We start from the raw sequence: 72,089 nt of genomic DNA on the forward strand, positions 1-72,089 counted from the left end.
TATCCTACTCCTAGATATTTACCTTAGAAAAATGAAAGCATATGTTCATACCAAAACTGTGACAATACTAAATACTAAATACAAAAACATTGCAATACTATTCATAGTTGTCAAATACTGGAAACAACCCAAATGTCCTTAAATAGGTGAAGGACAGACAAAATGTAGTAATACATACAATGGAACACTTTTCAACAGTAACAACATGAATGGGGGCTGACTATGATGCTGCAGGTTAAGAGGCCATCTTTGACACTGGCATCCCATATTGGAATGCTGATTTGAATCTTCGCTGCTCCACTTCAGACTCAGCTCCCTGCTATTGTACCTGAGAAGACAGCAGAAGATGACAACTACCTGGGCCCTTGCCACCCATGTAGGAGACCAAGATCGCATTCCTGACTCTTGACATTGGCCTAGCAGCCTGGACCATTGTGGCCATTTGGGAAATGAATAGCAGATGGAAGATTTCTCTCTGTCTCTTTCCCTTTCTCTGTATGTCTCTTTGCTTTCAAACATATAAAACAAAATCTACAAAACAATGTGATTCTTAGAGGATTTATAAATGAAAGAAGCCTATTCCAATGGCTCATATGATTCAATTTATATGAAATTGTGAAAAACATAAAACTGTAGGGACAGAAAATGTATCAGTTGCTTCCAGGATTTATGAGTAGGTGGAAAAGGTGATTAAAAAGGGGTAGTATAAGGGGCGGGCATTGTGGTTTAGCAGGTTAAGGCGCTTTCTGTTATGCTGTCATCCCATATGGACTCTAATCTGTGTCCCAGCTGCTCCACTTACAATCAAACTCCCTGCTAATGAGCCTGGAAAGCAGCAGAAGGTGACCCAACTACTTGGGCTCCTGAATTCCTATGGGAGACCCAGATGAAGTTCCTGGCTCCTAGGTTCAGCATGGCCTAGTCCTCGCCATTGCAGGTATTTAGGTATTTAACCAGCAGGTAGAAGATCTCTGTCTCTCCTTTTCCTTCTGGAACTCTGTCTTTCAAATCAATAAATAAATCTTTTTTTAATAAAAAGGGTTTTTTTTTTTTTTTTAAAGGGATGCTGCAAGAGTTCTGTGATCTGGTTATGGTACTGGTTACATCAATCTATACATGTTTAGGCCGGCGCCGTGGCTCAACAGGCTAATCCTCCACCTTGCGGCGCCGGCACACCGGGTTCTAGTCCCGGTCGGGTCACCGATCCTGTCCCGGTTGCCCCTCTTCCAGGCCAGCTCTCTGCTGTGGCCAGGGAGTGCAGTGGAGGATAGCCCAAGTGTTTGGGCTCTGCACCCCATGGGAGACCAGGATAAGCACCTGGCTCCTGCCATCGGAACAGCGCGGTGCGCCGGCCGCAGCGCGCTACCGCGGCGGCCATTGGAGGGTGAACCAACGGCAAAAGGAAGACCTTTCTCTCTGTCTCTCTCTCTCTCACTGTCCACTCTGCCTGTCAAAAATAAAAAAAAAAAAATAAAAAAAATAAAAAAAAATAATAAAAAAAAATCTATACATGTTTAAAAATTCAATAGCCTTGAACACTAAAAGGTAAAAAATGTCAAATTATTGTATAATATTTAATTGCCTCATAATTAAAAACAAAATAAATAATGTCTCTCTTGCCAACAAAAGGCATTTACACTTTAATAAAATGAGTTTTGGTTATTGGCTTTACATGAATTAGAACTGAGTTTTTGAACAACCAAGCTGTTGACAAACATTAGTTGGTTGCATTTCTGATCATTCTTCCTTCAGAGTGATCCATTTTGCTGTGTTTTAATACCTAATTGGTTATTGTTGAGTTCTCTTGACCTAGGAGCCTGGCTGCCTTTTAAGTAACTTACTACGTTTCTGATGAAATGCTTTCTATTTAAGTATGGGCCCTAGGAAGGGAGGTTTGAGTTTGAGCTTAGGCCTTGCTACATATTAGCTATGTGTCTTTAGGCTTAACTCTTTTAATTTAGGTTTCCTTATCTTTTAAGATATTAGTATTGTGTGGTTTAATTGATAGAATGCATGAGAGAAGCTCACAAAGTCCTGGCCCTGATCAACACAGTAGCTTCTCCTACATAGTCCTCTTCTATTCATTTCTTTTATTCCTTTCTCTTTTCTTCACTATTCCTCTTAAATTTTTTTTATTCTTACTTCTGTTTGAAATTTTTGCATTTGTACATTGCTATACTTGGGTTATTATGTTAAAAAAATTACCAGTATTTTAAAAATGCTTTGAATTCTTACAGGTAAAAGAGAGAAAATGGAATTAGAAAACCAAACCAAATTGGAATTTTTTCTGAAGGGACTTTCTGGTTATCCAAGGCTTGAGCTTCTCTTTTTTGTACTAATCTTCATATTGTACATGGTCATCCTTCTAAGCATTGGTACCCTCTTTTGATAGCATGTTTAACTCTTACCTTCACTCCTATGTATTTCTTCCTGGGGAACCTCTCCTTCTTGGACACTTGCTACACCATCACCTCCATTCCCCTTATACTGGTCAGCTTTCTTTCAGAGAGAAAGACCATTTCCTTCTTTGGGTGTGCAGTACAGATGTTCCTTGGCTTGGCCATGAGGACAACAGAGTGTGTACTCCTGGGCATGATGGCCTATGAATGCTAAGTGGCTATCTGCAGCCCTCTGAGATACTCCATCATCATGAACAAGAATTCCTTTGTTCCCTTGGCAGCTGAGTCCTGGTTTGCAGATATTGTCAACTCTGCAGTGCAAACTATATTTGTTGTACAGTTACCTTTCTGTAGGAATGATGTTATCAATCATTTCTCCTGTGACATTCTGGCTGTCTCGAAGCTAGCTTGTGCTGACAACTCAAGCAAGGAGTTCATCATGCTTGTGGCCACAACACTGCTCATATTGGTGCCACTAGTTTTGATTGTCATCTCTTACTCATTAATTATTTCCAGCATTCTCAAGATCTGCTTTTCTGAGGGGAGAAGCAAATCTTTCTCTACTAGCTCAGCCCACCTGACTGTGGTAATTATATTCTATGGTACCATTGTCTTCATGTACATGAAACCCAAGTTTAAAGAGACATTTAGTTCAGATGTTAATGACAAACTTATATCCATGTTCTGTGGAATGCTGACTCTCACAATGAATCCTTTAATCTACAGCCTCAGAAACAAGGATGTGCAGAAGGCAGTAAAATGTCTACTGAACAGAAGCTTTTTCAGCAATTGAATGAAAAATATACTAGATTCTAAATAAATTGGACATTGTTTTAAACTTGAGAATTATATTGGAATTTTGATTAATTTTATGTTTTTCTTTGGCCTTTTATATATTATATAAGATTTTTATGAGGAACAATTACATATGAGTTATCACAGAATCATAAAGAATTTTCAAGATACAAGCAGTAGGATGAGGAAAAATTATGTCACCTGGTATTCTGTCACTGCAAAATGTCAATGTTTGAGCATATGAACAGTATTTTCATAGTCTGTACTTTTTGTGGAATTAGATTAGGTGGTACATGATTTTTATTTTCACCTTTTTTACATACATAGTTCTATTTCATGGTCAATATTTTATTTACTCTTAAAAGTAAATAAAGTATCTGTTATACAAAAAATACCTCAAAATATTTGTGTTTTCTATTGGAAAGCCTTGCTTTATGATAATCTCCAAATCTTCTTAGGTCATTAAATACTGTACTTTCTAGAATTTAATCTTTTTTTCCTGTGGAGTTCTGAGATTGCTGAATATTGAAATTTTTGGGAATAAATAAATAGGACCTTGGGTTGATGAATTCAGAGGATGTTGGACATAAAATAATTTATACAGGCAAATAAGAGTGAAACATTTTTGGAATTTTGGATATATGCATTCATTTTATCTTTCCAAGTTAACATTTTGATTTTAGAGTAATATAAAACAGTAATTAATTAATTAATGTTCCATTATATTTAGCTTCCACCACAGTTTTTTGTAGATTAAATCCAATATAACAGCTGAGATCATTGATGTGTCAGATTCACACTCTAATATAAAAGGATATAAGAAACTATTTGTTCTAAGTCACCAGCTCATAAGAAATTCCAGGTAGGTGGGAAACCCTATGGAGTCAAGCATTTGATGTTTGACCCACAGATCATCTTGGAATATCAGATTCTAATTTTGTTTTTCTTTATAACTTAAGTTCAGTCACCTTCTTAAACTCTGGTATGACTGGTATATAGCAGTCTTATGTTGGATTTGTAAATGTTTCATAGAAAATTAACTAAAGCAAGTAGGAATTTTAAAGGACAGATTTCTCCTCAGAGATGAAGAAGGGAGTGTTTTTCTCACATGGGATTATAGGATCACAGTCTCAAGGAAAGAAAGGCATGTCACATGCCTTGATATGCTCATGTCCAGATTTGCTGACAAAATACACTGTAATATTGATATACATTATTTTATTTTATTTTTAAAGATTTATTTATTTGGAAGTCAGAGTTATACAGAGAGAGAATGGTCTTCTTTTTTCTTTTTTAATTTTTTATATTTATTTATTTATTGACAGGCAGAGCTAGACAATGAGAGAGAGAGACAGAGAGAAAGGTCTTCCTTTTTCTGTTGGTTCACCCCTCAGGTGGCCGCTACGGCCAGTGTGTTGTGGCCAGTGCGCTGCGCTGATCTGAAGCCGGAAGCCAGGTGCTTCCTCTTGGTCTCTCATGTGGGTGCAGGGTCCAAGCACTTGGGCTATCCTCCACTGCCTTCCCGGGGCCACAGCAGAGAGCTGGACTGGAAGAGGAGCAACCGGGACGGAACCGGTGCCCCAACCATGACTAGAACCCCAGGTGCCTGCGCCACAGGCGGAGGATTAGCCTAATGAGCTGCGGCACTGGCAGAAAGGTTTTGGATCCTCTGGTTCACTTCCCAATTGGCTGCAAAGGCCAGCACTGTGCCATTCTGAAGCCAGGAGCCAGGAGCTTCTTCTGAGTCTCCCACACTGGTGAAGGGGCCCAAGGACTTGGACAATCTTCCACTGTCCTCCCAGGCCATACCAGAGATCTGGATCAGAAGTGGAGCAGCCAGAACTCAAATCAGCGCTCATATAGGATGCTGGCACTGCAGGCAGTGGCTTCATCAGCTATGCCACAGCACTGGCCCTGATATAATTTTAATACTTGATCCCCAAGAAAATTTTTCGTTTAGCTAATTTATTTTGATGGACAGGCATTGTGGCGCAGAGGATCAAACCATCATTTGGGATGCCATATCCCCTTTCAAAGTGTCTGGCTACTCCATTTTGATCCAGCTTCCTGCTAATAATGCATGCTGGGAACAACAGATGATGGTCCCATTGCTTGTTGTCTGCCATCCATTTGGGAGACCTGGGTGGAGTTCCAGACTCCAGGCCTCAGCCTCTGTAGGTCCATCCTAGGCTGTTGTGGCTATTTGGGGAGTAAACCAGAGGATGGTGAACCTCTCTCTTTCTCTCTCTCTCTCTCTCTCTCTTGCTCTCACTCTTACTCTGTTTTCCAAGTAAATGAAAGTAATAAACACTTAAAAAATTTATTTTTGGCCGGCGCCGTGGCTTAACAGGCTAATCCTCCGCCTTGCGGCGCCGGCACACCGGGTTCTAGTCCTGGTTGGGGTGCCGGATTCTATCCCGGTTGCCCCTCTTCCAGGCCAGCTCTCTGCTATGGCCCGGGAAGGCAGTGGAGGATGGCCCAAGTCCTTGGGCCCTGCACCCGCATGGGAGACCAGGAGAAGCACCTGGCTCCTGGCTTCGGATCAGTGAGATGCGCTGGCCGCAGCGGCCATTGGAGGGTGAACCAACAGCAAAAAGGAAGACCTTTCTCTCTGTCTCTCTCTCTCACTATCCACTCTACCTGTCAAAAAAAAATTTATTTTTAAAGTTTATGGAAGTTGATTTTGTTGTTCTTAGTACCTTTTATTTTTTCTAACTTGGGAGCATAGTCAGGTAGACATCTGGTTCAACAGTTCTGTATCTGTATGTGTGTGTGTGTGTTTCCTGTGTTTGTTTTACTAGACTGCAAAATCTATGAGAGTATAGATTTCTCTATAAACTACTTCTTCTCTATTCCAATTGCATTCAATTTAGAACATAACACATAGATATGATTCAATATACATTTATATCCATGAATGGGAAAACTATATTGAAGGAAGCACAGTCTCCAAACTGGTTCATAGTTAAAAATTAAGGCTGGAGAAAATCTACAATTATGTTTTATTTCAGCCAATAGAATATTCACCTTTTAGTACACTTTTATGACTATATACTATTCTAATATTCTGAGCTTTAGATCATATTAACTTTTTGTGATCCTGGGACTTCTAAAGTGGAAACAAACTGAAAATGTAGAAATTTTTTGGCTGTTAGTTCACATACAACATCTAATTAAAATTCTTTGATGTGGGTGATAGTGTATCTTTCTCACAGATGAAGCTGCAAAGCTTAGAAAGTTTAACATAGCTTGTCCAATCCTCAAAGCATGCAAGTTACAGAGACATATACTCATCCTATTATTTTTCTGAAGTCAATTATTCTTTTTCCTGGAGCATGCTGCTTGCCTTGACATCTGGCATCAATGCCTGCTAGCAGCATATCTAAAATGATCAATATAGGTCTAGAAAGTATGCTTCTTCACAATTGATAAAGATTAAATTCAACCTTCAGTTAGGAAAAGAACTGAAGTTAATTTTGGATGTAAGAAGGAAGGGATTTAACATTAACACCAATCTTTCAGAAAAGACTCTCAGAGACCTAGAAAGATTTTTCTTGTTGTTTCACTAGCAATGACACTTACCGTACAATTTTTTAAAAATATTTTCACTTATTTGAAAGGCAGAATGAGGGAGAGAGAGAGAATCTTCCATCTGCTGATTCACTCCCTAAATGGCTGTTATGGTTGGTGCTGGGCCAGGCCGAAGCCCAAAGCCAGGAGCTTCCTCTGGGTCTTCCATGTGGATGCAGGATCCCAAGGACTTGGGCTGTCTTCTGCTGCTTTCTCAAGTGCATCAGCAGAGAGCTGGATTGGAAGTGGGGCAGCCAGGACTTGAAATGGCACCCATATCATATGCCAACATCACAGGTGGTGGCTTAACCTGCTGCATGCACCATGGTACAAATTTATAGTATGGAAGTAACATTTTATCCCTGAAATTATGATGTTCCAGCAACTGTTATATTTTAAAACCATGGTATTGTGTATTTGGAATTATCTGCAAATGTAGCATTATTTATTACTGGACTTATTTTTCATTTATGTAAGCCTTATTTATTATGCATAGCTGAATGCTAGACACTGTGCTAGCTACCAGGTATAAACATATACATGAAAACAGGAGTTTTAATACAGAAAATGGACATGTAACTTCAAACCAAAATAAAGAAATATAGAGTTTAGTTGAGAAGACCATAGTGGCCTGTATGCTCTGATACAGTATTTTAGGTGTTTCTCAATTTAGTCAGATAACTGCTTAGTCAGTTGAACAAAAGAAGTGACTGTGGTACTCAGTGGAACCATTCTCTTGGAGGACACAGGCAGGAGTAGAGTTGAGATCTCTCTCTCCCTCCCTCCCTCCCTCTCCCTGTCTCTTTCTCTTTCAAAGCTTGCAGGTATAGGACTTTAGATTGACTATACATAAATAGGACGTAAGTATACTTATTTCTGAGTAAGTGTGGGATACCCTTCAGGGAAACCCATATATAAAGAAATTTATCCCACTATATATGACTTCAACTTCTCTTGTGTTATTGGTTTGATATATAAAACTTCTTTGTCATCTTCTATTTAAAACTAATAAAACCAGTCAACTTTTTCTAGCTACTGTCTAGCTACTTACCTTTTCTAAAGTTTAAAAAATTTTCTCTTTATTTTAGTTTTTTAATTTTAACGTATTTAGTACAGTTCATAGATACAGTTATAAGAATATAGTGATATTCCGGCCGGCGCCGCAGCTCACTAGGCTAATCCTCCGCCTTGCGGCGCCGGCACACCGGGTCCTAGTCCCGGTCGGGGCACCGATCCTGTCCCGGTTGCCCCTCTTCCAGGCCAGCTCTCTGCTGTGGCCAGGGAGTGCAGTGGAGGATGGCCCAAGTCCTTGGGCCCTGCACCCCATGGGAGATCAGGATAAGCACCTGGCTCCTGCCATCGGATCAGCGCGGTGCGCTGGCCGCAGCATGCCTACCGCGGCGGCCATTGGAGGGTGAACCAACGGCAAAAAGGAAGACCTTTCTCTCTGTCTCTCTCTCACTGTCCACTCTGCCTGTAAAAAAAAAAAAAAGAATATAGTGATATTCCCTCTCCCTCACTCCCGCACCCCGTTTTCCTTCCCCCATCCTTTCCTTCCTTTCTGCATTCACACTGACACCTCCAGTTTGAATTTAGCACTACAGGATTTATTATCATTTTCTGCCTTTCTGTTTTGTAACTCCTTTGCAGATAGTAGGAAACCTGGCTATCATTATACATAAAGTTCTTGTTATTTGATGCCTTTTATGTAATTGATTTCCCATTCCTTTGACTTTGAACTCTCTTGTGAGGATGTATTCTTCACCCCACAGTCTCCACTGTGACATACTTCTTAGTTTTCAGGCAAAGATGTCCACCTTCAAGGATGTCCACCTCACCCTGATCCTGTTCTGGCACACCTTGAACTGTCTCCTCTCCTCAGGTGTGTCCTTTTCACTCTATTTAGGACTTTTTTTTTCAGGATCATCTCTTCATGCTTTTCAGATCTTGATACCTGTGTTCTGAATGCTCCCTCTATGGATGCTGTAACACTCACTCTAGGCTACTTATCCCACTGCTTCCTTTGGTGTGCCACCATTTTCTTTACCTCTCTTATGGTCCCATATTTTCTGCCTGTCTTCTTTGCAGGTGTGATCCTCAACCAAGTCCTGGGGTTCATATCCCCATTTTGTGTTGATGCCCCTGTTTTTCCTCTTGGGCTCAGAAAACCTAAACTGGGCCTTGCTCTGTTGACACTGGACAGGATATATATGGCTGCCACTTTGACACTGTTGGGCTACTAAAGCCTTTGCTAGGAAGCCCCTGAGGATAAAGGCCTTCCTCATCCAGATCAGGCCACTGTGCCTGATTTATAGCACATAGAGGAATAATTCAGTTTACAAAAAACACAATTACATATCGCTATTTATCAGCCATTTTAAAGGTGACTTGTTTTATTATTTAAATGAAAAAATTTTATATAGATTTATTTATTTGAAAGTCAGAGTCAGAGAGAGAGAGAGAGAGAGAGAGAGAGAGATTCATTCTTCCATCTGTTGGTTTACTGCCCAGCTGGCTACAACTACAAGGGCTGGGCCGGGCTAAAGCCAGGAGCCAGGACTTCTTCTAGGTCTCTGATATGGGTGCACTGACCTAAATGCTTGGGCCATCCTCTGTTGCTTTTCCCAGGCTATTAGCAAGAAGCTGGATAAGAAGTGGAGCAGATGGGACTTGAACTTGTGCCCATATAAGATGCTGGCATTGCAGTCAGTGGCTTTCCCTGCTATAAAAGTTGGCCCCAAAGATTTTTTTTTTGGTAATGAGTGGAAAATATTTAAAATAAAACTTCTCATTGCTTCTGAGTAATGAAATTATCAGTGTTCTTTAGAAGAACTTAATTGATTATTTGTCTTAGAAATTACTTGGGAGAGAATACTGTATACACTATGATTTTTGTCTTACCCTGAGCAAACGACCTCTTAATATATTTTATTCTGTTTTTTGTCTTCCCTTATTTTCCCCTATATTTAAAGAAAGCAAATATTTTTACCAAACTCTTTGAAATTGTAGTTTGGTGAATTAAATGATATATAAAATCAAGTTATCTCCCTATATTGAATCAGGTGCTTGGACTACATTGTGTTGTATTATTTTTAATTAATTCAATAGTTAATTAATGTTTGGTTTCATACAGAAAGCAGTGAGCTATGGTTGTGCCCTGGGGAATATTTCAGAAGCTGATAAATGATTATAGTAAAAAGACAGACCTCTGTAATGAAGATGAAAGTCAGGGCAGCATAGAGAGAACAACCAACTATAGGGAAATTTTGTATGGTATTGCAGAGGATATGATACTTGACATGTCTTTGAAGAAATTGTTGGGGGTTTCACCAGAGAAGAAGTGTGAAAATGCAGGTGGAATAGCATATGATATAGTCAATAAATGTGAAAGAAAGTGATTTGATGAGTACCTACATATTAAATGGAGCCCAACATGTACAAAAGGGTTGAGAGGGCATGGGCAGGAAAAGAAGAAAGTGAAGTTTATAACTAGAAATGGAGTGTGGGGCCAGATAAAATTCCTGAATAAATTAATGAGCAAGAATAAAACAAATTCCCCACTCCCAATCTCCAGGAGAGAGCTGCCAAGTGAACACAAAGTTCACTTACTCATGATGATGGAGTATCTCACAGGGCTGTAGACTGCCAGGTGATGGTCATATGCCATCACTGCCAGGAGCACACAGTCCACAGATTCCAAAGTGCAAGGAACAGACTTGTGAACATCACAACTAGTAAATGAGATTTATTTTGTCTTATAGGAAGTGTATCAACATGGATGGGGAATAGGAAGATAAGTACTAAATGTCTAGGAAGGAAAGATTACCAAGAAGAAGTATATGGATTTGTGAAGGCAGGAATCTGCACATTTAGGATGATCAAGGTGCTGTTTCTCAGGAAGATTATTAGGTAAATCACTAAGCACGTGACAAAAAATTATTTTTCAGTTCTTGCATACTTAGGAAAGTCCATTCAGAATAAACTCAATCTCTGTCCTACTGGTCCTTTCCATTTTGCATTTTTATCACAGTTTAATGAGTCTGTACAGTATTACCATATGAAGTGAAAGAAATTGTGGTGAGAGAGATAACAAGTATACCAGCACCAGCTGGAGTGGTAGTAACAGCTGTGAGTTTAGCTTTTGGGATTCCTCTTCTATGTTATGTCAGTCGATGGAAGACACATGATAAATATGTTGGTAACTTATTAAAAATTCAAGCTTCTGTATTTCATTTTGAGTGATTGTAATGCCAAAGGTACGAGCAGGGGAAAGCCCTTTGAATTTTTAACAAGCATCTGTTATTTCTGAGGTAATTGGATCTACAGACCCAATATTGAAAATTAATATTTTGGAGACAGCATTCTTTAATCTGTTCAACATTTATTTATTTCAATTAATATGAGGCAAATTATAAACAATACCAAGGATTTAGGGGTTTATAATTTGCAAACATGTTCACAATGCAACTCATTTTATCATCAATATAATTCTTAGGTGAATTTCTCTGGACTTCATTTTCATCAAAGTCGGAGTAAGTAAGAAAGTTGCTGGCTGGCGCCATGGCTCACTAGGCTAATCCTCCTCCTGTGGCACCAGCACCCTGAGTTCTAGTCCCGGTTGGGGCGTCAGATTCTGTCCTGGTTGTGCCTCTTCCAGTCTATCTCTACTGCTGTGGCCCGGGAGTGCAGTGGAGGATGGCCCAGATCCTTGAGCCCTGCACCTACATGGGAGTCAAGGGGGAAGCACCTGGCTCCTGGCTTTGAATCAGCGCAACGCGCCGGCCGTAGCGGCCACTTGGGAGGTGAACCAACGGAAAAAGGAAGACCTGTCTCTCTCTTTCTCTTTCACTGTCTAACTCTGCCTGTCAAAAAATAAAAAAAAAAGAAAGTTGCTATGTAAATCTTCATTTTCTGACATTAAATTCCACTTTTTGAAACTATAGTTTATTGCCCTCCAAAAATTATGCAAGTGATTTTAAGGGTTACGATCAGACTTTTTTTTTTATTTAGTGAATATAAATTTCCAAAGTACAGCTTATGGATTACAAAGGCTTCCCCCCCCCCACAACTCCCCCCCCCCCCGCAACCCTCCCCTTTCCCACTCGCTCTCCCCTTCCATTCCCATCAAGATTCATTTTCAATTCTCTTTATATATAGAAAATCAGTTTAGTATATATATAGATTTCAACAGTTTGCCCTCCCATAGCAACACAAAGTGAAAAAAATACTGTTGGAGTACTAGTTATAGCATTAAATAACAGTGTACATCACATTGATGACCGAGATTCTGCAAAATAATTTTTTTTTAAAAAAAAGATTGATTATTTTTCTATGTAATTTCCAATTTAAAAAACCAAGTTTTTTTTTCATTTTCAATTATCTTTATATACAGAAGATCGCTTCAGTATATAATAAGTAAAGATTCCATCAGTTTGCACCCACACATAACCACAAAGTTTAAGAATATTGTTTCAGTACTAGCTATATCATTACTTCACCTTCAACAACCTATTAAGGACAGATCCCACATGGGACGTAAGTATACAGTGACTCCTGATGTTGTTTTAACAATTTAACACTCTTGTTTATGGCGTCAGTAATCTCCCTAGGCTCTAGCCATGAGCTGCCGAGGCTATGGAAGCCTTTAGGGTTCGCCGACTTCGATCCCATTCCGACAAGGCCATAGTCGAAGTGGAAGTTCTCTCCTCCCTTCAGAGAAAGGCACCTCCTACTTTGATGGCCCTGTTCTTTCCACTGGGATCACACTCGCTGAGATCCTTCATTTAGGTCTTCTTCTTCTTCTTCATATTTTTTTTCCCCCAAGCGTGTCTTGGCTTTCCATGCCTAAAATACTCTCATAGGTTCTTCAGCCAGATCCAATTGCCTTAAGGGCTGATTCTGAGGCCAGAGTGCTATTTAGGACATCTGTCATTCTATGAGTCTGCTGTGTCTCCCCCTTCCCATGTTGGATCCTTCTCTCCCTTTTTTTTTATCAGTTAGTATTAGCAGACATTAATCTTGCTTGTGTGAGGATCAGACAATTTTAAAAGAATGCTCTCCAAGTGATTTTAATGGGCAACTGAGGAAGAGACTCACCTGTCTATCATGTGGAGATCTTCCAAATGTTGATAGTCAGGCAAATCACTTGAGGAATCTTTGAAAATATTCTGATTCAGTGCTCTCTTGGTGCCACAACTCATGTATGAAAGCAGTCAAATGGCAGATGATGTTATGCTGAACACTGTGGAAGCTTGGAGGTAAAACAGCTGTGTAGTTTATTGCAGTCAGTTCTTCGTTCTTTATATTTGACATACAAGCAATAAAGTTGCTCACAAAAGAATTTTCCCTTTATTTCTCTTACGTGAAATATATTTGTAAAGAAGGAATTCTGTTTAGTTTGATCACCTAAAGTGTACAGCAAAGAATATGGAGCAAAGGATTTTAGTTTGAAAGATTTTGAAAGGGTAGACAGTAACAGGTGACTTTCTTGTTTGTAGTAATGTATCACAGAACATCATTTAAAAACACCTCTTCATCCTTATGGTATTATACGCAGCCTTAAAATATTTCCTCAGAGGAAAAAAAAGTGGATCCAATAGGTGAGTTCCTAGTTAGTGTTTTTTTAAAAAAATGGTTGTGTTTCTGTTAAACATTTGCTTTCTGTATGTGAAAGTCATTTGTCAACAGGTTATGCCACTTTCTATGAAAACTCCAGTTTACAATAGTCATAGAATTCAATCAGTATAAAAGGCTGTTTATAATTCTGTTGGCCATGGAAATGAGGATTCTTATCCAGTTATAGGTGTACCTTGCTTTGTATGCATATATTTGAAAGCTGGTAAGAAGTGTTGGTTTGGCCAACAATCATTTCTTTGGGTATTAAGATTGGAACTGGATTGACTATAACTACATATACAACTATCAACTTATTTTGAGTCTGTCAGGAAAATTTGGGTCCTGCCTTTAAAAGAGCATCAGCTGTCAGAGGTCTGTACTGTACATTTTTCAGGGAAGATATGAATCAGGTAGAATGTCTCCTTTTTTTGGGAATAACTAAAAAATTATACCTATTTGAATTAATTTCAGAAAACTGTTACATACATTTGGTATTCTAACAACCCTATGTCAGTTGCTGCAATAAAGTTTTCACTTGTATGATTTATAAAAGAAATTAACTTGCTTTGATGCTTTCAAATGGGAAGAAAGGATAATTAAAAAGTGTAAAGCACATTATTTACATTACTCTTGTAATGCTAGTGTAATTTATAGTATGGAATCAACAAACACCCTGCTGAAGAGCCTTGTGCCTGATATTTCTTCTGCACTGAAGTTTTCTTCTCTAAAATGGATTTCTCAGACTTTGATGGGAAGTGAAGATTGTTTCCAATTACCTTCTATGGGATTTGTCGTACCAGATTATTCCATTTTAACTCAAATTTTGCAACCATTGGACTGTGTCTTTTCAAACAATATTTTATACTTTTCTAATGCTAAGGGAATTGATATGTAATTATAGTACACTTGTCTGATGTCTTATTCATCTATTAACATATTTGTAAAAAACTGTGTTAATGGGAAAGCAATGTTTAAATTATTTTAAAATAGCCAAGAAAGTAGAAACGAACAGTATACAGGATTACTTGCAAAACCAGTACTAAACCAAGATAACCTCGACAGAGTAGAAATGCTAGAAAGAAATATCCAAGGCTGGCGCTGCGGCTCAATAGGCTAATCCTCCACCTGCGCCGCCCGCACACCGGGTTCTAGTCCCAGTCGGGGTGCCCGATTCTGTCCCGGTTGCCCCTCTTCCAGGCTGTGGCCCGGGAGTGCAATGGAGGATGGCCCAAGTGCTTGGGCCCTGCACCAGCATGGGAGACCAGGAGAAGCACCTGGCTCCTGGCTTTGGATCAGCGTGGTGTGCCGGCCACAGAGGCCATTGGAGGGTGAACCAACGGCAAAAAGGAAGACCTTTCTCTCTGTCTCTCTCTCACTGTCCACTCTGTCAAAAAAAAAAAAATCCAAAATGCCAATGATTATTTTAGAACTTTCCCCCTACTTTTCTGAATTACCTAAGTTTCTAAAATATATACGCATAAAGGAAAAAACAAAGGTTCTTCATGGAAATGGAAGTTCATGGGAATTTATATTATGAAAAAATTATACATGGATTTCAAACATTTTTGCATAAAAATAAACTGAGGCTTATTTTTTATAAATATTTATTAATTTATTTGAAAGTCAAAATTACAGGAAGAGAAATAGAGAGCAAGCAAGCAAGTGAGCAAGCTTCTATCCACTGGTTTATTCCCTGAATGACTGTAATAGCCAAAAACTTCATCTGGGACTCCTAGGTTGGTGCAGGGCTGGGCCATCTTCTGCTGCTTGCATGGGTACATTAGCAGGGAGCTGGATTGGCAGTGGAACAGCTGGAATAGAACTGCTGTCATAGGGAATACCAGCACTGAAGGAAGTGGCTTAACCTGTTATGTCACAGCACCAACTCGAAACTTAGGTTTCAGTTCCATTTTCCAAAGACACGAAAACTACAGACCTATATCCTTGATGAACTTAGATGTAAAGATTCTCAATAAAATACTAGTAAATCGAATAAAAAACCATATCAGAAAGATCATACATTAGGGCCACTGCTATGGCATAGTGGGCTATCCATCCACCTCCTGCATTGGCATCCCATATAGGCACAGGTTCATGTCCCAGCTGCTCCTCTTTTGATCTAGCTCTCTGCTAATGTGCCTGGGAAAGCAGTGGAATATGGCCCAAGTGCTTGGGTCCCTGCACCTGTGTGAGAGACCCCGAAGAAGCTCCTGACTCCTGGCTTCAGATGAGCCCAGCTCTGGCTGTTGTGCCCATTTGGGGAGTGAACCAGTGGATGGAAGACCTTTCTCTCTGTGTCTCCCTCTTTCTGTCTGTAATTCTACCTCTCAAATAAATCAGTAAATTCTTTAAAAAAAAAGATCAACATCACATCACAATAAAGTTGGATTTATCCCACAAGTGAAATGATGGTTCAACATTTGCAAATAAATAAATGCTGTAATTCACATCAATAGAATGAAAAACAAAAATCTTATTTCAATAGATACAGAGAAAGCATTTGATAAGATTGAACACCACTTCATGATAAAAACCCTCAACAAATTATATATAAAAGGAACATACAATTTTACAAGCTATATAGGATAAACCAATAGCCAGTTTCATACTGAATGGGGAAAGCTGGATGTATATATATATAGAAGAATAAATTAGATCTATACCTTTCACCATATAAAAAAATCAAATCAAGATGGATTAAAGACGTAAATTTAAGACCTCAGACTGAAATTGCTGCAAGAAAATGTTGAGGAAATTCTCTGACATTGGAATAGGGGATGACTTCTTGGGCAAGACTCCAAAAGCATAGGCAACAAAAGCAAAACTAAATAAATTGGACAATACCAAATGTAGAAGCTTCTGCAAGCAAAGGAAACAGTCAATAGAGTGAAGAGAATGGTAAAAATATTTGCAAGCTACCTATGTGATAAAGGATTAATATCCTGGATATATTAGCTACTTAAAAAGCACAACAACAACAATAACAGCAAAACAATCAATCTAGTTATGAAATGGATAAAGGACTTCAAGAGAGTTCTCAAGAAATACAAGTTGCCAACAAATATACGAAAAATTGCTCAAGATCACAAGCCATCAGGGAAATGCAAAACATGGGAGGGAAATTATGGGGGAGGGGAAGCCATTGTAATCCATAAACTGTACTTTGGAAACTTATATTTACTAAATAAAAAAAAAAGAAATGCAAAACAAAATCATAATGAGATATCACCTCACCTCTGACAGAATGGCTAAAATCCAAAACACAGAGAATGGTCAGGATGTGGTGAAAGCAACTTATACACTGCTGGTAGAGATGTAAGTTAGTGTAACCACTGTGGAAAACAGTGTTAAGATTTCTTAAAATACTAGAAATAGGCTAGCCAAATGATCCATCAATCCCACTACTAGGTATATACCCAAAAAACATGAACACATTGTATCAAAGAGATACCTGTACCACTATGTTTATAGCAGCATTGTTCATAATAGCCAACATTTGGAATCAACCAAAGTATCTATCATCAGATAAATGGATAAAGATAAAAATGATAAAGAAAATATATGTATATGTATGTGTATATATTTAGATGGGATATATTATATATATAAATTTGATACACACTCTCACCATGGTCTATTACTCAGCTATAAAAATAATGAAATTATATCATCTGCAGCAAAATGTACACAACTGGAGGGCATCATGTTAAGTGAAATAAGCTGACACAGAAAGAGAAATACTTCATATTCTCCCTTTCATGTGGGGGCTAAAATTAAGAAAACAATGAAGAAATTAAAAAAAAAAAACAAGAAAAACTGGAAAGTAGTTGAAGTAGGGCTAATACTTCCAAGGATCAGAGCTGTCACTACAGTAACATTTAGTGTATCCTTGAGCCTCAATTCCCTGAAGATACAAGTTTTTTTTTTTTTTTTTTTTTTTTTAAGGATTGATTTTTATTTGGGCTTCTCACAGTGGTTAGCATTTCCTAATCTCCCCACTAAAACACCAACCCTCCACGAACCCCTTTCTCCTCATTCACCTGCAAAACTGGACTCAGTCAAACCTCACACTCCATGCTTTTCCTTCAATTCCCTATTTCCATCTCAAGATATGAGATCTTTCAGATCATTCCAACACTCATCTTAGGATATTTCATTTGCCGCAAGGCTTGAACTAGAGTCCTGTTTCTTCTGGAGATTTGTATGTAGCAGGGGTATAGTGAGAATTACGATGTGACAGAAACACTGGATTTGGTTGGTCAGTATGACCCAATTCCCTTCTCACTAAAGATGTCTGTGTCTACTGTTACCAGATGTCAAAAGGATTTTTAGTCGTAATTAATGTCAACTAATGTTAAAGCTATATATTTATGAGTAGTGGAATTTGAGTTCTCTAAAATATATAACAAATTTAAGCAATTATGAAAAATCTTAAACAAAAACTAAAACAGACTAACAAGTAACCTTGGCTATATTTATGTTACAGTCAATGCAAACTTACTTCAAGTGGGTCATTTTATGGACAGCTATTGGTATAGCTATAGTTAGACAGCTTAAGCATCCATGTCCTAAAATTTCTGTAATAGGTGCTCACATGTCTAGATTCAGATGAACAGTCTGTTCTTGGGGGAGGTCATTATTCCACAGTGATTCTGATTCAACATGATATTCCTGTCATAAAGGAGAATTGATTAGTATGATCATGTGTTTACCATTCTTTGTTTATTTGCTTTTAATCATCTTACTGTCCCTGAGCTCTTGTTTCATGTCACTTTAAATGTCATTTAGATTATGTCACTAAAAGTTAGAATAAATAATATTAATACTTATTGAGTTCTTACCTAGGTATCCTGCTCTATATTTGTCCTGAATTTAAGTGACATTGCAAGAAAAAGAATTTTCCACTGTAAAAATTGGATCCATTTTATCTCCAAATATAAATTTCTTGAAATCAATTTATTTATGTGGATCCCTGATTAATTTCCTGGGATGAAAATGAATGACCTATATAATTTAATGTTTTCTGGGGATTATGAACTCAACAATATCTTTGCTAAGATGTAATTATGGTAGTTGACTAACTATTGTAGTTGACTATTATAGATGACTAAAACACACCCAATATGGAAGGGTGAGGACTGTGGTAATATTTTATTTCCTGTGACAAAATGCATGTTTTATATTCTTCTTTACCAGTTTGTCATTGTCTGTATTTTTATTGGAATTTTTTTATCCTAGTTATGTTTTTGAATGGCTTTGATGATGATAATATGTAGAGGACTGGTTTCTTTTTCCAGAATAAGGTGATTATACTTTCAGAATTTTCCCATGTGATCTTACATACTTTTACCCACTTGTTTAGTTGAAACTAAGGAGGAGAAAGAACCTCTTTCAACAGTCTCAGATTCCCTGTAGAAAACTTAGGGAAAGAGGGGTGTTGTTAAAAAGTTACAAGTTCACTTTAACAAGCTTGACTTCCAAGTGTTAACAGGCATGTGGGATCCCATCCCTGTGTAACCTATTTGTATCTTGGTATCAGAAAGAAGTAGGTCAGTCAACTTTTAATGATGTCCTCTGAGATGTAGTTCCCTGCTCAGGTGTAAATATTAGACTGTGTTTTATATTCCTATGGGAGGAGATTACTAGGCTATGAGATAACAAGTAGTAAAAACGTGGTATTTTCCTATGTTAGTTGGCCTCTTTGGAAATACTATGTTTTATGTTGTTAAAGCTTATACATGAGTAGAGATTAAATTTATTTTAAAGTTATTATGAAGACTTAATAAGGAATAATATGTGATACAAACACACACGTACACACAAAATGTCTGGCATGTTGGCTCTTAATTAAAATGCCAGCTAGTTTTTTTGCATTGTCTTTCTTTTTTTGTTTTCTTCTTTTTTTTTCTTATAAAGCTATTTGCTCTCCCTGATTTGGGAGAATTAATAGTGCTCCTAAATGAAAGCTATAGAAGCGAAATTGACACTTTTAGAATCAATGACTTGAATAGTCCTTGACCTGACAATCAAGGGACAGTTTATTATTGTTACCTTTTATTTTATTATCCTTTTTTCCCTTTGTTTTCTTTCTTTCTTTTTCTTTTCTCTTCTTCATACCATATGATGAACTCTTTTTTTTTTTGGACAGGCAGAGTGGAAAGTGAGAGAGAGACAGAAAGGTCTTCCTTTTTCCATTGGTTTACCCCCCAATGGCCGCTGCGGCTGGCGCACTGTGGCTGGCACACTGTGCTGATCTGAAGCCAGGAGTCAGGTGTTTCTCCTGGTCTCCCTTGCGGGTGCAGGGCCCAAGCACTTGGGCCATCCTCCACTGCACTCCCCGGGCCAAAACAGAGAGCTGGAATGGAAGAGGAGCAGCCGAGACAGAATCTGGCACCCCAACCGGGACTAGAACCCAGTGTGCCGGCGCCACAGGCGGAGGATTAGCCTACTGAGCCGCGGCGCAGGCCGATGAACTCTTTATGTAACATAGAATTAATCATATGTATTTTAAGTCAATTGGAAAAAGATCCCAGTTAAAAATGAGAGATGGAATAGGAGGGGGGAGGTAGCCTATAAATGTAAAGCAGTATAGTTCTGCATACAGTCCTACAGACTTACTTCTAAGGGTACAGCCTAAAAACTTGTCATAGAACTCCAAACCCATAAAAATCGGTGGTATAACCATCTTAACTGTTAAAATGATCATATTAAATGTTAAAGTCAACATATAGATAGGTTTAAGTGTAAAAGTGATCATATAAATAAGTGCCTAGTAATAGTAATAGAATTAAAAAGGAAGGAAAGTCCAATATGGGAAGCAGTCCACACAGCAGAATCCTGGAATGACATTTGCTGTAAATAACACTCTGACCTCAGAATCAACCCTTTAAGCTTCCTGGTGTGGCTGAAAGGCCTGTGAGAGCATTTCAGGCATGGCAAGCCAAGACTCTGTGGCAAAAGAATATCCTACACAGAGGATCTCTGTGAGACCTCAGTGGAAAGAAAGGGTCATCAAAGAAGGATATACTCTTTTCTGAAGGGAGGAGAGAACATCCACTTTGCTTATGGCCATGTCCAAATACCGATGGAGTCTATGGTCACAAAAAGCTCCCATAGCCTTGACAGCCCATGGCAAGAACCTCAAGTGATCATGTCATAAATAAGAGTGTTAATTGTTAAAGGAATAACAGAAGTCACTGTGCACTTACTCCTCATGTAGGACCTCCATCCCTAATAAGTTGTACTGTGAGAATTGACTGCAAATTTTGTTTCCAAATTGTACTCTATATGTTGTGTGTGTGCGTGAGTGCAAATTGTTGAAATCTATGATTAACATGGAGTTGGTTCTCTGTTTAAAAAATCAAACTAAAAATGAACCATAATGAAAAAGAAGATGGGAGAGGGAGAGGAAGGTGGGATGGGATTTGGGATGGGAGGGTGTGTTTGGGGAAAGAACCACTATATTCCTAAAGTTGTATCTATGAAAAAATACATTCATTAAATAAAAACTTAAAGCCATTTTCTAAATAATTGAAGTATTTTACACTTTTTCTGAGACTAGAAACTTTAATATTATTCCATCATATTTCATTTGTTGGTAGGATTGGTATTGAAAATGTTTTACAGAGATATGATGTGACTATTAACCAGTCAGAATGGGCATTGTCAACAATCAATATAGTTGTACCAGTGGTTACAGTCTCAGGCCTGGTTTTATGAGATTTCAGTATTTTTGGTTATAATTTCAGTTTGAGTTTGATTTTTTTCATTGATATATAAGAAAGAGCCTGTATTTTCATGGCACACATTGCTATGGCCATACTGTTTTTTTATGGCAGGCATTCACTCTAATTTATTGGAACAATTACCACAGAAGTGTTTTGATTACACTGTTTCTCATTGGTCAGTTAGAAGTGTGTTTTAATTGTATCAGATTATAAAGCTTATTTATCAATTGATTAAATTTGTTTTGATTGTATATGGAAAAGAGAACATGAAATAGTTAATCATTTTTTTCTTTTTTTATTTATTTAATATAAATTTTGAAAGTACAACTTTTGGATTATAGTGGTTTTTCCCCCCCATAACCTCCCTCCCATCTGCAAACCATCACAATTCCTACTCCCTCTCTCATCCCATTCTTCATTAAGATTCATTTTCAATTATCTTTATATACAGAAGATCAACATAGTATATACTAAGTAAAGATTTCATAGTTTACATCCACACAGACACACAAAGTTTAAAGTGCTGTTTGAATACTAGTTTTCCTGTTAATTCACATAGTACAACACATTAAGGACGAAGATCCTACATGGGGAGTAAGTGCACAGTGACTCCTGTTGTTGATTTAACAATTGATGCTCTTATTTATGATGTTAGTAATCACCTGAGGCTCTTGTCATGAGCTGCCAAGGCTATGGAAGCCTCTTGAGTTCACAAACTCTGACCTTATTTAGACAAGGCCATAATAAAAGTGGAAGTTCTCTCCTCCCTTCAGAGAAAGGTACTTCCTTCTTTGATGGCCCATTTTTTCCGCTGGGATTTTACTCACAGAGATCTTTCATTTAGGTTTTCTTTTCTTTTTTTTTTTTTTTGTCACAGTGTCTTGGCTTTCCATGTCTGAGAAACTCTCATGGGCTTTTTAGTTGAATCTGAATGCCCTAAGGGCTGATTCTGAGGCCAGAATGTTGTTTAGGGCATCTGCCATTTTATGAGTCTGTTGTGTATCCTGCTTCTCATGTAGTTAATCATTTTTGAAATTTGCTTGCTAATTCTTGTATTCAATCTAATATCAACTTTTGCATATGTGCCACGTGTGATTCAGAAAAATGTGTGTTCCATGATAGTTGGGTTGTTAAGCTTGTTTTTTTTTCAAATCCTTTTTATAGCATTATAACTTTATTTTTTGAATGTTTGAGAAGGATATGTAGTTACATTGTTTTCCTTCATATATTGAAGCTATGTTATTAGGATAATAAAACATAAAGTTACAGATATTTCTTGTTAAATGAAACTTTATCATAATGCAACTACTTCTTTTACTTCTGCTAATGAGTTTTTGGTTTTAATTATTATGTTGTAGGTAATAAAGGAAAATAACCTTTCAGTTATTTGCCTAGTATACATTTTCTATCTTTCTATTTTAATCTCTTCTATATATATTATATATGACTCTTATAAATATCCAAATTAAAATGCAATGAAAGTTAAATATCCTTTTAAGATAAAAGATTATATATCCAGTATGATGATACTATTATTTAAATCATTAGTCTATTTACATTGCTAATACATATTGTGAGTGTGGACTTCCACTAATGGCTATTTGCTTGTATATATGTTTAGTGATTTTTCATTATAAATTCATTTTTTTCTGAGGGAATACTATGTGATTAAATAGGAAATGATTTGCTTCAGAAAGTATTTGGATCTTTTTTTTTTGTTTGTTTGTTTTGTTTTGTTTTGTTTTTGTTGACAAGGAAATAGTACTGATCTGAAACCATAAGGACTGTTGCTATCCTATATGGGTATGAGTGAATATTGGGAAACATGCTTCATCTGGATAATTGATCTCCAGATTTTGAAAAATAACTGACAATATTGTTAGAAGAAAATATTTTTCTGCCACCTCCTTGGAAAATTGTTATGATGAATATTCAATCATTGCTTTCTAAGATGTGACTGGCATGCCCCTTTAGAACCATTAGAAGGTTAAGATTTAATGGAGAATTTCAAAGTTCACATATCTAAATTTTTCACAAGTTGTAGGGTCCATTTACACAGCACATACTCGCCTTTTCCACCAGGCTGGTTTTATCATTATTGACTTCTTGAAGATCTTCCAGCTTCCTTTCATCTCCTAGCTCTTCCTTTTATTTGGGGGTATTTGTGTGCGTGTGTCCCAGGATATGCTTGATTAGGACGGCTAAGATGTATTTGTAAGTAGCCTCTGAACCTCTATAGGTTATCAAAATAAAAGTGTATTTATTGTCCCTGCTCCATGTATAAAGTGTCATGAGTGACATGGAGGCTCTGACCAAGTTACTTAAGGTCTTGGTCTAGTGGAGGCTCCATTTTATTACATACTTGCCTATTTTGGCAAGGAAAAGAGACAGTGGCAGTGTCACACCCTGGCAAATAAATGTTTCTACCTGCTATGCTGCCATGATGGTGTAGTGGTTTAAGCTGCCACTTGCAAGGCCAGCATCCCATTTCAGAGTGCCAGTTTGAGTCCCAGCCACAGGGCTTCCTATCCAGCTCCTTGCTAATTAATATTCCTGGAAGGCAATGGAAAATGGACCAAGTGGTTGGACCCTTATGTGCTATTTGGATGGGGATACTGACTCCAGGCTCCATTCTGACCCACACCTGGCTGCTGTAGCCACTTGAGGAGTGAACCAGTGTATGGAAGTATTTCAATCTGTATCTCTCTTCCCATTCTCTATCTCTTTGCCTTTCAAATACACAAATCTTTAAAAGAAAGTATGTCTGGAAATGTTAAGTATTATACTTGGATTTCATTGATCAAAGCACAGAAAATTTGGCTCAGCTTAAAGGGTATGGTAAGCTTTCTATATTCCTGGAAGAATGGAACCAGAATTTGCAGTTCACAGTACTAGCGAATACTGAAGGGAATGAAATAGGGATTTCTTAGGAGGAAAATACACTTTTATAATGGTAAATATATATCAATAGGTAAATCTTATTTCATATCCACTTGTATTATGATAGAAGAGACTCTGTGGAATCCAGCGTTCCATGCACTAAAGCAAAGTAGAGATTGAATATAGTCTGGATTTCAGTAAGATTGAATGTAGTCTGGATTTCATTAAGGTAGAGTTGATTATAAAGTTCTATTTCATTCTAATATTTCTCACAGGAATCACAAGAGTGAAGTAATGTTTTTTAAAATTTCCTTTCATGGATGTCAGTTTATGTTTTTCTTGAATTTGTTCCATGTGAAGTGGAGACTCAGGAGAATTCTAGCCAAACACTTAAAGATCAAAAAGATTAAATATGTTAGAAGAGCGCCAGAATTTTCTCCTTATATTTGTTTGGCTTTAGTCATATTATTGTTCTTCCTTTTAAGCTCTACTGCCACGAGGCAGAAAACTGTGATTTAAACATTATTAGGGAGCCTTGGCAAGGTAACCATTCATAAAATTAATAGTATGTAGGGACTATGGATGAGAATCAATATCAAACCAGGATATAGGCTTGATCAGAGAAACCTTTTTATAGAACTGGAATAAATAGTTATGATTAATATATGGATATACTTTTGTGTTTTACATTTCAAGTTGTGGCTGATGTTCCAATACAGAACACTATGATAGGTACCTTAAGCTCCTTTTCAGGATATGCTACAAAATTGTGAAACCACTTCTGTTCACAAATTAGTTTGTCATCTACCCCTAGGATCTATATGACAGGGGGAAGGATGTAGTAGAATTTGAAGATCAGTTGTTTGAATTTTCTGATTTAAGATGATTATGTTGTGCATTCTACCATCACCATAATCTCCTCTTCTTCACTCCCACCCTACTGCTACCCACAAGGTAGGGTAATATTTCAATTGGGTTATTCGCAGAGCTCCTTAAAATTCAAGGGACTGACATTTTCTACTGATGAACACTGACTATGAAGCTGCCTATGCTTGGAAGCAGAGCAAAAGAGAAAAATGACAGGGTAGGGAAAGGCAGTGTACTTTCGGTTTTAGTGAAATAAGAATATCTGCATATTCTCCTAGAGCCAAACGTTGACATTACTATAAGGAGATTAATAGAACAATTCTGTAAATAAATTGCTTAAAACATGATAATTGTTTTTTTTTTGGAACTGGTTTATTTCACTAAGCATAATGGTTTCTAGTTGCATCCATTTTGTTGTAAAAGACAGGCTTTAATTCTTTTTTATAGTTGAATAGTGTCACATGATGTATAAATGCCACATTTTCTTTGTTCATGTGTTGATGGATAGCTGGGTTGATTCCATATCTTAGCTAATGTAAATTGAGCTGCAATAAACATGGGGATCCAAATAATTCTTTCATATACTGATTTCATTTCCTTTGGGTAAATTCCCAGGAGTGGGATGGCTAGGTCATATGGTAGATCTATTTTCAGATTCCTGAGGTGTCTCCATAATGTCTTCTATAATAGTTGAACTAGTTTACATTCTCACCAACAGTGTATTATTAGAGTACCCTTCCCTCCACATTCTCCTGAGCATTTTGATTTTTGTATAATAGGCATTCTAACTGACTTGAGGTGAAACCTCATTGTGGTTTTGTTTGCATTTCCCTGATGGCTAGTGATCCTGAGCATTTTTTCATGTCAGCAGTTTTATACCTCATTGCTTCTAAAGATACCTCAAGAGAGACTGAAGACAGGGCTTTTAATTCACCAGATATAAAAGCAAAGCAGCAGATTCAGTCTTTTGTGGGGATCCCTGTTGGTTCTGGGTTATAGAGTAAAAGAAATGAAACTAAAACCAGTATTTTTTAAAAGGATTTTTATTTTTAAAAAATTAATTGGTTTTTAGCAGACTTTATATAGTTCATAGATAAACTTCTAAGAATATAATGACATTCTCTCCCTCCATTCCTCCTCCTCCCTCCCTCCCTCTCCCTTTTTCTCTTTTTTTAAATTTTTGAGATAATGTATTTTAAATTTACATTATATTAAAAGGCTTAATGCTTCACTTGGTAAGAAGTTTAACAAGTAAAATAGGCAAAAGACTAGTTCAGTGGGAATATGTACAGTGACTGTATCCAATAATTGAATGAAAGCAATGACCATTCCACTCATATACCGTAAACTATAAAACCATAGATTAAAATTCTAGTAGTATAAACAAAGGTATAAAACAAAGATTTATAAAGCTATATTTGCAGCAATACTGATACACACAGTATTTATTTCTTTCCTTTTTTTGTTTTTTGATTTTTAAAAAATTTTGAGGGACCAGCACTGTGGCATAGTGGGCTAAGCCTCCTCCTGCAGCTCCAGCATTCCATATGGGCTCTTGTTCCAGCTACTCCTGTTTTTATCCAGCTCTCTGCTAATGGCCTGAGAAAGCAATAAAAGATGGCCAAGGTGCTTGGACCCCTACACTCATGTAGGGGATCTGGAAGATGCTCCTGGGTTCGGAAAGGATCTGCTCCAACCAGTGAAGCCATTTGGGGAGTAAACCAGTGAATGGAAGACCTTTCTCTCTGTTTCTTCCCTCTTTCTGTCTGTAACTCTGCCTCTCAAATAAATACCTAAAAATAAATAAATAAAAATTTGAAACCAGGATTGGCAGTAACTAATTGTCATGCTGTAGAACCACAACTGGGTCAGGAAACAAATAGGGCGGGTCAAGTACCTTTTCTTCATTCAATCATCTCTTTCAGCAGAGTCTAACAGAAGCTAGCTAACAAAGCAGAAATGTGGTTTTCAGTGTCCCAACCCTAACTCATAAAGCAGAACATAGAAAAGTAGATTTCAAGCTAAGAGACAATAGTTTAATAGCATCAAAGTTACTCCCTAGAAAATAGTGATGAAAATTCTGTGCCAACTCAAAGTGCTTTTTTTTTTTTAAGATTTATTTATTTCTTTGAAAGTCAGACTTTCAGAGAGAAAGGGAGAGACAAAGAGAGATCTTCCATCTTGCACTGCCTTCCCAGGCTCATTATCACAGAGCTGGATGGGAAATGGAGCAGCTGGGACTTGAACTGGCGCCCATATGGGATGCTGGCTCTGGAGGAGGCAGCTTTACCTTGTATACCACAGCACTGCCCTCCCAACTGAAAGTTTTATGATTTATCAGGGTATACTAAACATAATAAATTATAAAATACTCAATGTTTATTGTGTATTTAGGACATCCCAGGCATAATACTGTTAAGTTCTATGTGTGGTTTAGCTTATTTAATCATATCAAATAACAATAATTATTAACAAGAAAGAAATTATGAAATTATTCATAACATATAAATGGTTATAGTTTTTTACTTTAGATTTCTTTATGTTGATTGCTGCAGATTTCTTGAAGAGCCAGGTAGAGGAAGTGCTTTCCTTTGGACTGTATTTGACTCAGATTCCTCAGTGGAGGAGAGGCTTCCATTCCTCACATGGGTGCTGCCCCATATGGATGTCTAGTAGAGATCATCTCAAAGTCCATTTCAGTTTTATCCTACAAAGCCCTAAACTCTGTAGCTCCTCAGCTCATTGGACATCTGGACCATCTGCTGCATATTGCAATTTTTCTTAGTTACTACTTGTATTTCTTTTTTTCTTTTTTTTGAAAGGCAGAGTGGACAGTGAGAGAGACAGAAAGGTCTTCCCTTTCCGTTGGTTCACCCCCTAATGGCCGCTGTGGCCGATGCGCTGAAGCTGGCGTACTGCGCTGATCCGAAGCTGGGAGCCAGGTGCTTCTCCTGGTCTCCCATGCGGGTGCAGGACCCAAGCACTTGGGCCATCCTCCACTGCACTCCCGGGCCAAAACAGAGAGCTGGAATGGAAGAGGAGCAGCCGAGACAGAATCTGGCGCCCCAACCGGGACTAGAACCCAGTGTGCCGGCGCCGCAGGCAGAGGATTAGCCTTGTGAGCTATGGCACCAGCCTACTATTTGTATTTCGTTCATTGCTTAGGAGCTATGTGGCCCAGTGCAGAGTAGAAATATGTCCTCGTTTCAGGCTAGTCTCTTGTAAAAGACCAAGAGGAACTCTATGCTACTAGGTTACCCATATTATAACAAGTTAAAGCTTAACATGTATTATCAGGGACTGTTTCATCTAGTTTAGTCTCCCTGTATACTAAATCTCAGAAAAATTTTTGAAACTGCCTTAGAAAACTTGTTCCTCCACATTTTAATGCACATACATATATATATAGAAATTAAAAAAATATATAAATACATACATAGAAAATAAAAGACAATAGTTTATATGTTTAAGAATGTTTAAATCACAAAATGCTAATATATTTATGTAGAATCTTTTATTCGATCAATTTTCTTTTTTGAATAACTGTCTCAGATGTGGCAAACATATATCTCTGGTCTTAAATGCAAGTTATCTGTTTTATCAAAAATGTGCATATTTTCCCTATTATATAACTCTTTAGGATGCTGTAGGATAATAAAAGGAAAAAATCCTACTCAGTGAGCTATACATGTATATATAAATAGTAAATATATGAACACATTAAAAGTAAAAATACATCATGTATTAATATTCATATAGTAATTGATGTACCCACTATAATTGTTTTTCAGAATAATTTTGTCTTTATTATTTTCTAAATGTTTAAGAGTGATTCATGTATTTTTTGTTGGAGCTTGCTAAGAGTTGTTTTTAGATTTATTTATTTATTTATTTATTATTTGAAAGGCAGAGTTACAGAGTAGAAGAGGCAGAGAGAGAGAGAGAGAGAGAGAGAGAGAGAGTCTTCCATCCACTGGCTTACTTCCCAGATGTCTGCAATGGCGCAGCTGTGCTGATCTGAATCCAGGAACCAGGAACTTCCTCTGGGTCTCCCATGTGGGTGCAGTGGCCCAAGGACTTGGACCATATTCCACTGCTTTCCCAGGCTATAGCAGAGAGCTGGATCAGAAGTGGAGCAGCTGGGTCTCCAACCAGCACTCATATGGTATGCTGGCAATGTAGGCGGTGACTTCACCTGCTATGCCACAGCGCTGGCCCTGAGATATTTTTTATTTTAACAGTTTGCATTTCCATAAAAGCATATTTTGAAACCAATAGCATGCTTCAGTTCCACAGTTGGGACAAAAAAACTAACAGTAACAGCAGCAACCAAAATATCTACCATATGGTTTTGAATGACATAGGATGAATTTGTTTTCGCATGGTAATTTTCTTTCTGAATTTTGTGTCGTCAGTGGGTTTGAATACTGAGTCACACAATATAAGTCCACATTCATATTTCATCAGAAAGTAAAGAATGTTCACACTACAAAATGCCGATTAGTTTATTTTCTGCCCAACATGTTCTTCATAGCAGCCTTTACATCCTTGTTCCGCAAACTGTAGATGAGAGGATTGAGCATGGGAATCAGCACTCCATAGAAGAGGGAGATGAGGGCCTCAATGATGTCTTTATTATCTGTACCAACAGAGGTTTTAGACTCAGGCTTTGCATACATAAAGAAGATGGTTCCATAGAATATAACCACCACCGTCAGGTGGGCAGAGCAAGTAGAGAAAGCCTTATGTTTTCCTTCAGTGGAAGGGATCCTCAGGATGGTGGCAACAATAAAAATGTAAGAGATGGAAATTACTAGCAATGGAATAACCAAGACAATGAGGTTTGACCCTGCCATGCTGATCACATTGATTGAAATATCAGCACACGCCAGTTTCAGAATAGCAAGGATTTCACAGACAAAATGGTTAATGGCGTTATTAGCACAGAATGGTAGTTGCATTGCAAGAGATGTCTGTACCACTGAGTCAGCAAGCCCAGAGACCCAGGATCCAGCTGCCATGGGCACATAGGCACCCTTGTTCATGATGGCTGGGTACCTCAGTGGGAAGCAAATGGCTACATAGCGGTCAAGTGCCATCATGCCAAGAAGCACACACTCTGTGGCCCCCATTGCAAAGGAGAGAAACATTTGCACCATGCATCCAGAGAAGGAAACCCTTTTTCTCATTGTCAGAAAGCTGTCAAGAATTAGTGGGACAGAAGAGCTTGTGTAGCAAATGTCCAGAAAAGAAAGATTACAGAGGAAGAAATACATGGGGGTGTGTAGGTGAGAATTATAGATGAGTACTGAGATAAGAACTCCATTTCCAAGTAGGATCATCAGGTACATACATAAAACAACCACAAACAAAACTATCTGCACTCTTGGGTGGGCAGAAAGCCCCACCAGGACAAATTCTGTCAACGTGGAATCACTGGCCATTTCCATATATATATCCTTTCTCCAGTAGAATTCTGTGGATGATAGAACAAAAGTGTATTAATACAGTGTCTGTGAGAGTTACATTTTTAAGATTCACAATCTGTGTGAACTACAGTTTTGCATTTGGCTACAACAACATCTCTCTGGGGAAAATTTTTTACTGTGAACCCAGGTCACAAGAGCAGGAATTCTAACCTGACTTTTTCAGGGTTAATAGAGAGAATATGTGATTATATGATCTTTGGACCTCAAGTAATTTTATTGCCATTTCTCTAAATTCTGCCTCTTAATCCAGTGGCTGCAAATCAATGGCCTATAACCTGGATTCAACACACAGTTGTCTTTTTTTTGGCAATGATTATCCACACTGTGTTTTACATTTGAATTAGAGGTCAACATTTTAAAATTAGGCAACATGAAATAAAAATTGGTGCTTTCAACTCTTATTAGAATGTTTGAAAACCTTGGGCCTGTTTTCATGGTAGAGGTAAGTTGCAGCTAACCCATTAGGTTTGAAGCAGATTTCTCCGTTCTACCAGAGTCTTCTCACTCTTTTTTCTCTTGTCACTGGAGGTAAATAGAGGTTGTCAAGTGACATGTTATCCTCAATTAGTTTTAATTCAACGTTTGTATTACCTGACAGGATCTTATCCAACTTATTCATTATGTACAATAGGCCTTCTATATTGTGAGAAGTCCAGGAAAATATTTTGATTTCTTTTAAAATCTGAATAAAAGCAAAACAGACATCTTGTGATTTGATTGTTGTTTTTAGCCCTTGTTCATACTCCAATGGAACTGTGGTCTTTCCAGTTTTTGCTTGTTGAATATTATGGTTAGTAGCACATTAAGCCTATGATTATAGAGTGGATTGAAATTATGTGTTTGCAAAAATTAAAAGGAAGGAAGAAAGGGGTTTAGGGAGGGACAGATGCAGGTAGGGAAAATATGGTTATCTTTGTAGAAATGAGCCTATGAAATACATGAAATCTGTTCTTTTTATATTAATAAAAATAAAAAAATAAACTGAGACCCCTCCAAATAAATATATGTACCCATTTGCCCAGAAAAAAATCTGAATACAAAGGTGAACTTCTAAGTTTTAATATATGATATGTTGGTTTGTATGCCAATTATGAAATAAATGCAACTTTGAGTATTTTCTTAAGGGATGAAAGGGTCCATGAAGTAAAAAAATACCTAGGACCCATTAAAAACCCATAATGTTGTCCTGTATGTTAAGTATCTTTTTAAAGGGCAACCTGGCTTGACAGTGGTGTTGTAGTGGTTATATATCTGGATACAACCTGGACTGACTTCAAACAAAGAATTATCTTCTGAGAGAGTGCCAGCACAGGATTTCAGCATTAGATTCATCAGTTGAATTTGATCCTGATGAATTGCAGAGAATAGTCATAGGCAATGGGTTGTAGCTAGAATACATCAGTGGAGTTGCAAGATGAGAAAACAATGTATAGGAATACAATATTCTGAAAATAAAGGGGGACTTGAGTTTGCAGATTTGTGAACTGTAATAAGGAATTATAATTTGTTCTCCAGGCAGTTGGAAACCTTTGGAGTTCTGACCAGAGGATAGTAAATTTGACAACACAGAAAAAAAAAGATTAATGTAGGGGCGCTTTTCAGGGTTGTACACTTTTCTAGCCAATATTCAGCTGTGACATATTCTATGTAACTCTGTAATCATTGCCTTTAAGGTCAATCATTGGTTTCTTTGGCTTGTAGAGAATTCTGACTCAAAATTAATTTTCTTTTGAAAATAGTAGTTCATTTTAGGGCAAATTGATAGTAAGAAGTTTTATTTCACTTGTCAAAAAGTAAAACATTGCTCCTATTTCCTCTGAGTTCTCAGTTCAGTCTTGTATATAGTCAATGGAAATTACAGTGTATCTAGTTTTGGTACAATCCTTCATAGTTAGATTTTAACTCATTTCTTTAGTTACTAAACTAACTAAAATCATTACATGATCAACTTTATTATGCGTGGGTTTCCTAATTTCTTTCATTCTCAGTATGAAATTTAGTTCACCAGAAACTTGGAGAAAAGTGAAATAAAAAAGTTAATAACTTAAAGGGTTGATGGCCTGGGGTTCAAAGGAACCTAGCCCTACCACTATTCATGTCTTTTTTTCTTTTCCATAAGAAAGGTTTCTCATCTCACTGAAAATTTGTCTTCTAAAAATAGTAAATACCTTAAGGTATGAAACAATTACACATTTATTTTGTCTTCAGTTTTTCTACAGAAGCCCTGTGGTGTGTTGGAAATTCCAAGTCAGCTGAGTATGCAGAGAAGAATCTTACTGTACCTCCGCAGAGCTCTGTGCCACTTTCCTGCATTTCTAGCTTCTTTCAGCTCCTGTGTGCTCACCTGTATGTTTGATCTAACAGAGGCTCATTCACCTGCTATGGTTTTAATTATTATCATACATGCTACATTTATGGCAAATAAGAGGAGCTTAAAACACAATTTAGTTTTCCTTGAGTCATAATTAGTTGCAATTAAAAAGTGTCAGATGCAGAGTTACATTCTTAGGTAGAGAATAAATAAAAAATACAGAGATCACTGGTTATAATCATCCTGGTCCAGAAGGCTTCTAGAAAGGATTAATGGATGCAGTAGTATATATATCCATTCATTTTTATAGAAACTCTGTAATTTGAATTACATTCATATTTAGATTTAGGAATCTTATTTTCTGTCATATATAATTTGAACATTATTTTGAATTATGACCACACAGGTGATATCTAAGCTATTTTAAACTATCTTTTCAAACACAGGAGTTATAACAACAGCTGAAGATGCCAAAATTATTGTATTGCAGTTCCACACATTTGGAACAGAGAATTTTTTCAGTAATTATAAATTCAGTGAAAGTATTCAAATTCCTTGGCTACTGAAGAAAATGAGAGAGAACACATGTTTTGCAACCATGTTGCTAGGTTAGAGCACTAAACAGATATCTATTGTTCTCACTTGATTTGAAAAGATGAAGCGAGAGAAGAGGCAGAGATAGAATTGGAAAAGCACATTGAACTTGATTTGAGAGCACTTCGATTTGAAACTCAAAAGCTTAGCACTTCCTTTTTCTTTAAATGAGGCTAATTTCTACCTAACAGCTATGTTGTGAACATTTCTCAGACACCGGTCTAAGTTATAATGTAAATCTGTATCACACTAACTCATGAAAAGTTGATAAATGAAAAAGTGAGATCAAAGGGCACAGCAGGTTAAGCTGCTGCCTGCCATGCCATCATCCCATATGAGCGCTGGTTCAACTCCAGGCTGTTCCACTGGTTCAAGTCCCAACTATGCCACTTGCTATCCAGCTCCTGTTCATGTGCCTGGGAAATCAACAGCAGATGGACCGAGTACTTGGGCCCCTGTCACCCATGTGGGAGACCTAGATGAAGTTCCAGGCTCCTGGCTTCGACCTGGCCCAGCTCCAGTTGTTGTGGCCATTTGGGGAGTGAACCAATAGATGGAAGATTCTCCCTTCTGTCCTCCCCCACCTTTCCCCAGTCTCTGTCTCTGTCTCTGTCGCTCTGGCTTTCGAATAAATAAATAAATCTTAAAAAAAGAGATCAAGGTAAAGTGGGTAAAACTGACATCCAGAATTTGAAAAATGGTATTTTTAAAACCAGGAAAATGTGTCATTTATGTACTTCTGAATTTGCGAAATGATTTCCTTTCCTTTATTTGAGACAAGTCTCCAACCTTAAAAAGATTTGTTGCTTACAATCTCATGAAATTCTTTACATTTTATTTATTAATTTGTGAGATAAAGTGAGGGGATGTAAGTGAGAATTTGATAGCAAGAAGCATGCTGTAATTATTTTCTTCAAGTATTCACTTACCTGTAGTTTATTCCTCAGGTAAAGCTGATAGGTGAAACTATCTAAGATATTTTGACTCGCAGGCACAGAGTCGCTAGTTATTATCAGGAAAAAAGAAGAAAAAGGCTTGTATGTTCTCAAGTCCTTTGTGCTGACTTCAGTGTTTCTCTACATTTTGAGATTCAGAAAAATCATCCAGAGAACACATCATTAGCAGAGCCAAGCAATTAAAATTTTTTTGGGGGAGGGCAATCCAGGGAGGGGTCCAATATTTACAACAAATTAAAGGTAGGAATGTAAACATGGAGGTTTGGAAACTTTCCAAAACTCCAGGGAGAAAGTTGTTAAGACCCAATTATATTATATAATTGATTAATATGTATTCTAATGTTATTCAAATGAGAAATATGTTGGCATCTACATTGTCACAATATTTGAAGATTTTGAGACCAAATAGTAAGTTTCTAATAAGCATTTTTTCTTTTTTTTGAAATTACCTAAAGAGTCCCATGATTAACATCATAAATTGTTCTCATTTGCAGAGTGACTTCAAATATCTAATGTGATCCTGAAAATATTATCTTGAGTTAGCACAATTTTTCATTCCTGTTATGTAGACATATAGCCTAAGACTCTGAAATATGAGATATTTTGCTGAAGGTTGTCTAGCCAGTACCTGAGACAGTACAGAAGAGCTCACAACCAGCCTTTGTGATTCTGTACCTGTATTCCGTCTGCAGCTCCGTTTCTCGCCAAAGTCTCTAACAAGCTTTAAAGCACACTGCATCCTGACCCTAAGAATGTCAGGCTTAAGAGAATGAAAACAATTTAAGCTGATGTTGAAATATCAAATAAATTAAAACTGAACTTTTTTTTCTCTCTAGATCAAAGTTAAGCATTGAAGCACATGGTACAGAATGTAAACTTTCATCAAAAGCACTTCCTCTTTGACTTTAACACCAAATGTTTGTGTTCCAACTCATATTTGGCACAGAAGTGAGTCCTCTTTTCTCAAAATTTTCCTATCAAAGCTTTGTTTAGCAATCTTTTTCAAATTGATAATTTCTCCTGTACCCCTTATGTATTTATTCTTCATTGGTTCCACTCCAGATGCAATAAATTATGCTGTTCAAAAACCTGTCGTTTAGTGACAAACAGTAATAGCTAACATCAGCTGAGTAGGGAAAGGGGACCATTTTTTTCCCTCTATGCAGATCACATGTATTTAATCCTTATTATAAGCTTATGAGATTTGTACTATTATTATCTTCATTTTACATTTTGGATGACTGAGGAAACAATGATTTTTCCTTCTCTAAGATTCCATCAATCATGGGTGGTGAGATCTGGATAGAACTTTAGACAGTCTAGTACCAGAGTCTATGTCTTAACCTTAATCACTGTATATCCTCAAACAAAAGAACAGCAGGATTAGAAGAAGTAGAGGTGTGAAGGTGTACTTGCTTTCTGTGGATTAAGAGTGCACTGGAGGGGTCAGCACAGTGGCTCACTTGGGTAATCCTCCGCTTGCAGCACTGGCATCCTATATGGGCGCCGGTTCTGGTCCTGGTTGCTCCTCTTCCAGTCCAGCTCTCTGCTGTGGCCCGGGAAGGCAGTGGAGAATGGCCCAGGTGGTTGGGCCCCTGCACCTGCGTGGGAGACCAGGAGAAAGCACCTGGCTCCTGGCTTTGGATCGGTGCAGCGCCGGCCGTGGTGGACATTTGGGGGGTGAATCAATCGAAGGAAGACATTTCTGTCTCTCTCTCTCTCACTGTCTATAACTCTATCTGTCAAATTAAAAAAAAATGCACTGGAGCAGATTGAAGAGTGGATGTCACTGATGCTATGAAATGTCACCTGTATTTATCAACAAGCATATCAGTATTTCTAAATGTCTTTATTTCCATGTAAGCAGATATATAGCTAAGACTCAAAGTAAGGACTAAAAACTTACTTAGCTCTTCTTATTAATCTTATTAATCTAAACTACCAATATCTCCTCTGCTTAGAGTCACCCTGTGAATATTAATAATACCCCACCTCCACAACATATCTTTAGAAAGAGAAGATCAGCCCAGAGTGAGAATCAAGGGAGTGTTGTACCTGAAGAGGGGTGCACAATGAGTGGGGAAAAGCATTTCACTACTACCTTTTGAAACAGCATTGATGGTGTTTGTTCCAATCCAAGCCAGTGGGACAGTTCTACAAGACAGCTTCTTGAGACTTTGGGTACCACTGAAGAAGAAAGCTTTTGACCCAGTGAATGGAGGAGGGCTGCTTAGCTCCTGAGGCTGTGTGTGAGCAGATGAGCTGGTCTCAGAGGAGGAGAGGGGTGGACATTCTAGACCAAAATAAAAAGAAACATTTCAAATCTGCTTGAGATGCTCTCACAGGCTTAGAAAGAATGCTAAAAAGCAGTGACTGGGGAAAGAAAACCAATACTGTTACTGTCCAATGAGTTGAAACTCCTTGGTAAATGTATTACAATTTTTTTCTTCTTTTTCTAATTTAAATTCATTTGGACTCAAGGCTGGTTCATTGCAGGATAGTACTTCATTATAGCATTAATTCTAGAGCTCAGTTTGCTCTAGGCCTTGACAGTGGCAGATAATTCAAGTTACAGTATATGGGGCTGATGCTGTGGCACTGTGGGTTAAACCACGGCCTGCATCCCGTATGGGCACTCGCTGCTCCTCTTCCAATCCAGCTCCCTGCTAATGTGTCTGGGAAAGCAGTGGAAGAAGGCCCAAGTCCTTTGGCCCCTGCACAGAAGTGGGAAATCAGAGAAAGCTTCTGGTTCCTGGTTCCTGGGTTCAGCCTGGCCTAACCCTGGTCATTGTGTCCATTTGGAGTGTAAACCTGCAAATGAAGATCTCTGTCTCTCCTTTTCTCTCTATCTTTCAAATAAGTAAAAAAATCTTTAATAAAAGTTTACACTATATTTCCTTTGAACAGATATCCATGGTTCTTTGAAATTACTTTTCTTTCATTGACCAGGTTGTTTCTACTTCTTTTTATAATTCCAAATCCTCCAATTGGTCATTGGTTTCTTTTATTAGAGAGTATATTTATACACTAAGATCTTTGTAGTAGGTATGCTGTTGCTACCACAGTGCCATTCTTCTTAGGCCCTCTCAGCAATCACTTTATAATGCAAGTATATGTATAAATATACACGCATACTTGTTTTAATATCTATATACCTGGCCGTGGCTTAACAGGTTAATCCTCTGCCTTGCGGCACCGGCACACCGGGTTCTAGTCCCGGTTGGGGCGCTGGATTCTATCCCGGTTGCCCCTCTTCCAGGCCAGCTCTCTGCTGTGGCCAGGGAGTGCAGTGGAGGATGGCCCAAGTGCTTGGGCCCTGCACCCACATGGGAGACCAGGAGAAGCACCTGGCTCCTGGCTCCAGCTAGATGCGCCGGCTGCAGCGGCTATTGGAGGGTGAACCAATGGCAAAGGAAGACCTTTCTCTCTGTCTCTCTCTCTCACTATCCACTCTGCCTGTCAAAAAAAAAAATCTATATACCTAACAATATCTTTGTCTATGTATGTTTTTATTAAAAACTTTTATTGATATATTTAATTTTAATCCATCACAAAATATTTCACTGTATCTTTCCTTCACAGTTTTACCTTCTTAGAGAATAAAGAAACTGGTTCCAATTATTATAAAATTATTTATTCCAGAACACATAGAGAAAGTTTTTAATTGCTAATATTTATACATGTCCTTGAGAAAGCTATGATCTCCCCTCTCTCCCATTTCCATTGCTAAAAACCTTTTATGGTAGATACACTCTGTTATGTTTTGTTTTAGTTTGAGAGACAGAGACAGAGTGTATGTACTCCCTAAATGCCTACAACAGCCATGGCTGTGCCAGGACTGAAGCCAGGAGCCAGAAACTGGATCCAAGTTTTCCAAATTGGGTGTCAAGGAACCCGATCACTTGAACTACCACTGCTGCCTCCTCTGCTGCACTGGTGGAAAGCTGGAGTCAGGAGCTGGAGCTGCAGATTGAACCCAGGGCGTCCGACGTGGGATGGAGGTATCTGTAACTGCTATGCTAATTGTCTGCTCCTGACACATTCCTTCTTAAAATAAGAAATTGCTAGGCCAGTGTTGTGTTGTGGCAGGTAATTCCCCCACCTGCAAGGCTGGTGTCCCATTTGGGCACCAGTTCATGTCCTGGCTGCTCCACTTTTGATCCAGCTCCTTGTGAATGGCCTGGGAAAAGCAGAAGCAAATGACCCATCCGACTGTTTGGCTGGGTCCCTGCCACCACATGTATACTCAGTTGAAGCTCTGGGCACTTGGCCCTGGCCTACCCTAGTGTTGGCTGTTGCAGCCATCTGGGGAGTGAACTACTGGTAGGAAGATCAACCTTTGCCTCTCTCTGTAACTCTGACTTTCTAGATAAATGAGTAAATGAATAAATGAATAAATACATCGTTTAAAAAAGAAGAAATTACCAGGTCATACAGAATTTGAACAGATTGAAGTTCATTCATACTAGCTTTGGGGCTTGGATATTTATGTTATTAACTCTTACAATATAATGCAAAACATATCGGAGAGCTGCTTCTTGCCCTTATGGTTCTGTTTATCGATGCTTCTAGGCTCTTTCTTTCGCCTTTGTTCTGTGATATTCATTGCTCATGATATGTTTGTGTACAAATTTTCCTTAAAGGACTGAAAAGCACTTAATGTGAATGATACTTTTTAAATAAACAAAGACACAAAACTAGACATATATGTGAAGTACCATGTGCTGATTCAACAAATGCACACACAGAAAACCTATTTTTTTACTCTTTGGTATTGCAGCAGTATCTTAAGATGTACCTTGGGTACAGTGAGCATTCAGAACCAACTTGTGGGTGGATGAATAATTATATCACATATAGTTAGCTTTTATTTTTTACTTTTTTTTCTTATTTGACAGGTAGAGATATAGATAGTGAGAGAGAGAGAAAGGTCTTCCTTCCGTTGATTCACCCCCCAAGTGGCCACTACGGCCGGCGCGCTGTACCGATCCGAAGCCAGGAACCAGGTGCTTCCTCCTGGTCTCCCATGCGGGTGCAGGGCCCAAGCACCTGGACCATCCTCCACTGCCCTCCCGGGCCACAGCAGAGAACTGGACTGGAAGAGGAGCAACAGGGACTAGAACCGGCGCCCATATGGGATGCGGGCGCTGCAAGTGGAGGATTAACCAAGTGAACCATGGTGCCAGCCCTATAGTTAGCTTTTTAAGTGTTGTTCTATATTTTGTATGTTATGAAATTATGTGTTACTTTAATAATTTTTCCTTATTGGTTGCATTTATACTTTTTGCTAAAGGACCCTAGAAAGAATGAAGGATATTTCTTTACTAACCTCTTTCTGTATTCCTTAATTCAGAAAAACATTGAATCTATGTTTTTTGTGTGCTATTCCAAATTAGCATGCATGTGCAGATCTGTCTGAACAGTCTAACAATGTTTGAAAATCCAACATCAATATTTTTTTCTTTGTGAAAACATTTAATTCCTATCCATGAAAATTTTAAGTTATATCACACATATAAACATATGTGTTGAGAAAAATTCACCTTTCTTTTCCAAATATATTTAATTCAATTTGACAGATATGTATTTGACACATATTTCATGCAAGACCTTGTGAGTGGTTTATGGACAATAAAAACTGAGTAAGATATAATGATGCTTTCAAATAGATGACTTCTTAGTTGAAGTGACATAAATATAAAGCATCCTTGGGAAATTGAAATGAATATGATACAGACTTGAAGGCAGGGTTAGACATTGAAATGATGAAAGATCCTGACAGGTAGTATGACAGAATGGAGACTATTTGGGATGAATGGCCAGTTAAACTCACCTTGAGTCAGGAGATAATAAGAATTGGTTAGGACTTAGAACTTACTAAGTAGTTCAAAGCTGAGAGCCACCATTCATAATGTGGTTTATGGGAATGAACCTCTTAGAGCACATAAACTATGATGTTAAAGAAGCCCCCTGTACTTGAGCAATAGGGCAGAATTTTTAGAAAATAATGGGAATGATATGTAATTTAAGGGGTAAAGAGTCTGAATTCCTCTGGATTTTTACCATGAGATAATATAGACTACATCATCTCTAATATTGTAGTTTTTTTTTTAAAGTGGGCCAGAAAGTTTGAACAAAATATCACAACAATTACATAAGTTTGGATAATTTACAAAACTCTGGAGCATATATAGTCACATAGGCTTTAATAAAGGTTAAAGATGTAGTCTGGTAGGGAAACAATTCAGGAACAGAGGGCTTCCACAACCTCTAGTTAATGGGTTTTATCAATTAAATAATGCCCATTTATCCACCCTCTGCCCCTGAATAAAAATCCTAATCAAGTTTATTTGGCTTATTCTTTTGACATATTTTATTATTAGGAACAGTCTGTTCCCCCTACACTCCCCCCTCCCCCCCCATAAGTGTGGTGCATTGGCCATGCATTTTCCGTTTTTGGATTCCTATAAACTTGGGAGACAATATGTCTCCCATAAGTTAATTTCTTGGGCTCTCCCTTGACATTCTTTTGACATTTTTAATTACTCTTCAACCTGGAGGAGCATAGGTAATAGTCCCTCCTGGGTCAGTGTGCATCTTTTCTTTTGTACCCTTGCATGTTGTTTTACTATTAACTTTATTTCTCTGTTTTGGAAAACCATATTATCTTTCTAGGTCAATTTCCATCACTCTCCATCCTAGTGAATTCATCCTTTTTCAGCAGCCAATATGAATGAATTATCCAAAATGCTGCCTCATTCTAAGACTCCTAGACCTGTGCCTAAGTCTCTTAGACTGTTTTGGCCAAAGTTATTTATATACTGAACATGTTGTCAGTAATGATTTATTGCTTGAATAAAATTAGGGTACCAAAAGTTGATTTTCCAAGGTTACTATCATATAGGTATCATACAGGTAGCAGTAATTTCCAATACACTTTACTATGAGCATGCCAATGAACTTTCCATAGGCACCTTCTGGAAATACAGTGGTAAGTATGTAAGCCCAACAAGTTGCTGTAACCTAACCATGGTTTCAGTTTGCCAGGTATTTGTTACTTGAGTTATTGTAAGCACTAGGGCACATGGCCCTTTATGCTTCAGTTTGAACAAAGAAGGAGGTTTCTACAATAGAATAACCTCACCCTTGTGAATATTCAGCACCTTTGAATACACCTGTGAAGTAACATTCTTGCTACCTGGGGTAGCAAGTTAAAATTAATTTGTTCCTTTTGCGTAATTCTATTTTTAACTCCCTCTATATCAGCAAATATTCACCCTCTTTTTTTCATAATTTCTTACTCAGATCATTTCCCCTGGTGTTGGACTATTAAGGTCAGCAAGAAGACTGACCCATAAAACTGGCAGAAACATCAATCAAGCCAATGATTTCCTCTTCATTTATTCCTAGTCATATGGAATAAAATTAGACAAACACAAACATGTAGGCCTGACGAATCCGTGGAACAAGAAAGAGAGAAAACCCACTAATCCTACCTTAAAAAGATGAAGAAAAAAGGAAAGACCTATTCTGATGGAATAATGAACACATATTTACAGATACTGTCACAATGTCATGTTAGATAGTTGGTCCTTAACAAATATCAGACATGAAAGACAGCTCTCGGCATACCATAAACTTAAGGTTTAATAGAAAAATAGGTTTTGAGTAAACAATTATACAAAGAAGAAACAAATTGGTTTTTTGTACATGGTTTAATTCAAATAAATACAGTGATTAACTACAGATGATAAAAGACAGGATAGAAAACGGAGTGGGACAGGCACAGTGTTTTGGGTTTGATTAAATTAGGATTCCAAGAAGGTGGTTAAAGAGTAAATGAGGGAGAAGCAATTGGCACATTGGTTAAGAAGCTGTATAGGACTTCAACCTCCTGTATCAGAGCATTAGAGTCTGGATTCCAGTTATGGCTGCTGCTAAGTGTTGCTTCTTTGGAAGTTGAGTGTCAAATTTTTATTCCTGACCTACCAAGAGTAGACATGATGTTGCTTGTTTGGCGTACTCTGATAACTGGTTAATAGGCAGGCCTTATTCGTCTATGGGGTAAGTAGCTCCTCATGGAGATTAATTTATATACAAAAGATATAGCAAGCTTTTACATGTGCTATATATACCTACAATTTCTCACCTCACATTCCTAACTGTCATTTTCATTTAATAGGAAATGCTTGCATGCATTTCACTCTTTTGGAATGTTCTTCCCATATAAACCATAATATAATGCATATTTCAGTTTTCAAGTTTTATGTGCATTATTTTTTTAATTCTCTCTCTTTTTTTTAAGATTTATTTATCTGAAAGTCAGAGTTACACAGAGAGAGAAGGAGAGGCAGAAAGAGAGAGAGAAAGAGAGAGAGAGATATCTTTCATATGCTGGTTCACTCCCCAGTTTCCCACAACGGCTGGAGCTGTGCTGATCTGAAGCCAGAAGCCAGGAGCCAGGAGCTTCCTCCAGGTCTCCCATGTGGGTGCAGGGGCCTAAGGACATGGGCCATTTTGCACTGCCTTCTCAGGCCATAGCAGTGAGCTGGATTGGAATGGAGCAACCAGGAATCGAACTGGTGCCTGGCACTGCAGACATCAACCTTACCCGCTATACCACAGCAATGATCCCTTTATGTGCGTTAGTAACAGAAAAAGCCTAAATTAATGCTAACCATGCCAACTGTTGTCATAGGCATAAAACTGGAGACTTCTTCCAGTGATTATCCATGCCAAAATCCCAATGATTGCCCCAGGGTAGCAGTGTTGGGATTTTGCCAACAGCTCCCATTAGTGTACTTGTGTGTTGTTGACACTTCAAATAGTTTCTGAGAATTGGGATTTTATGATCCCAGAAGCACCAAAAGGACAATGGCTCTTTTTAGCTCCAAGTGCACCTGCTGTTGTTCAGAATGCCATTGAAATTCAACTTTTCACTGCCCTCTGGCAGCTTTGTGAATAGAGAATAATAATGTATTCAAATATGATATATGATTTTTGTACAAATCAAATAACTCAACCAATTTTATGGCCTCTTGTTTTGTTTTTGAAATTAACAGTAGCTTCAAGTAATTTATACATTCAATCATGTATTTTTAATTGTTTGGGTAATAATAATAACCCAAATAATTCCTCAAAAATTACTGTGCAGTCTTGGCTGTGTATATTAGCAAGCTTAATTAGCCATCCCCTGGTGGTCATATTATTTACCATCATTTGTAATTCAGTCTTAGTTTAATGTTTATATTAAGATATTAATTAGCATTATATTTTCAGTATAATAACAGAAATTTTCAAATGAATATAAACTGTCTCCTCAGCAGAATTTAGCAATAAACAGGATAATTTTAAATGTCCTTTAGGAGCTTAGCAATTACATATTGGAATCCATTTTTACTGGCTTTAGATTTCTCCTGCAATAGATATAGAGGAGACTATATTGACTAAATAGATCATAAAATAGCAGCTTCTTGGGCCGGCGCCATGGCTTAACAGGCTAATCCTCTGCCTTGCGGCGCCAGCACACTGGGTTCTAGTCCTGGTTGGGGCGCCGGATTCTATCCCGGTTGCCCCTCTTCCAGGCCAGCTCTCTGCTATGGCTTGGGAAGGCAGTGGAGGATGGCCCAAGTCCTTGGGCCCTGCACCCACATGGGAGACCAGGAGAAGCACCTGGCTCCTGGCTTCGGATCAGCTAGATGCGCCGGCCGCAGCGGCCATTGGTGGGTGAACCAACGGCAAAAAGGAAGACCTTTCTTCTCTCTGTCTCTCTCTCTCTCTCACTACCCACTCTGCCTGTCAAAAAAAAAAAAAAAAAAAAAAAAAAAAAAAAAAAAAAAAGCAGCTTCTCCAGCTTGTAGCAAGTCTTGATTTGTTAACACCATGTCAGTTGCAGTTGAAGCTGTTGGAGTAACCACATGATTTAGTTCCCAGTGGTTGACAGTTTAGTTCCCATTGACTGCATATTGAATGCACAAGAAAAGGCTCCCATGTCACAAACTCCATTAAAAAGAATAAAGACAAGATTTGTGATGCCCACTAATTTGGGTAAAAGACAGTGTTCTCTACTCAGATATAAAATACTTTCCAGAGTTACTTTCTGATAGAGGTGATTCAATAACCATGCCTAAGTTTCATTTAAAATCCATAATCTAAGGCTTTTTACTTTTAATCTTTCTATAATTGCATCATTTCATCACCCCCAACTTACATTACATTTTAACACTTTATTAGCAGGTTTCATTATTACTACATTGTTTTCAGTGTGCAGAAATTCCCAAGAAGTTTCTATACCACCTCTAGGCAATTTTATGTACCAACTCAAAATGCTTTGCTGGGAGAACCTGGCCATGCTGTCACTTAGAATCATAAACCCATCTTTTGTCTCATAGCATTTTAATTGGCACTGGTTCTGAAGAGATTATAGAATTTTCATATGTCATCATTTGTTTTAGATTTCATGAAGCCTGACAAAATAAGGCAATCTGTTATAGACATTATATTCTGAAGAGAGGATATGGCAACAAGATCACATATTTATTCTCTTATATTCTGAAGCTTGGATCCAGGAGCTGCTTCTGGATGTCGCACGAGCATTCAGGGACCCAAGTACTTGGGCCATATTCCACTGCTTTCCTAGGTATGTAGCAGGGAGCTGGATCAGAAGTGGAGCGGCTGGAACTTGGACTGGCACCCATATGAGATGCCGGCACTGCAGGCAGCTATACCTACTACGACACAGCATCTTTTTCCGTTTACCCATTTTTAATTTGAGTCAAATTGTTTTCTTGCTCTGAGTTGAGTTCCTTATTTATTTGTGATATTAGCTCTTTATTTGGTATATGGCTTGCAGGTATTTTCTCTGTCTATACATTGTCTCTTTTCTGTGTTAATTATTTGCCATGAAGAAGCTCTGTAGCTTTCTGTAGTCTCATTTTTTTTTTTTCTTTGTTTTTTTTTTTTTTTTTGCGTGGACTTTTGGGTCAAATTTAAAAACATTGTCCAGACTACAGTTGTATAGTTTCCCCCCTTTTTCTTCTAGTAGTTTTGCAGTTTAAGGTCTTAATTTAAGTCTTTAATCCATTTTTGAGGTAATGTTTATATATGATGGGTATAAGGGTCCAACCTCATTCTTCTGTGTAGGGCTATACAGTTTTCCCAACACTCTCTTATTGGAAAGATTTTCTTTTTCCACTGTGTGTTCTTAGCACCTTTGTTGAAAAGCTAATTGAACATGAATTATCTGGTCATTTCCTGGCTCTCTATTATGTTCCATTGATCTATATGTCTATTTATATACCACTACCATACTCTTTTGAATATCATGGCTTTGGGTATATTTTGAAATTAAATAGTCGGATACCTAAAATCTTGTTGTTTTTTAAATGATTTTATTATTGGTTGATACATAATATATATGAAGTATAATATACTTTGGATAGTATGAACAGTTTAACAATATTAATTCTTTCAATCCATGAACATGGGGTGTCTTTCCATTTACTTGTATCTCAAATTTCATTTCAATGTTTTATAATTTTCAATGCACAAAATTTTTACCTTCTTGATTACTTTTATCTTATTTTTATGATATTTTTAATGGGATTGTTTTCTCAGTTTATTTTACTCATCATTCATTATTACTGTGTGGAAATGCAACTGATTTTAGTGTGTGGATTTTTTATCCTGCCACTTTACTAAATATACTAATTTTACCAGTATTTTGGTGCAGTTTTTAGGATTTTCTATAAGTAAGAACATGTCACCTGCAGGCAGAGATGATTTTACTTCTTCCTTTCTGATTTGAGTGCTTTCACTTATTTTTTCATGTTTAAATGCATTGGCTAGTACTTCTAGAACTATGTTGAATAGAAGTGCTATGAGTGAATATTCTTGTCTTGTTGATTCTAGAGGAAAACCTTTCAACTTTCATTATTTTGTATGATGTTAGCTATTGGCAGTCCACATATGATCTTTGCTATATTGAGGCATATTCTTTCTATACTTAATTATTTGACAGGTATTTTTATCATTGAAACATGCTGGTTTTTTTCCAATTCATTTTTTTTTTGTTTATAGAGATGATCTCCTGATTCTAATCTTTCATTCAGTTATCACTTTTGCGTCTATTAAACCATCCTTACATTCCTTGGATAAATTAGCTTTGCTCATGGTGCATGATTCTTCTAATGTGCTATTGAATTTAGTTTGTTAATATTTTATTGAGGATTTTGGCATCTAAGTTCATCAGGGACATTCATGTACTAATGAAAATCAGAGCAAAACACATGAAATATGACTATAAAATTAAAATAGGTCAATGATAGTAGTTTTTGATAAGATAAATAAAATTAGCAAAACCTTCACTAGACTGGGAAATATATAGGATTCAAATTTGTAGATTATTAAAGAGAGTATAGTACAACTGATACCACAGAGATACAAAGGATCATAAGGAAGTACTGTGAACAATTTTATGCCACAAATTTAATGGCTTAGAAGAAGTAGATAGATTCCTAGAAATGTACAATCTACCAAGACCAAATCATGAGGAAATGGAAAATCTGAAAAGATCAATAACAAATAAGGAGAATGAATTAAAAAACTCTTTAAAAATAAAATAAGTTTTACCAAACATTTTAAGAAGAATTAATGCCAGTGCTTTCTAAAAATTTGAGGAGAGGGGATCATTTGCAAATTCATTTTATGAATGCAGTGTTGCTCTGAGCTCATTTCACTTATAATTAAGCATCTGAACTTTTTCACCTGGTTTAGTGGACCTGAGGATTATTTATCTTTCTTATTTAAATTTTGCCTTCTCCTGAACGATCCTGATAGATTTTCCTCCAATATTAAATCCCATTTAGAGTAGTTAAGCTAGTATTTCATACAGCATTGTTCTATCATTCCCGTTTTCCCCAAAAGAGTTCACCAATGCACCTTAGGGATTTGCAGCCCTTTATCACCTGAATCAAAGGTATTATATTAGGGGATGCTTTCATGTTATCACATAACCAGTGTGAATTTGCTTGAATTGCCAATATTTTAGGAGGTTACATTTAGAATCTAATTTGACTATTCCACATTCAAGGCTTATTTCATGTATTCATATACTTATCTACCCCAACAGATGGAAGAGTCGTCCGTTTATCTAGACCTTTTAAATTGATAGATAATTGAGGATTCCAAGACTGTAACATACTCTTCCATTCAGCAGTATCTAATGTAATGGAAGTAGCTGCCTATTATGATGACTCCCTGTGTGACTTAGCTCATTGTATAAACATCTCCTATGTCAGTTGGCTCTCAGTCACCATCCCCTGCAACTTGGTAGGATCTTTAGAGTGATAACTGGATGAAGGAGAGTCAAATTACAATCAGTGAAATATTTTCCTATGTCCCTTTTGGTTCCATGTCCTTTTCCATTACAGAGAGATTGCTTAGTTATAACTTGGTAGACCAGGCATTTTTTTCTAGAGCAGCCCAAAGCAGCCAGATTACCAGGTTTTTGACTGACCTCCCACTAGCCAGAGTTTCCTGTTAATAATATGAGATTTTTCCTTGGCTTTGGGTATACAACCTACAATTTCTACTGATAAGTTTTTCATTCCCTCAGTTGTTGCAGGGCTTGAGTAACGTTAACATATGGTAGTCTGAGAGTCAGCATATCATTAAAAGTTTGTCATTTTCCTTTTGTTCTTCAAACAAAGCTTTAGCCTTCATTTAAATTATGGAGTTTAGGGTAATTTTCTGTTCATACCATGTATTGTAATCATTACACAGGTTAGGATAATAGGGAATACTCTAAAGAGACTACACACACAAGATTTTAATAAAGATAAAGGATATTATCCATTTGGTATATAAAAAAAGCAGCGATATACAGTCACAGTTCTCAGAGCCCTTTCTAAGTCACACAGGATGCACTTTATCTTTGGATTATGAAACATTGAGAAGTGTATGAAAATAGTTTGGTCTCAGGAGAACGAAAGCTCAAGTTTGATAAGAGATATTTTATACTTCACTGGCCATGTAGCTAAAACCTGGCATGCAAAAAATTAAGCCACCTGTAAATAGCTATCATAAATGAGCTAGTACAGAGTGCCTCCAGCAAAGTTTCAGACTTAAATTATACAGTTTTAGACCAAAGGTAATATAATACGAAGACTGACTACACATTTTTTATTAGTTTTCTACAGATTTAATTGGATTGCGTTGGAATTTAAAATTCTTTGTATGCTTAGTTATTTTACCAGTGGAGAATAGAAATAAAACAAAAATTGCTTGATGAAATCCCAGGTAGTAGTACTTTGGTCTTTGAAACCATTTGAAGCATTCTTGAATAATAATTTTATTTTTTCTTTCGTGGTATTCTCCACTTTTTTCCCCTCTTTTCTTTATGTCGCACTTTTTTTTTTTTAAATTTGCCATTCCTGTTAGTGTTTGAGTTGATGAGCAAGATATTAAAGGGATAATCTACCTCCTTATTAATATCTTATTTAAAAATATAGTATCAGAGAAATGCATTGCTTAGATAATTTACTTTCTTTTCCTGGTAACAGCTTTATTGGGATATTCTTAATATATGATAAAATGCATGTGTTTAAATAAACAGTTTTTTCCAATTCTTATGTTTTTTCTTCATTTTTTATTAACATGAAAAATAAATTTCACTCAGTTCATGGATAAAATTCCAAGTACATAATACTTCTTTTTTTAAAAAAGATTATTTATTTATTTGAAAGTCAGAGTTACACAGAGAGAGAAGGAGAGGCAGAGAGAGAGAGAGAGAGAGAGAGAGAGAGAAGTCTTCTATCTGCTGGTTCACTCACCAATTGGCTACAATAGCTGGAGCTGCACTGATGTGAAGCAAGGAGCTTCCTCTGGGTCTTCCTATTCGGGTGCAGTGCCCCAAGCACTTGGACTACCTTCCACTGCTTTCCCAGGCCATAGTAGAGAGCTGGATCAGAAGAGGAGCAGCTGAGTCTCGAATCAGTGCCCATATGGGATGTCAGCATTGTAGGTGGCAGCTTTACCCATTACGCCACAGCACCAACCCCAGAACATAATATTTCTCTCCCTCCCTCCTTCCATCCTACTTGCTTTGTTTTTTAACATTTGTGATAACATATTTTTAATTTACTTTATAATCACAAGCTTAATCCTCCACTAAATAAAGAGTTCAACAAGTAAAAAGTAAAAAGACTAGATTTCTGCGGGAATATAGACAAGGGCTATAAACAATAATCAAATCACAAGATGTCAATTTCTTTTTTATTTATTTGACAGGAAGAGTTAGTGAGAGAGAGAGAGAGAAAGGTCTTCCTTCCATTGGTTCACCCCACAAGTGGCCACTACGGCCAGAGCTATGCCAATGTGAAGCCAGGAGCCAGGTGCTTCCTCCTGGTCTCCCATGCGGGTGCAGGGCCCAAGCACTTGGGCCATCCTCCACTGCTATCCCAGGCCACAGCAGAGAGCCGGACTGGAAGAGGAGCAACCGAGACTAGAACCCGGTGCCCATATGGGATGCCATTGCCACAGTGGAGGATTAACCAAGTGAGCCACGGTGCCGGCCCCAACAAGATGTCAATTTCACTCTTATACATTAAATTATTTTTGTACTTTATATATTAGCTAAGAGAAATCAGATAAAACGCGTTTTATTTGTGTTTTTTTTGGTCTGATTTTGTTGCCAAAGACAGGATTTCATTCTTTCTTATGTGACTGAGTAGTATTGTATTTATACATATACATACATATAATCACATTTTCTTCATCCACTCATCAGTTGATAAACATCTGTGTTGATTTCATATCTTACCTATTGTGAATCGGTAACTATTTCATCTGATGAATTCATTTCCTTTGGGTATAATACCAGGAGTGAGATGGCTGGTTCATATGGTAGATTTATTTTTAGATTTCTGAGACAAATCCATACAGTCTTCCATAATGTTTGTAAGAGTTTACATTCCCACCAACAGTGTATTGTCCATATCCTTACCAGAATTTGATATTTTTAAATTTTTTAATGATTGTATTCTAACTGGGGTGAGATAAAAACCTCATTGTGGTTTTCATTTGCATTTCACTGAAGGTTAGTAATCCTGAGCACTTTTTCATTTGTCTGTTGGCCATTTGAATTTTTTCCTTTGAAAAATGCATGTTCTTTGCATATTTCTTAATTGGATTGTTTGATTTGTTGTTCAGTTTCTTTCTTTCTGTTTTTTTTTTTAAGAGTTATTTATTTATTTGAAAGTAAGAATTACACAGAGAAGGAGAGGCAAAGGCAGAGCAGAGGCAGAGAGAGAGAGAGAGAGAGAGAGAGAGAAAGGACTTCCCTCCGCTGGTTCACTCCCTAATTGGCTGCAATGGCACAACCTGCACCACTCCGAAGCCAGGAGCCATTTGTTCTTCCAGGTTTCCCACATGAGTGTAGAGGCCCAAGGTCTTTGGCCATTTTCCACTGCTTTCCCAGGCCATAGCAGAGAGTTGGATTGGAAGTGGAGCAGCTGGGAATCGAACCAGTGCCCATATGGGATGCCGGCACTGCAGGTGGCAGCTTTAACCGCTACACTACAGTGCAGGCCCCTTTTCAGTTTCTTGAGCTCTTATAGATCCTGGATATTAAATATTTATAATTTGCATAGTTTACAAGTATTTTCTCCCATTCTGTCAGTTGCCTCTTCACTTTATTGAGAGTTTCCTTTGCAGTACAGAAGCTTTTGAGCTTGATATAATCTCAATTGTTTATTTTTGCTTTTATTGTCTGTGCTTTTGTGGTCTTATCTGAAAGAAAGAGGGAGTAGAAACAGAGAGGAGACAGAATATGAACTCACAGACAGACCAAATTTACGCAAAGAAAATAAACTCTCAGAGGTCGACCAACTGCCAGTATGCACACAGACTGAACGTGTGACAGAAGGCCCAGACTCCAGCAGGATGGACATTTTTATATCTTAGGTGGGCTAGATGGGGGTTGGGGGCAGTACATGGAGGTGAGCTACTCCATACTAGCTGTTCAATTTTGACCCACTGGCTTCCAAACCTGGGGAAGAATGCAGGGGGTGAGGTGAGGAAGAATACAGAAGGTAAGACTGAATTGGTCTCTTGAAAGAAGGCAGGGGTAACAAGAACCTAAAATGGCTGAAGCTTATGCCCTTGTTCAATCAATCCTGATTCTGAATATAGATAAGGAGATGGGGAGCCGGTTTCTTTCTGGCAACTTCCTGTTGATTTAGGACATGGATATAGGCCAGGCATGTATACTCTGGATCAGATTGATTGAAGAAGAAAAGCAAGCAGTCTTGTGTTGCTCCTGCAGGCTGGCTTGAGATAGTAGACATTCATTCCTGTAATGATGTTTGAAATATTTTTGTTACATATGTTAGAAATAGGAGCATTATGATTATAATGATAAAAGGAAAAATTAAAAACGTTGGCCGTGGTGGAAAAGATGACCAAAATGAGGACAAAGAGGTGAATGAATTTCTGGTGTTTTTATTCTGTTCCGTTGGCCTACCTGTCTATTTTTGTGCCAGTATCAGGCTATTTTGATTATTACAGCCTGTAGTAGGACTTGAATCTAGTATTGTGTTGCCTCTAGCTTTATTTTCATTATTTAAGATTGCTTTAGCTATTAAGGGTCTCTTGTGTTTACATATGACTTTTAGGGTCGGTATTTGGTATTTTGATTCACTGAATCTGTAAGTTGCCTTGGGTATTATGTACATTTTAATGATATCATTTCTTTTGATCCATGAACATGGAAGGTTTTTCCATTTTTTGGTGTCGTCTATTTTTCTCCTAAATGTTTTGTAATTTTCAATGAAGAGATACCATATGGGATACTGGTGGCACAGGTTGCAGCTTTACCCACTACTCCACAACACCAACCCCCAGTGTGTTGATTTTATATCATTTAACTTTGCTAAACTTTTATGAGTTATACTAGTTTTAGTGGAGTCTTTTGGTTCCCCTTATCTGCAAACAGGGATAAATTTACATCCTCTTTTCCAATTTCTATTCCTTTGATTTCTTTTTCTTGCCTAATGGCTCCGACTAAAACTTCTAGAACTATATTGAATGGTAATGGTAAGAGTGGGCATCTTTTTCTGGCTCTGGATATTAGTGAAAACACTTCCAGCTTTTCCCCATTCGATATGATACTGGCTGCAGTTTTGCCTTGGTTGTACTGAAGTATTTTCCTTTTATACCCAATATGTTTAAGTTTTATAGCATGAAATGGTGTTGTATTTTACAAATGGTTTTTTGTGTTGAGATAATCATATTTTTATCCTTCATTTTGTTAATGTGATATATCAGGTTATTGATTTCCATATGTTGAAACATCCCTATATCCCTAGAATAAATCTTACTTGATCTGGGTATATCGTCTTTTTTGATGTGTTGTTAGAGTTGATTATCTGGTATTTTGTTGACAATTTCTGCTCTATGTTCATCAGAGATATTAGTCTGTAGTTCTCTTTCTTCTATCTTTTCTGGTTATGGAGTTAAAGTGATGTTAGTCTCCTAAAAGGTGTTTGGGGGATTCCCACCTTTTAAATAATTTTGAATGTTTAGAGAAGAATTTGGATTAGTTCTTTTTTAAAAATTTGGTAGAATTCAACAGTGATGCCATCCAGCCCATGGCTTTTTTTGTTGGTAGGGTCTTTATTATTGTTTCAATCTCTGTTTTGTTCTATTCAGGTTTTCTATGTCTTCATGCCTCAATTTTGATAAATGATATGTATCCAGAAATATATCTATTTCTTCTAGATTTTCCAAATTGTTGGCTTATAGCTGTCTGTAGTAATTCCTGTAGTTTCTTTATATTTCTGTGGTATCAATTATAACATCTCCCTTTTCATCTTTGATTTTATTAATTTGGGTCTTCTTTTTCTGTTAGTTGAACCAATTGTTTATTGATTTTGTTCATTTTTTTTTTAAGAAACAGCGTTTCATTTCACTGATCTTTTGTATTTTTTTAAATTTTGCTTATTCCCTAATTTCTATTATTTCTTTACTCCTATGAACTTTGGCTGTGGTTTATACTTGTCTTTCTAGGTCCTTGAGATACATTGTTATATCATTTATTTGATAACTCTCCAATTTCTTGATGTAGACATTAATTGCTATATAGTTTCCTCTTAATGCTGCTTTTGCTGTATCCCGTAGGTTTTTTTTTAAACTTTCATTTAATGAATATAAATTTCCAAAGTACAGCTTATGGATTACAATGGCTTCCCCCCCCCCCGTAACTTCCCTCCCACCTGCAACCCTCCCCTTTCCCACTCCCTCTCCCCTTCCATTCACATCAAGATTCATTTTCAATTCTCTGTATACACAGAAGATCAGTTAAGTATATATTAAGTAAAGATTTCAACAGTTTGCACCCACATAGAAACACAAAGTGTAAAATACTGTTTGAGTACTAGTTATAGCATTAATTCACATTGAACAACACATTAAGGACAGAGATCCTACATGAGGAGTAAGTGCACAGTGACTCCTGTTGTTGACATAACAAATTGACACTCTTGTTTATGGCATCAGTAATCACCCTAGGCTCTTGTCATGAGTTGCCAAGACTACAGAAGCCTTTTGAGTTCACCGATTCTTATCATATTTAGACAAGGTCATAGTCAAAGTGGAAGTTTTCTCCTCCCTTCAGAGAAAGGTACCTCCTTCTTTGATGACCTGTTCTTTCCACTGGGATCTCACTTGCAGAGATCTTTCATTTAGGTCATTTTTTTTTTTTCCAGAGTGTCTTGGCTTTCCATGCCTGAAATACTCTCATGGGCTTTTCAGCTGGATCCAAATGCCTTAACAGCTGATTCTGAGGCCAGAGTGCTGTTTAGGACATCTGCCATTCTATGAGTCTGCTGTGTATCCTGCTTCCATGTTGGATCGTTCTCTCCCTTTTTTATTCTATTGGTTAGTATTTTCGGACACTAGTCTTGTTTATGTGATCCCTTTGACTCTTAGTTCTATCATTATGATCAATTGTGAACAGAAATTGATAACTTGGACTAGTGAGATGGCATTGGTACATGCCACCTTGATGGGATTGAATTGGAATCCCCTGGTATGTTTCTAAATCTACCGTTTGGGGCAAGTCAGCTTGAACATGTCCCAAATTGTGCATTTCTTCCCTCTCTTATTCCCACTCTTATATTTAACAGGGATCACTTTTCAGTTAAGTTTCAACACTTAAGAATAACTGTGTATTAATTACAGAATTCAACCAATAGTATTAAGTAGAACAAACAAAAAAATACTAGGAGGATAAAGTATTAAGTTGTTCATCAACAGTCAGGACAAGGGCTGATCAAGTCACCATTTCTCATAGTGTCCATTTCACTTCAACAAGTTTCCTTTTTGGTACTCGAATAGCTGTCACCGACCAGGGAGAACATATGATATTTGTCCCTTTGGGACTGGCTTATTTCACTCAGCATAATGTTTTCCAGATTCCTCCATTTTGTTGCAAATGACTGGATTTCATTGTTATAGGTTTTGATATGTTGTTGTGGCATCTTCATTTGTTTCAAGAAATTTTTTCATTCTCCATTTGATTTCTTCTATGGCCCACTGTTCATTCAGGAATGTGTTGTTCAGTCCCATGTATTTGTATATTTCCTAGGGTTTCTTATTTTGTGAATTACCAGCTTGATTCCATTGTGGTCAGAAAAGATACATGGTACGATTTCAGTTTTTTTGAGTCTGTTGAGGCTTGTTTTATAACATAGTATATGGTCTATCCTAGAGAATGTTCCATGTCCTAATGAAAAGAATGTTTATTGTGTAACTGTAGGATAAAATGTTTTGTAGCTATCAACTAGGTCCATTTGGTCAATAGTGTGGATTAGCTCTGTTGTTTGTTCTTTTTTGTATGGTTGATTGGTCCATTGATGAAAGCGGAGAGTTGCAGTTCCCCATTATTATTGAATTGGAGCACATGTCTTCCTTTAGATTCATTAGCATTTGTTTTAAGTAGCTGGATGCCAAAAATTAGGTGCATATGTGTTTACTGCAGTAACATCTTCCTGTTGAATTTATTCCTTAAATTTTATATAATGACCTTATTTGTCTCTTTTAACAGATTTTGTCTTAAATTATACTTCTACTTTGTTTGATATGAAGATGTATATTTTTGCTCTTTTTGATTTATATTTGCATGCAATATCTGTTTCCATTCTTTCAATTTCAGCCTATGTGTATATTTGTTGGTGAGGTATGTTTCTTGTAGGCAGCATAAAGATGTTTTTTGCTTTCTAATCCATTCAGCCAGTCTGTCCTTTTAATTGGAGTATTCAGTCCATTTATATTCAAGGTTATTGTTGATATAAAATGACTTGATCCTGCCATTTTCCTGTAAATATTCCTATTATTTGTTTGGGATCTCCTTTGTACATTTACTAGGATGTTTTCTGCCTCCACATTCTTTTATGATGTTTACTATCTTTGTTTCTGTGTGTAGTGCATCCTTAAGTATCTTTTATGATGCTGACATCTTTTATGGCTGGTGACAAATTCTTTCAATTTTTCTTTGTCTTGGAAGTTCTTTATTCCACTTTCATTTATAAATGTGAGATGCACTGCATTCAGTATCCTGGATTGAATTTGTTTTTCTTTCTTTTAGAACTTGCACAATATCTTTACATTCCCTCCTAGCCTGTAGTGTTTCTATGAGAAATCTGCTGTCAGTTTAATTGAGGATCCTTTCTGTCGGCGGCCACTGGACAAACTAAGCGAAGACACAGTACTCGGTCCATTCATCAGCGTTTAATGCCTTGAAGCCCTCAAGCCAAGGTAGGGAGCTTGGCGACAAGGGACCAGAGGCTGCCTTCTTGAGAGGCTCTTCAACCACCGGCCCCGAGCACAGCAAGAAACGAGTATATATACCCACAGCCCCACAAGCTCAAAGATGGTTATACAGAGTCAGTATAGCGTAACAAACAAAAGGTTACATAAAATTCAAACAACCGATAACATCAATAACATCCTGTTATGCAGTTAGAGGTCTAGAACACCTGCTTATCTCAGGCAAGTCTTGGCGTAAACAGAGCGCCTTAACCCGAGGTTAGGGCTAGGTATGGAAAATTCCATATGACAGTGCTATATGTGGGGGTAGCTCCCCACGCTTTCATCTGCCATTTCTCTCGAACATTTTAGGATATTTTCTTCATGTTTTACTTCTGAACGTTTGACTACAAAGTGTTGTAGTGAAGATATTTTCTATTATGCCTGTTTTTTGTCACATCCACTTGGGTTCTATATGCTTCCTATACTTCAATGTCCATATCTTTCTTCAAATTGGGCAAATTTTCTGCTGTAATTTCACTGAATACGTTTTCTTAGGCATCTTTTTTTCCCCATCTCTTCAGGAACTCTGAAAACACATATATTTTTGTTGGTTGCTGTTTGGATCCCATAGATCCTGAACTCTGTTTTCGGTTTTTCTAATTTTTTCTCTTTTTTGTCTGAGATTTGTTTTTGATTTTGAATATTCTTATATTCTTTCTTTTGCCTCACCAAATCTGTTGTTTTGGCTTTCCATTGTATTTTTTATTTGACATATTGAATACTTCATTTATAATACTTTAATTTGAGTTTTCTTTAATATCTCTATTCCCTGAATTATTTCTCATTCATGTCATGTACAGATTTCTTTATTTCATGTAACTTCTTCTCTGTGTTTTTGAGTAATCTTACAATCATTCTTTTGAGTTCTTTTTCAGGCATTTTGCCAATGTCTTCATGTTCACTGTCTAATTTTGATGTATAGTTGTGTTCCTTTTGGGGATTCATATTGTCTTCTTTGTTCATGCCTTTTGTATTTCTATGGTTATGTTTATACATCTGAAGAACTACTTGTTGCTATCTCCTCTGAAGGCTTTGATTTTTGGAAATATGCCTCTGATGGAATGCCTACATTTTACAGCAGATATCCAGAGGTGTGTGCTCAGTTGGATCAGGGAGCTCTGGCCAGCATTTTTGGGTAGGGCAGGAGTCCAAAATGACACCCAAGTTGGGCATGTAGATTTCTTCTATTATCAATTGTGGTAGGAGTGACTACACTGGCCAGTGTATTCACATCCTCAGTCCTTTTCTTTACCCATCTGAGCCAACAAATTCACTGCCAACAGTAAGTTCAAAGGGCCTGCACACCACACCCACTCAGGTGTATGAACTGCATATAGCATCTAATCACTCTGTAGTGTGAGTGCTGAGCCTTACACATGGGCCCTTCCCAGCACTCAAGGAGTTCTGAGCTTCTAGAGTGAGACTGGGCAAGTGCCCATGGACCCTACCACATCTTGTGGCTTTCTCAGTTTGTGACCTATGCAGATCTTGTAGTCACAGGGTGCAAAGATCCTGCAATCACAGAGTACAGGGCATCATCCCTGGAGTGAGGCACCCACCCTACAGAGGTCAGTTGGCTGAGGGGAAGGAAGGGAAGCATGTGGCCTCTCTTCATGGAGTTAAGTGGATACTCTGCCCCACACTGGCTCTTCAGGCTGGATTCAAAGTCAGTGGGAACTGTGAAGTTTTCCCTCAGACAAAATCATCAGCAGTGCACTGGCCACTGTAGCTTCCTCTCAGCTTACCCAAAATATTATCTACCCACTGGGTGTTAGCCATGGGAGTTGCTCGTAGCATACTACCAGTCTTGTTTATGTGATATCTTTGACTCTTAGACCTATCATTATGATTAATTATAAACTGAAACTGATCACTTGGACTAGTGAGATGGCATTGGTACATGCCACCTTGATGGGATTGAATTGGAATCCCTTGGCACGTTTCTAACTCTACTGTTTGGGGCAAGTCTGATTGAGTGTGTCCCAAATTGTATATCTCCTCCCTCTCTTATTCCCACTCTTATATTTAACAGGGATCACTTTTCAGTTAAATTTAAACACCTAAGAATAATTGTGTGTTAATTACAGAGTTCAACCAATAGTATTAAAAAGGACAAAAAATACTAAAAGAGATAAAGTATTAAGTTGTTCATCAACAGTCAGGGCAAGGGCTGATCAAGTCACTGTTTCTCATAGTGTCCATTTCATTTCAACAGATTTTCTTTTTGGTGCTCGGTTAGTTGTCACCGACCAGGGAGAACATATGATATTTGTCCCTTTGGGACTGGCCTATTTCACTCAGCATGATGTTTTCCAGATTCACACCACATAAGAGTGGTATCTTTTGAGACATATCTTTCTGTGCTTGCTTCATATAATTTTAAATAATGATCACCAGTCCATCCATGTCGTTGCAAATGACAAGATTTTGTCCATTTAAATAAACTGGGCATAGATCTAATCAGATATTTCTAAAAGGTAGACAAATAAATGACCAACAGATACATGAAAAAGTGCTCAGTATCACTAGTCATCATGGAAGTGCAAATCAAAATCATGATATTACCTCATTTCAGTTAGATTGACTGTTATAAAAAAAGACAAAAGATAGCAAGTGTTTGTGAGAATATGGAGGTAAAGGACTGCACCCTGTGGGTGGGAATATATGTTAGTACAGTTATCATGGAAAACAGTATGGGGATTTGTCAAAAAAATTGAAAACAGAACCACTGTATGATCCATCAATCACACTCCAGATTGCATATCCAAAGGAAATGCAATCCATCCATAAAAGAGACATCTGAACTCTCATGTTTATTGTATCACTATTCACAATAGCCAAGAAATGGAAACATACTAAACGTCCTTCCACTAATGAATGTATAAAGAAAATGTTGTAATAGACACAATGAAATATTACTCAGTCATGAATTTTTTAAACTTCAGCAACCTTAATATAAATGCTTATTTTGTTCTGTGGATTAATTTCATTTCATTATGTATCCATATTTTGTATTCCACAAAAGGTTAGTGATATCATCTTGCATGGAATTAATTTATCAAAAAGAATGTAGATAAAGTAAGCATAAGTTAATGATTATGCCTTTAATTCTCAGCAAATATCTATTTTATTTCATTTATACTATCAGCTAAGATCATTTAAGTTGTAACATTTCATTTTAGCAATTAGCTAAAGACATTTAACAAATGTGTTTTAAAGTTCTTACTTTAAATTAACTTTCCTTTCACAGATGCACTCAAATTTTTGAACTAAAAGCTCTCATATTTCATGAAGTTTGATGAACATTTGCTTGTTTTTTAAAGGTACATAGAAAATATTTCTTCCTTTTTGAGCTTTAGTTCAGTCACAATACAATCCAAATACCGCTCTTAATTGTGTTTGTGGGACACTGTCCCTGATGCATCAGAAGTTTCACCATTTCACAGATCTCTCACTCCAACTTTAAATTGCTTTGGGAATCGGGGAACAATTACAGTAACTGTTGCATAGCAAATATTTACTCTTCCACATCTGTGGAATTGGGCATCATTTGTTGTATTTGACCTCAATTCAGAATGCTAACATAAATAATAGGAAAAAGTACTTGGTTCTTCCAAGAGGTAGAAATAATTTACTTGTATAAAGGTAAGACCTGAATGCTGAAAACTGTACCTTAATTAAACTCAAAGTATAGTTAAAGCCATTAGTGAACATGTATTTGTGATATGAATAACCTCAAGCAATACAAGTACCAATTTATTTTGACCATAAACAACTGTGAATTAGTAGTTCATTATTATTTTTATAATGCCTGTTAATCTTTAAGGCAATTTCCATATAGTATCTTATTATTTTTGTATAATGTCTCTGCAAATAAGAAAACTGATGCTAAAATTTACAAGCAGTGAGCCTTTAACCAAAGGCTGATTCTTTGAGACATTTTTTTCACTATGACAAACCATGTCATATATAAATTTATTTTCAGGTGAGCATTATGTGACCCATTTGTGTATATGGTGCTTAAGCCGTTAATTATCTATATAAGATGGAAACCTGTTAGTATTGATGGAAAGATGCTCTAATAAAAGATAAAGACCGATATAAATGCACCATTTTTGAATATTAAGTTGCTCTGTTTGAATGCATAAATACTGCACAGGGAAAGACTGAGTCTATAAGGTAAACCTTCACCAATTCAGTCAAAACAAACTTATTTTCTATAGCTGTTGAGTTATACCTTAGTGTAGAGAAATGGGAAAGACAACTGCTTCCCTATGTATCTTGTCTCTTGAGAGAGGTTAATCAATTTAAAGTGTTGGAAGCAGAAGATCAAAGGCAGCAAGACTGGTGTGGATCAAATTGGACTTGAATTGGTGAGGGAATTTCTGCCTAGAAAGAGAAGGTTTGGAGAAAACATTAGGAAAACAGTTTAGAAAGCCCAAGACTCAATGTCATTACATTGTTTGGGAATGGAAGTCAACAGGCTTCCCAGGACTGCACTCAAAGGTCCTTGACTTGGAACATCTGCATTTGTCCCAGTCTCTCACTATCTTGCTGTCTTCTTCCTTTTGCATTTGTGACTGGATTGATCAGAGTGCTCATGTCCCATATCCAGTGTACTCCCTGACTAATTTCTGAACTCCTGCTGAGAATTTTGACTTATCACAAGAAGTGTAGAATAATGGTGGAATAAGGACAGGATCATTGACCCTTTTTATGAGTACTGTTGAATGAGCACAATCAATTCTTTGTGATCCCAGTTTGTGTGTGTGTGTGTCTATGTGTGTGTATGGTGTCCTCACTGATTATTCCTTATTGTTGAAATGTAATTTCTGTACAGATTCTAGTGCTATCGGTCAGTCAGGATAGTAATTGTTAAAGAGGCAAATGGGCTTTGGATTTTTCCACTGTCCTGTATAATCCATGTGATCTTGTCCTATAGAACTTAAAGCACAAAGATTCTTCCTTCCTTTTTCTCACTTTGACAGGAAAGTTTTTTTTAAAAAAATATTTTACTTATTTATTTGAGAGGTAGAGTGACAGACAGTGAGAAGTAGAAATAGAGAAAAAGGTCTTCTGTCCATTGATTCACTCCCCAAATGACCACAACGGCTGGAGTGGAGCCAATCTGAAGCCGGGAGCCAGGAGCTTCTTCCCTGTCTCAAAAGGGAAGTTCTGGCCTTAAACTGAAGAAATCAAAATTATGCTCTTTTTTGGGGGGTCAATTTTTCATCTCTAAAATTTACTTTGTATATTTCCTTGTTTTCCTTTTGATTCACAGTTGACTTATTTCTACTATGAATTAATAACTAAATTATTAGTGGGAATAATTTCATTCATTGGATTTATGACTCTAAGTAATATCTAGTCTATGGTAACTTATCCAACAGTCATCATGTAATAATGAGTCACAGCACAGAGTCGCTATGCTGAAATTCTCAAGAGCTGTTTACCCACATAAGGCCTAAACTTGTGGTTTTTACTAAAGCCAGATTTGGTAACAATTATGCAAAGAAAAGTTTACACGTGTAGTGAGCAATCAGTGACAACACGCTAATCTAAATATCTTATTTCTTTGAGTTACATTCCTGCTCCAAAATCGCATAAAATCATAAATTATGTTGTTGAGTTTGGATGGCGGCTAAAGGCACAGAGCTAAGTACTTGATGTTTTGTGTTTCCTAATTACGGACCCACCTCCCATCTAAAGGTATTCCAAATTTTCTACTTGATTTTAGAGTTTTCTTCCATGCCTGGTACACTTTCCTTCTCAGATGTACTTGCCATCAACCCTTCCCTGAAATTACTCTATTCAAAAACAGTATTCGACTAATCTGCTTAATGATAATTTTGACTTGACTTGCTTTTGAGATACCATCTTGTCTTCAAATCTGTCTAATCCTATCCATGCTTCTAGATTCTAGATATAGCTTCAGTCTTCCTAAATGCCCCCTTACATGATTTATTTCTCATATACATCTTCTTTCTGAGAAAAATCAATGATTTTCACTGAATTCACAAATGTAATTATATCTATAACATGTGTTTTAATATATATTTTCTCATAATCCTGATTGTGGACTTTGTAATGACAACACTTTACATTAGTCTTCTATTCATTTTTATTGGGATCTGAACATGACTAAGTGTAAGCTAGACTATCAGAAATACTCTTAAATTATTATTCTGTTATTAAAACATGTGTCCTTCAACAATATTTTAAAGAATATTTAACAATATGTAAATTTAGATTTTCTCTAAAATATAATAATTATGTTCTTGAACTTTTTTTTAGGTTGTTATGCCAGCCTATATAATAAGGCAAAAGAGAATTGATTTAAACCAGAAACACTTAGATGATCTGCCAACTTAGGATAAAGTTTTGTGAAACAAGTGCTTTCAGAACTAGTTATGTCAGCATCAGCTAGGTGCTTATAAGGAATGTAGATTCACTGGCCTTTCTCTAAACACCAAAACAAAATCTGAAGGTTTTCAAGAGCTTCACATGTATATGTAAAAAGTAAAGCCATGAGCCAAACTTAGTGTCAAAGACCTTATTTTCTAATACACTTTCTTATTTACTTATCTTGTTACGTGTTGTCAAGCTCCATCTTGCTAATAGAAAGAATGGGGATAATATTTGAGGTATTATATTTGATAAAGCATAGATTATATTTGATATATTATATAATATATGATATTTGATAAAGCATATATGAGATGACTTTTTAAAAGTTTGTGGAAGAATTAATTAAAAGATATGTTTTCCTGTTTATTAATTACTGATTCAAAATTCCAGTACTTGTGTAGTCTTTTGCCCTCTACACTGTTTTATTATTGGGGAAATTGAAATGAAGAATTAGACCTACAGTGGGCAATTAAGCAGGATTTGGGGAAGTTTCAAGTCGAGAATATATTATCAACAACAGGGAGGTTATTTCTGCATGTGTATCTCATCATATGTAGAGCTTCACATGTTGGCAATGGGACATGGATACTTCTGTTATTCCCAATTTCATTGTATTCTATTATTTTGGAAAGATGTTATTGAAGATAACTGGATATCAGGTCATCAAGTAAGCACTCCTTCTAGTGCATTCTAAAAATATGATTGTTCAGGTAATTTGTAGCATTTTTTTCTTGTCTGTACATTTATTTTATGTTAGATCTTTCTTTAACAACTTGAAAGACAATAACATGGGTGACAGTAACCAGACATCAGTGTCTGAATTTCTTCTGGGTCTTTCTGGATACCCAATAATTGAGATAATTTAATTTGCTCTGATCCTAGTTACGTACCTAGTTATTCTTTTTTTTTTTTTAGATTTAGAAGATAAGTTTATTTGGATGCAAAAATCTTGAAATCAAGCAACATTTTCATAATTCAAACTTTTGTGCATTTGAAAACCTCCTCATATATCTGATTAAGTTCTTTTTTCATTTCCTGAGAGTTCTATGCTAATCAATTCAGATAGTTGTGATATGGACTTTCCCGAAGACTTGCCAAACAAAAAATTTTTAAGACACACATCTTAGAAACAGTCTTTTTACTTTGCATATGGCGTATCTAGTTACGTACCTAGTTATTCTAATTGGCAATGATGTTCTGATGTTCTGATCATAGCAAGCATCTATGATTACCATCTTCACACACCCATGTACTTCTTCCTGGAAAACCTCTCTTGTTCTTAGTAAAAAAAGGTTGCTTCTGAAATTGTTTCTGGTCCTAGGTGGTGCTTCACAGTTTAGAAACAAGACATAAAACTTTCTATATATTGGTCATTGTACTCCAGGAACAAACACTGTGGAAGATAACACAATGGCAGAGCTTTGAAACAAATACTCTTTCATCCTAGAGTAATGATTATTCAAGACGTCTGTTATATTTGTTGTTTGGCTGTGAAAAGATTTTATGTTTGGACTTCCTTTGACATCCTGAAAACTGGAACATGGATAGACTAAACCAAACATTTGTGAAAGAATTCATTCTTCTGGGACTGTCTGGTTACTCAAAACTTGAAATGGTTTTCTTTGCCATGATTCTAGCTATGTACCTGGTGGTTCTAATTGGCAATGGTCTTCTGATCATAGCAAGTATCTGTGATTCCCGTCTTCACACACCCATGTACTTCTTCCTGGGCAACCTCTCTTTTCTGGATATCTGCTATACAACCTCCTCAGTTCCCTCAACTTTGGTGAGCTTAATTTCAAAGAAAAGAAACATTTCCTTTTATGGCTGTGCAGTGCAGATGTTCTTTGGCTTTGCAATGGGGTCAACAGAATGTTTCCTCCTTGGCATGATGGCTTTTGATCGCTGTATGGCCATCTGTAACCCTCTAAGATATCCCATCTTCATGAGCAAGACGGTTTATGTACTGATGGCTTCTGTGTCATGGCTCTCCGGTGGAATCAATTCTGTTGTGCAAACCTCACTTGCCATGCGATTGCCTTTCTGTGGGAATAATATTATCAATCATTTCACATGTGAGATCTTAGCTGTTCTCAAACTTGCCTGTGCTGATATATCACTCAATATTATCACCATGGTGATATCAAATACGGCCTTCCTAGTTATTCCACTTTTGGTAATTTTTTTCTCCTATATATTCATCCTCTATACCATCTTGAGAATGAACACAGCCACAGGGAGACACAAGGCCTTTTCTACCTGCTCAGCTCATTTGACTGTTGTGATTATATTTTATGGTACCATTTTCTTCATGTATGCAAAACCCAAATCTCAAGACCTGATGGGAGAAGACAATCTGCAAACTTCAGACAAACTCATTTCTCTATTTTATGGGATAATGACTCCTATGCTGAATCCTATTATCTATAGCTTGAGGAATAGAGATGTAAAAACTGCTGTAAAATATCTGCTTAACCAAAAGCCTACTCAGTAGCATCAGGAAGTATAGATCTCTGTATACAGCTATTAAGATGGACTCATAACTAAATCAATAGGAACTTTTTTTTCTTGAGAAATCATGGTTTGAAAGAGATATTTCTATATTTTGCCTTTACTAATCCTGCTCAGCTAGAAGTACTGAGAACTATAGTTTTGGTACAAATTCAGCTTCTAACATGTCCTTATCCAGATCTCACAAACACAATGAATTCCATTGGAAAATAGTTCTGGTGACACATGAAATCACTATTTCCAGTGGACTGTGTAGAAATATAGTGGAAAATAATCACACATAAACTATGGAAATTGAGAAGCAAGAGTAACAATTCTCTAATTATCCTGTCAAAATGATACTTTCATCCTTTATAATCCCTAATTATCTTACTCATAATAAGATAAATATTAAAAATCAGGTCCCAGTGTCATTTAACTTTCCAATAAGTTGAAGAAATACCTACTATACTACTAGCTTAGAACTAGTGTAGTGACCTAAAATTTCAGAACTGAAGCTAAGACTCTAAATTGAGAGCTTAAGTCGCTACCTTTTTTACTGTAAGCTAATAATTACTAGAATAGTATTTCTTCCTAATGATAACTCCATTAATTTAAAATCCATTAATGATAATCCATTAATGATAATCCATTAATATAAAAACTCCATTAATATAAAATCATACTCCCCTTATCATATATATATATATATATATATATATATATATATACACACACACACATATATATAAAGAAAAGGTTAGTCTAGGAGAAGTATTCAATGAATGTTCTATTTTATGGTGAGCAATGAACAGTGAGATGCATTTGACTGTTGTTCCTGTGAAAGAATGGAAACTCTGTTCCAATTCAAACCAAATGAAAAGGTGCTTCAAGAGAGCTTTTTAGAGTTTTGGGTGCCAGTCTGGTGTCTGGTTTGGTGAATTGAACCCTGCTGAGCTCTGGAGACCACAGACTAGCAGAGGAGTTAGACTGGAAGAGGAAGGAAGGTAGGTATTCTAGGCCAAAAATATTTCCACACACTCAAAGTGATAAAAACAATGATGACTGGGAAAATGAAATTACTTTGTGTCATTCTCTAATGAGTTGAAACTCACATATATAATATAATTTTATATATGCACATATTTCTGTAGACTGATCTTTAGAAGGCCAGTGCTGAGCTGAGCACAGGGTATCCTTGGGCTACAGCATCTAGATTTCCCACAGTCTTTTAGTATTTTATTCCAGCTTTTTGGATTCAGCATTAGTTTCCAACTCAATTTTCCTCTTCACTATTTGTTTTGGAGTCCATATCAACTCATATCTCTTTCTCAAACATCGTTACTCTTTGCCAATCTACTACCTTCTGTTGACTCAGGTATCTGCCTAAATTGTTGGTCATTAAACCCTGCTGTCCTGCTACTGTCCTACAAGAACTGGAATATTGTCACCACAGAGATTCTAGATGCTGGTTTCTTCTTTGGGTTGGATTACACGATTGGCAATTCTTTTGCTTCTCTTCCAAAAGCATGTGTAAGACAATGTGGATGATGGCATTTGAACTTCTGATACTTCTCCTTCCTCCTCAACAGAAAGGCTACATATGTATGTGATCCTTGTTTAATGCCTTTAACCTTTGATTTATGACAACATGCCTTTAGGAATGCAAAAATATTTTTTCTCATCAGCTATTCGCTTCTAACAATTTTTCCCCACAAAAAGTATGTACACTTGGATCATGATGGACTAATAAATATATAAATATTCCATAGATATGAGAGAGTATAAACATTCCATAGGAATATAAAAGTGAGGGTAATATGACTTCAACACAGACCAAAAAAAAAAGGATCAAGAACAACCTCCCAACTCATCAGAGAGATAATAACAATAATGATACTATATGAATTTTTAGCAATTCTCAAATGATGGCTAGTGGAATAAAAAAATGCAGCCAGAAAATGTAGGCCTTAAAACACTGGAAGATGAAGAACACATAAATAGAGTGGTAAGTTGTGACACACTTTAATTTACAGATTAAGAAAGATTATTAAAGTGGATCATTTTTGTGTCTATTATAAAGCCTCCCTTCTGAATTCAGAAAGGGTCTAAAAAGTACCAAAAACTGGTAGCCTTTATCCTGTCTTTGAAGGTGGCCTCTTGATGACGTACAATGGGAGGGTCTGGAGGCATTCAAACAAATGCAAAAAAGTATGAGAAATATGTAACCCCCCGACTCCCTCCAGATGGGCTCCTGCACCCCCATGGGAGACCCAGAGGAACTGCCTGGCTCTTGGCTTCGGATCTGCACAGGTCCAGCCGTTGCAGCCAATTGGGGAGTGAGCCAACGGATGGAAGACATCTCTCTCTCTTTGCCTCTCCTTCTCTCTCTGTAGTTCTGACTTTCAAATAAATAAATAAATCTTAGAAAAAAAGAAGTGGATGTCTGAGATTTGAACTGTCACCCATGTGTGATGCCATCACTGCAGACAGAGGCTTAACTTTCTACACCAAAGGGCCAGCAGCCCCCCCCCCCCCCATTATATTTTTAACTTCAATGAAGAGATTATCTGTACTCCCATGTTTATAGCAGCACCATTCACAATAGGCAGGAAATGGAAACAAGTGTCCATATACTGATGAATGCATAAAGGAAATGTGGTACATATATGTGATAAAATCCTACTCAGCCATAAAAAAGGATAAAATCTTGTCATTAGTAGCAACATTTATGGAACTGAGGTCATCACATTAAGTAGAATAAGCCAATAACAGAAATGCAAGTATAACATGATCTTGCTTATTTATGAAGCCTTAATAAAGTTCTCTTGTAATTTTTTTAAAGATTTGTTTATTATTTTGAAGACAGAGACAGAAGAAGAGACAGAGAGATCTTCCCTCCCCTCGTTCACTCCCCACATGGCTGCAATAGCTGGAATTGGACCAGGGTGAAGCTAAGAGCCAAAAGCCTCATCTACATCTCTGATGTAGGTGGCAGGGGTCATCTTCTGCTATTTTCCCAGGCACATTAGCAGGGAGCTAGATTAGAAGTGGGGCACCTGGGATCAAACCTGTGCCAATATGCAATGCTGGCATCACAAGTGGCTTAACAGGCTATGCCATAGCACTGGTTCTATAATTTTTTTTTTTTTAATGAGAGAGCAAGTGAGTGCAAGAGTGTGCCAAAGTGCTCCCATTTCGTGGTTCACTCCTCAAATACCTGCATCAGTAGGATAGGTTAAGTGAAGGGATGGAGCTGGGAACTGTTGCATAAAAATATTTACTTTTCCACATCAGTTGAGTGGAATATTGTTTTTTTAACTTGACATTAATTCATAATGGTGACATAAATACTAAGAACAAAGGAGCTGATTCCTCTAAGAGGTGGAAATAAGTTATCACTATAAAGGTAAGTCCTGAATACCATGAAAGAGTACTTTTCCATTTATAATTAAATTGATTATTAAACATGAATTTATAATGTAAATAATATTAATAAAAATACTAATATATTTATCAAATATAACTATGATAATATCATCACCATTTTAATCTCTACAATGTTGGCTAGTCTATAAAGTAGTTTGCATATGCTATCTGTATTTTTCCCAAAGCAAACTTATGAAAAAATTAAGGTAGGTATTTCTTTGACTATTTTACAGATGAAAAAACTAAAGCTATGTATTAGAGAAAAAGGAATATCAAACAGAAAACTATTGTTTTTAATGTCCCAGACCAAATCCATGCAACTTTTAGGTGATCTCTCTATATTTGTAATGCATTAACTGATTAATTTCTGTATAAGACAGCAGCGTTTTAGTACTAATAAAAAGATGCCTTAAAAAACTGAGAACATGCTGCAGATAAATAATTTCTGCATATTAAAGTCCTGATTATTAATTCACTAACACAGCACAAGCAAATTGCTTAAGAGTCTAAAAAGTAAACCTTCACTTATTAGGTCAAATTTCATCTGCTATGTGTAGCTGCTTTGCTAGACTCTAAGTATAGGGTGATGACCAAGATAGACAAGCTCCTTCCCCATGTCTCTTGTTATTTCCCACTGTATAAGTTAATAATTTAAAGTGCTGGGAGCAGAAGAGAACCAAAGGCAGCAAGATAGGCCTGACTCAAGATGTATTGGAATTGATGAAGGGATTTCTGCCTAGCAGTGAGAAGTTTAAATCAAGTGGAAGGGAAAAGCACTTTAGGTAGCCTAGGATACGTTGTCATTACCTTTGTATAGGAGGGGAAGCCAACAGCTCTTCCCTGTCCTAGATACCCAAAGAGCCTCACCTGGAACACCTGTATGTGTCCCAGTAAGTCAACGTTTTGCTGTCTTCCTTTTGCATTCATGACTGAGCTGCTCAGTGTACTCATTACTTCCATATAAGGCAACCCCTGACCAATTTCTGATCTCCACTTGAGGAGAATTTTAATTTATCCTAAGAAGTAATCTAAGGTGAGTGTAGAATCATTTCATATGTCATGGAATGTTCTGAGGCATGTGACTGAATCCTGAAGATATGAAACTTTTTTCTGTGATTAAAGTTAAATCCTCAAGACTTAACCATTTCCTTGTACATTCATTGAATAGAGTCAAGTTTTGATCTCAAACGAGGTTCTCAATGAGAATTCTCTGTTGTTGACACATAATTTCTGTATAGAGTTTGCTACCTTTTAGATATGGAAATAGTGGAAAGAGAATGTGCTTTGGATTTTGCTGCTGCCTATTATTAGTTTATGTAATCTCAGCTAAGTGAGCTAATTTCAAGCACAATTCTGGCATATTAGAGTCCATATCATAATTTTTTCCATTTAAATTAGTAAAAAAGTTTTTATTAAAATATACTACTGGCTTAAACTAAACAAATTAAAAATAAAAAATTCCATTGATGTTCAATTTTCTTAACTTGGAAATTCAGGACTCTATCATCTACACTTCATTTCAAGGCTGAACTTTCCACTTGATAGTCCTTAAGTAATTTGTTGGTGAAGTGAGAATACCGCTGTCTAGTTTGACTTCTGATTCTAAGACATTACACAGTATACAGAAATTTTCCCACTTCTTCTGCAAAAAGCTGTGTTTTAGAGTGGGGTTGACCCTCTGCGGATGTTCCCAAAACTATTAGACCACATGAGCATGCAATTTTGGTTAATCCGAAGACTGGTGGTGATTACAAAACTTGATTTGTATATGTGTGTTTGTGTGTGTGTGTGTGTCTGTCTGTCCCAGGTATTAATCACTGGTAATCTAATTAATAAAGCATCTTAATTCCTCATGTCACATATCTGTTCAAAAACCTAATAAAATAGTTATATGATGTCAAGTTTGGAGGGTAACTAAAGTCACAGAGTCTAAACCCTAATCTTGTGTTGCTGTTTTCTAATAATGGGTCCCCTTTTTATATAAAGTATTAATTTCTTTGCCTGACCATTGGATCTTTGTATATGAGGGGACTTCAAAAATTTGTGGAGAGGTGAGTGGTTTGCCTAGCAGTTAAGGTGACTGCATCTCATATCTAGGTTTGATACTGGGCTCTAGCTTCTGACTCCAGCTTGCTGCTAATGCAAACCCTGAGGAAGCTCTGGAGATGGCTCAAATAATTGGGTTCCTGCCCTGCTAGTGGAATACCTGAATTTTTTTTTCAGAAAATTTCAACTTTATTACTTGATGAAAAGCACATAAAAATATAAAACATCATTTTCGCCATTGATCATCAAAGTGTCTAAGGGAGCACTTAAATATATTTTCCAAATTTCAGATGTAGAGTTTGCTATCACGAGAATAAAGAGCATGATCAGAAATGACTTGTATTATCATATGTTTATGTTTCTTTTTTTCTTTTTTTAACTTTTATTTAATAAATATAAATTTCAAAAGTAAACCTTTTGGATTATAATGACGTTTCCCCCCCATAAATTCCCTTCTATCTGCAACCATCCCATCTCCCACTCCCTCTCCCATCCCATTCTTCATCAAGATTCATTTTCTTTTTTTTAAAGATTTATGTATTTATTTCAAAGTCAGAGCCCCACAGAGAGAAAGAAAGGTCTTCCATCCGCTGGTTCACTCCCCAGATGGCCGCAATGGCCAGAGCTACACCGACCCAAAGCCAGGAGCCAAGAGCTTCTTTCACATCTCCCACATGGGTGAAAGGGCCCAAGGCCTTGGGCCATCTTCTACTGCTTTCCCACGCCATAGCAGAGAGCTGGATGGGAAGAGGAGCAGCCAGGACTAGAACTGGAGCCCATATGGGATGCTGGTGCTTCAGGCCAGGGCATTAACCTGCTGTGCTACAGCACCGGCCCAAGGTTCATTTTCAATTATCTTTATATACAGAAGATCAACACAGTATTTGCTAAGTAAAGATTTCAACAGTTTGCACCCACACAGATACACAAAGTATCGAGTACTGTTTTAGTAGTAGTTTTACTGTTAATTCACATAGTACAACACATTAAGGACAGAGATCCTACATGGGGAGTAAGTGCACAGTCACTCATGTTGTTGATTTAACAATTGACACTCTTATTTATGATGTCAGTAATCACCCGAGGCTCTTGTCATGAGCTGCCAAGGCTGTTGAAGCCTCTTGAGTTCACCAACTCCGATCTTATTTAGACATGGGAAGGCCTGAGTTGAGTCCAATCTTTGAGTAAGCCCAGTTCCAGCCCCAGGCAATCTAGGCATCTGAGCAATGAAACAGCAGTTGGAAGCTCTCTCTGATTCTGCCTCTCAATTTTTTTTTTACAGTTTGTTGGAAAATGCAATTAAGAGATGACATGAAGTGGCTGGTGTTGTGATTCAGTGGCTTAAGCCACAACCTGTGATGCTTGCATCCCATATGAGCACCACTTCAAATCCCTACTACTCTACTCCCTGCTAACATGATCAAGAAAGCAGTAGAAGATTACCTGAGTACCTGGGCCCCTGCCACCAATGTGGGAAACTCGGGTAGAGTTCCAGCTTCCTGACTTTGTCTCTGGCCAAGTCCCAGCCATTGTAGCCATTTGGGAAGTGAATCAGTGGATGGAAGATCTTTTTTCCTCTGTGTTTTTCCCTGTCTCTGTGTAACTCTGCCTTTCAAATAATTTTTTAAAAGATCATATGAATTTTC

General features: G+C 37.1%; 3 protein-coding genes across 3 annotated transcripts; 2 read left to right on the forward strand and 1 right to left on the reverse strand.

The window, feature by feature from the left end:
* The first annotated feature begins 2,251 nt into the window (after nucleotides 1-2,251).
* On the forward strand, nucleotides 2,252-3,192 carry LOC133770937 (olfactory receptor 13C9-like). Its single transcript, XM_062206718.1, is given in 2 exon segments — nucleotides 2,252-2,381; nucleotides 2,384-3,192. Coding segments are annotated over 2 exon segments (939 nt in total).
* Nucleotides 3,193-29,358: 26,166 nt separating this feature from the next.
* LOC133771208 (olfactory receptor 13C8) lies at nucleotides 29,359-30,303 on the reverse strand. Its single transcript, XM_062206948.1, has one exon. The coding sequence runs from the start codon at nucleotides 30,301-30,303 to the stop codon at nucleotides 29,359-29,361; it is 945 nt and encodes a 314-aa protein (XP_062062932.1).
* A 33,715-nt stretch (nucleotides 30,304-64,018) lies between these two features.
* LOC133771209 (olfactory receptor 13C4) lies at nucleotides 64,019-64,972 on the forward strand. The gene has a single exon (XM_062206949.1). It carries the CDS (start codon nucleotides 64,019-64,021, stop codon nucleotides 64,970-64,972), a length of 954 nt encoding a protein of 317 aa, XP_062062933.1.
* The last annotated feature ends 7,117 nt before the right edge of the window (nucleotides 64,973-72,089 follow it).

This window comes from Lepus europaeus, chromosome 12 (genome assembly GCF_033115175.1).
Source record: "Lepus europaeus isolate LE1 chromosome 12, mLepTim1.pri, whole genome shotgun sequence".
Lineage (NCBI taxonomy): Eukaryota > Metazoa > Chordata > Mammalia > Lagomorpha > Leporidae > Lepus > Lepus europaeus.

Bases quoted from the DNA above. Each gene is read 5' to 3' on its own strand.
- LOC133771208 (XM_062206948.1), bottom strand. From the start codon at position 30,303: ATGGAAATGGCCAGTGATTCCACGTTGACAGAATTTGTCCTGGTGGGG.
- LOC133771209 (XM_062206949.1), top strand. From the start codon at position 64,019: ATGGATAGACTAAACCAAACATTTGTGAAAGAATTCATTCTTCTGGGA.